Genomic DNA, 72089 nt, shown 5'->3' with positions numbered 1-72089 from the left:
CGGTTTCCCAAAAGGTCTGCAACAATGGTCGTCAGGCTCAAGAGCCCGTACCCAATATCGGTAAGACTTCGAATCATCTCGAAAGCAGACTGAGTGTGTGCGTCGCTCATCAGATCGTAAGTGTATGGTATGTAAAAGTACAGCTCTAGAGATAGAGAGAGGCACATGAACCCTATCTGCAGGTAGCTGGTCATCAGCTTCTGCCCCTTCACGTCGATGGTGAACGGCTCCAGAGCCAGCAACCTGTTGACTGCATGGAGCGGCCTCACAGTCAGTAGTAGTTGCTGCGTCCCACCAGGTGTCTGCTCTTTAGTATCCAGCATCTTCCCTGGAAATTTTACAGTGAGTTTCTATACATTATATGACGACGCTACACAAAACAGCATAACACACGCAAGAAGAATGACCAATACGATATACATACCATCAAATCGCTTCCGGGCTCTACCAAAATAATTATGATTTTTTTAAGAAACCCTTGAAGCTTGTTAAATAAAACAGACGTTGAATGAGATTTTCACTCTGCAGCGGAGTGTGCGCTGATATGAAACTTCCTGGCAGATTAAAACTGTGTGCCCGACCGAGACTCGAACTCGGGACCTTTGCCTTTCGCGGGCAAGTGCTCTACCAACTGAGCTACCGAAGCACGACTCACGCCCGGTACTCACAGCTTTATTCTGCCAGTACCTTGTCTCCAACCTTCCAAACTTTACAGAAGGTCTCCTGCGAACCTTGCAGAACTAGCACTCCTGAAAGAAAGGATATTGCGGAGACATGGCTTAGCCACAGCCTGGGGGATGTTTCCAAAATGAGATTTTCAATCTGCAGCGCACACTCCGCTGCAGAGTGAAAATCTCATTCTGGAAACATCCCCCAGCGGATCACAAGATAAATAGCAAATGATAATGGCGCCTTGCTAGGTCGTAGCAAATGACGTAGCTGAAGGCTATCCTAACTATCGTCTCATCAAATGAGAACGTAATTTGTCAGTGAACCATCGCTAGCAAAGTCGGCTGTATAACTGGGGCGAGTGCTAGGACGTCTCTCTAGACCTGCCGTGTGGCGGCGCTCGGTCTGCAATCACTGATAGTGGCGACACGCGGGTCCGACGTATACTAACGGACCGCGGCCGATTTAAAGGTTACCACCTAGCAAGTGTGGTGTCTGGCGGTGACACCACAAACTGCAACTGTTATAGTATCAGAGATCCTGCACGTATCCGTTATTGTGCTAAAAGAATACAGGCTATCACTTGAAGAAACGGCAAGTCACGAAGTCTCCACAACGAAGCAATATCTGCAGAATGGGGAATAATCACTATAGGTGTATCAAAGTGATTGATACTGCACTTCATCCTCGTGCCATTGTTACATGTAAATGAATTGCCACTATTAATCCAAGGAGATGAAATGTCGTTTCTCGCAGTTTACTACAAGCAGGATTAATGAATCAATTTGAAGATTTTTTAATTGAAACAACTGATAATTGTTTAATTTTAAATTATTACCTATTTCTCACTGAGTGACAAAGAACTAACATAAAACACAGTACAACTATTAGGAAAGGTCTTCAGATTGTTTCGCTGCGGCCGGCAACGATTTCCTCTCCAGTGCTAATCTCTTATCTCCAAATAGCACTTGCATGTTATGTCCTCAATTATTTTCTGGGTGTATTCCAATCTCTCTCTCCTTCTATAATTTTTACCGTCTACAGCTCTCTCTAATAGCGTGGTAGTTATTCCCTGATGCCTTAACAGATGTCCTACCTATCCTGACCTTTCTTGTTATCAGTGTTTTCAATATTTTCTTTTCCTCTCCCAATCTGTACAGAACCTCCACATTCCTTACCTGATCGGTATACTCAATTTTCAACATTTGTTTGTAGAACCATATCTAAAATGATTCGATTCTCTTTTGCTTCGTTTTCCCCATAGTCCATGTTTCACCATGCTGCTAATGAAACATAAATTCTGAGAAATTTAATCCTCAAATTAAGCCCTGCGTTTGACACTAGTAAACTCTTCTAGTGCAGTGGTAGTCTCCCTTCCTCTGTATGTCATGGGTTATTTTGCTGTCTATGTAGCAGAATTTCTTAAATTCATCTATATCGTGACCATCAATGCTAATATTAAGTTTCTCACGGCTCTCACTTCTGCTACATCTCATTACTTTTCTCTCTTTCCAATTTACTCTCAGTCCATATTCTGTATTCATTAGCTTTTTCATTCCATTCAACTTATCCTGTAATTCTTACTTTCACTGAAGATAGCAACGTCGATAGCGAATCTTATCATTGATATTCTTTCACACTGAATTTTAATTACGTTCTTGAACTCTTCCTTTATTTCCATCATTGCTTTTCTGGTACATAGACTAAACAGTAGGGGCGAAAGACTACAAGCGTGTCTTACACCATCTTTAATCCGAGCACTTCGTTCATGGCCTTGTACTATTATTATTCCTTCTTGGTTCTTGTACATTTTCCATCTTATCCTGGTCTCCCTATAGCTTACCCCTATTTTTCTAAGATTATCGAATATCTGGCATCATTTGACATTGTCGAACGCATTCACAGGTCGACAAAACCGATGATTGTGCCTTGATTTTTTTTTAGTCTTGCTTCCATTATCAACAGCAACGTCAGAGTCGCCTCTTTGTTGCCTTTACCTTTCATAAAGCCAAACTGGTCGTCGTTTAACACATCCTCAATCTCTTTTCCTTTTTTCTTTTTATTATTCTTGTCAGCAATTTGGATGCATGAGTTGTTAAGCAGTTTGTGCTATAATTCTCGCACTTGTCAGCTCTTGCAGTCTTCGCAATTGTTTGTGGATATTTTTCCGAAAGTCGGATGATTCATCGCCAGACTCACGCATTCGACACATCAGCAGGAATATTCGTTTCGTTGTCACGTCACCCAATGATTTTAGAAATTTAATGGAATGTCGTCTATCCCTTCTGCCTTATTTGATATTAAGGCTTCCAAAGTTCTTTTAACTTCTGATTTTGATAGTGGATCCCCTATTCGTCCCTATCGATTGCTGTTTCTCCGTCAGTCACATCAGACGAATCTTCCCCTTCATATAGGTCTTCGATGTACTCTCCCCACCTATCCGCTCTCTCTTCAGCCTTTAACAGAGAAATTCCCACTGCCCTCCTAATGTTACTACCCTTGCTTTTATATTCACATAAGGGTTATTTGACTTTTATATATGTTGAGCCCTTCCAACAATCAATCCATTTTTTATTTCTTCACATTTTCTCACTCAGCCATTTCCTATAAGTGCCCCGCATTTCCTGTTTATCTCATTCCTAAGCGACTTATACTTTCATATTAATGAACTTCACTGAACATTTTTTCTAATTCATTCTTTCGTCCATCAATTGAAGCGTTCCTTCCGTTATCTAGAGATTCGTCACAGTTACCTTCCGTGTCCCTACGCTCTCCCTTCCTACTTGTATGATTGCGCCTTTTAGTGATATCCAAATTAATTGCCTACTGAGCTACTCCTTACCTCAGTATCTACAGTCTCAGAGAGCTTCAAGCATATCTATTCATTCCTTAGACCTTCGGTATCCCACCTCATCGCACATTGACTCTTCCTGACTAGTCTCTTAGCTTTAACCCTTACAACTCAGTATCGTATTTCACACCCAGATGTAATCTAATTGAAATCTTCCCATTCTTCCCTATCTTTCCAAATTTACCTCCGCCTCCTCTTGTATTCGCTATTAGGTTCTGATATTTACTTCAGAACTCGATTAGCCTTTCTCCTCTTTCATTGTTAGTAACATGCCCAGATTTCCCCGTAACGCGTCCTTTTACTCTTTCCCCTACAATCGCATTTCAGTCCCCCATGACTATTAGAGTTCCATCTCCCTTTTCATACTGAATTACCTGTTCGATATCTTCATATACTTTCTGTATCTTTCCATCTTCTGCTTGTGATGTATAACTGCAGTAAATCTATCGGTGATGGTTTGCTGTAGATTTTGATGAGAACAGCCCTGTCACTGACCTGTTCGCAATAACTCACTCACAGTCCCACCATCCTACTCCTAACGAGTCCTGCTTGCGATGTGCCATCTTCTGCTGCTGTTGATGTTATCCTGTACGCACCTGACCAGAAATCATAGACTTCTTCCGTGTACCTTTCATGACCCAGACTATATGTAGATTGTGCCTTTGAATTTCCGTTTTCACATTTTCTATTTCCTCTACCATGTTGAAACTTCTGACATTCCACGTCCCAACGCGTATCATTTTGTTGGTTATGGAATCTGTTTCCCATGGTCGCCTCCCCCTTGGCAGTCCCTTCCCGCCGATCCGAACACGGGACTATTTCGGAATATATTGCGAATGGAGAGATCATCATGACACCTTTTTCAGGTACAGGCCACAAGTGATACACATTATATGTCTTTTGTGCAATGGATTCCATTGTCTTTTGTATCCTCATGCCGCTGATCATCCCTGATTATTCCGTCTCTAGGGTCAGTTTCCCATCCGGAGGGCATGATGGTGTCTTGAAACTCTGCGTGCTCCACCGCCCTCTCTGAAAGGGCCGTTGGCAAAATGTGGGCGACCTTATATGCGGTAAATCTTCGGGCCCAAAGCTGATGACTTTTATTAGAAATTCACGCGGTGGTGAGGCCCTTAACCAGGAACGAGCACGTTTTGATTACTAATCAAAGATACTATCCCTCGAGGTAAAGATTATCAATAAACTGAACAGGATGTTTTAAATTCTGAGGAGTTTCTAGTCATAATAATCTTAAATGGTATTCACAGATTTAGAGCTGATTATGTGACAAATTATAAATGATGTGAATTTTTTGCTAGAGATCAGCAGTCTTTGGAGATGATAACTGATTTATTTTCTTCCCTTTTCATTGATTAACGTCTTAGGAAATCATAAACTAGGACAACAATATTTTTAGGAAGAAACTGTTACGCGGAATAGTATACAATATGGTAACGTGTTGCGTCCAGTGTAGAACCTCCTGCAGCAATAAACAACTTGGCATACTCTCCACGACTTACATATGGCGTTATTATGAATAAAAGTTAACAGATTGTTATTCTTTACGGTTATAGGTACCAAGACTGGTCTGATGCAGCTCTCCACAATACAGGCAACCTTAACCCACTTCAGACTATTTACTGAAGTCAAGTTTTGGTCTCCCCCAGCATCTTTCACTTCTATACTTTCCTCTCCAAAAGTAAATTGGCCATACTCCATGCCACTGCATGTGCTTTATAATACACATTTAATAAGATGGCCCATATTGTATAGATCCAGTCTGAATACCTAACCCTCTGAAGTGTTCTGTAGCCCCACATTCTGAAAGATTCTTTTCTCATTTGCCCATACCGTTTCTATTAGGATTTGAAGTCTCTCATTTCCTATCTAACCACCTCAGTCACACGATTTACTTTGTCTACTCTCCTTTACAGTTGTTTTGTGTTTGTTGCTGTGCGCTATTATGAATAAATACATACTGTTATTTCTCTAGTCCACATAGAAATTATACTGAACAAGAACATTTTTTTCCCTATTACATCTGCCACTGCTGATTACCACAATAACCATTACTAGTGCTGGGGAAGCTACAGTCCGAAACCAGTCTGCATTATTGCCATATCTCCCAAAGGTCATGGGTTAAGGTTACAGTGTTACCAGATCTCCCCTAAGGGGAGACACTACTCCTTGGTCAGAGTTAAACTACAAGATTATGAGTCAAAGTCCTTCTTGGTCAAAGTCGTGCTGCGGTAATGTCCTCCTGGAACAGAGGGTCAGTTGTTTTTCTCTAGAAGTCAGACACTTGGCCTAGTTTCCTTATCTCATTTAAAGCATGTCAGCTATAATAATGCATTGCCTGTCATTCTTATAACCATTATTTACCTTTTAATTAATGACATATCGTATTTATCAGACACTTATAGTGATTCATTACCAGAAAGAAGGGTTTCTCCCCACTGCTCCAAAAAGAATCACCATACCCCTGGTATTACTAACCATCAGACTTGCCCCTTACTTGTGTTACGTAGATCTATGGTGAGAGTATCATTGAGACGTATCAGTAGAGGTTAGCTTACTGGCAGAATAAAAAGAATAAGACGCCTGTATGTCACTATTATCGACTCCTCAATCTTATTAATCATTTCACGTGTGTGTAATGTAGAAAATTGTCGTGATGTGTTTCTGTTTTCAACACCACGACTGTCACCTTATGTGACCCTAGCTGATATGTTCCATGCACCATCGCTTATCGAGCCGCAACACGTAGATGGTCTACCTGACATATCTGAGCAAGGGACGAAACTTTTTCCTACCACAACCATTTCCACATAAAATAAGAAACGCAAACTACCACGTAGACTTTGTTAACCAATTGCCCTATCTCATAACTATTATTCTACTCTTTCTCGGTGCCAGCCAGAGTGGCGAAGCGTTTGTAGGTGCTACAGTCTGGAATCGCGCGACCGCTACGGTCGCAGGTTCGAATCCTGCCTCGGGCATGGATGTGTGTGACGTCCTTAGTTGGGTTTAACTAGTTCTAAGTTCTAGGGGACTGATGACCTCAGAAGTTAAGTCCCATAATGCTCAGAGCCATTTGAACAATTTTTTTTGTCTCGCGGTACTTAGGGTTTTCCTTCTTTTCCACAACGCAAAAAAACCTCTGGTGCATCACTATCTGATATGTCAACTGCACCATAACTATTCAAGCATCAGCAGAAACGTACAAATTTTTCTGATCAGTAGACTCAAGCGTTTCTTGCACCATCACCACTACCACCACAACCACTAACTGTCAAGTCTCAGCTAAATGCTCGCGTCCATCGCTACATATGATTAAAATGCCAATCATATGACGATAGAGTATGGCCCATCTTGTCCTCCTCCCAACATCCACGTCCTTGGCTTGCCCCTGTGTATAATAGATACGGTATGTATGAGGATGCGGCACTCGAGGGGAATCCATTTACTTACGTCATTCGTGTATCATGAACTTACAGGACTTAGTTAGTGGGATTATGGATTGTGTATGACAGATTGAATTGTTGGCAACAGTATGTCGAATCTGTATTCAGAGACGTTGAGTGTTATCTGCAAGAGTGCCATGTACTTGTAGATGACTTAGAACAGTGTTCAAATTCATGTGTCCATGCAGTACCAAAGTCGACTGCTATCACCACCATTAGTGTTACTCCCATCCCCTATTTTTGTGTTGCAGCAATCTGTCTGAACACTATGAGAAAGAATTTAGGGCTTAAAGGACGAAATTATTATTATTAGGAAAATAATGCACAGCTGTCGATGTAATGAAAACAGGGAAATTTTTAAAAGGTAACGAATTACTGCACCAAATGTATGATGTTTACTGATGTTTCAAAATACATGATGAGTAATAATATTATCCAACAAAAATTCCCAAACTCCATTCTGTCAAATTAAATATGTACTTACAAGAACATGTAATCACTGTAGTCCAGTGAGTGAGGTGTTGGTTTCATAAGTAGAGGCTTAAACAAGTACTCAGAACACCCACTGCCTCCCTCACCAAAAACTGTATTATTTAAACAATTTACACATTTCAACTATTAACAGCCAATTTTGGTCTAGGAAATTATTAGCCAACATTGTATAGATATAGACACTGATCTAACACTTTGGTGTTAAAAAGAATGATGACCCATATACACTATGACATCACTTACGAGTGGGGTGACCACGATATCACCATGGCCTAGTAGTCGATGATTTTGATCATAGACGTAGCTCAGCACAGGAAAAAATTTCCACAATGATAAAAAGTCGGTCATCATCAGCACAAGAAAACCTTTATTTGCTGCTCTTTACGGTTTTCAACAGTTTATACTGTCATCCTTAGAAGTGAAATAGGCTAAAATAATTCGAAGCCTACGTCAATACAAGAATCGGACGGTAATGTGATTTGCTACAGAGTCAATAAAATGGAACGAAATCTCTAAAAATGTACGATTCACGTAATGAGTGTGAATCACCTTTCAAATTTCGTAATTAGGAAAGTTCAGTTAGGTAGTAACAGCCTTTGCAAAACGACTATCTAAAAAAACAGTTGCTGTGGTAAACTTAACTTTGGCCGGAATGTTGGGAAAGGTAAGACAATACTCCAGAGGAAGGAGTAACCAAGCCTCACTTCTGCACATTTAATTATCTATACATTGCCCAATCTTAATACCACGTCAGTGATGTAGATTCTTCAGTGTATTCTTATAGTTTCAAGGGGCACAATGGGGAAAACTATTAAACATTAGGAGCATGGTTTTATTTGTAGGTGATTCTATGGTATGCAGGGTGCAGATATGTGATCATATACTTGAAACTTCAGATGAGTGCTGTTTGTTGTATAAGATTCATTCGGTATCCGTTAAAGGGTCTTATGTAGGATTCTACCAAGATGTATTAATTGCTATACTGTTCTGCTATAGCCTTGACGAAATTTATTTAGACTAAATGTTAAGCATAATCGGTCAATCTATAGTGATAAACGCGTCTGCAGCCTGTGAGTATTTACGCATTTTTATGTGTTTTGTGCTATCACGTGACTTTGGAAGCAGCTGAGGACTCTGAGGTGCGACTGATTTTAACATATAGCCAAGATGAAAGTTTGGGGTAGCCCTATCCTGCCCAAACTATGAAACTATGCCTAAGGATTTAATGTTTAGGAGGCAATATTACCGAAATTACTAAAATAAGAGAATAGTGCTGTGTTATACACTTACTTAGTTTAATTCATGTACGAAAGGCAAGTGTGAATTCTCAGTACTGTCAGCATACATTCACCACATCTGGTCAGGTTATGTACTTATCACTTAGTAATAAGTTTAGATTACCTGCAACAATACAAAACTAGAATTTAAACATAAAAACATTCAAAATTATGTCCTTTCACATCAGCAGATACCGTACTTTCTTATCACGAAATGCACAGTGCAGCAGCATTTGGTGTTCTGTCCTCTTTGCCAGAGACATTGTACATAGTCGAAGAGTTTTGTGGGCTACAGAAGAGATAAACTGACGTGCAAGCTTACAGATGATGATGGTAGAGAGAGGTCACTGTTACAGCTAACGCACTCTGCATGCAGTGGCTGCTGATTAGCAAATTGAGCATGGTAGCAAACAAGTATGATGGTGGATTCTCCAGTAGTAATAAGACACCACATGTTTACACAAAAGCAAATATACAGCACATCAAACAACGACTACGCTAGATATAATGAGGCAGAGGATACGTGAAAAGACCTATATATGTTAAAGAGGAACAGCTGAGAGATAAAGGATAATCCCATTTGTTCAGCAGCATTTTGCCTCAACTACACCATGTATTTTTCTGATGATGATATTCTGCGGGAAGGTGGATTAATCGTATCATACAGCAGTTACCGATTAAACCCTGCTGTTGCTCCATCTTTTATTATCATAGAATACTACTAAAGTATCTTCCACAAGGTGCTTGCACATGCATGATTCATGCATAATTTGAGAATGTGGAACTTACTTTCAGCTAGAGTACAAAATATCCTATCCTATATGGAAACTGCACTTGTGGTTATTCCTATCTATTTTGTGGTAACGACTGGTTCCCACAGTAATATGGTAGTAGTGAAACAGTACTGAATATCTTTCCTTGTGTATACTGCATCCAGTCAACCTCAAGACTCTCAGTAATTAACTAAAATCTACCAGCACATCTTGTTTATTTAGACATTTGCATCTTGCGTCTGCATACATTATGATACAAAAATGATTTCCCTTTTCTCACAAGAAACCATGTGAAACCCATGCCCAGTTTGTTATTTACGTAGTATTGAACCATCCAACTTCCTAGCTTATAAAATCAGTTAAATATCCCACTGTGGCCTGGTACGTTTCAGTTTGACAGTTATCCCACCTCCACTAAACTATTTCTACTGGTAGACAGCAGTTGGTAGATGGGTGTGTAATCCCATTAGTCTACATACATTTACTTAGCTGTGAATGAGATGTTGCTGCACAGCAGTACTAGTCATTTGACTGCCAACAGATTGGAGCATGCTAATGTTAGGTTTCCATACAACATTGACACTGAGGTTACGGTTAAAGTTGAGGATATATTACAATGTAAAAAGTCGTGGTACATTAAAATAAAAGGAAACTGGTGGGTATCCATCTGACAATTATTGAGCACCATTTGGAAACTAACTACTGACCACATTCTCATGACATTCCTGTCTTTGGCAGTGGCAGCATCAGTAACATTGCATCTTCAGTCTTTACGTGTGGTACTGCTGCGTTAAAATTCATAGTTCAAAAATAACCACGAAGCATATTTCTAAGGTGCCAACATACTTTGTTTTTAGCTTGTGGTATGTGCTGTAGTGTACGATAAAGTCAAGGGTGGGCCCATGCTAAAACTTGGTGTTGTAAAGAGTGTATTTGAACATAGTGTTAATGATGGCAAGTTGAATGAAGCAGCAGAATAAGTGCATGTAACAGAAGTTTATTTTCGTATATCTAAAACTTTCTACCACTTTACATACAGAGAAGATTCAGAATTGTCTATTATCTATAGTTATATTTGAAATATGCAGGGATTTGTCTGTAACCGATATATTAAGTGATGATGTATGGACAGCTTGTTACAAACTGTGATGATGTAGCAACATACCATTGTTACATGCAATTACGTATTTTGCAATTTTCATTGTGAATGTTATTGAAGGATAATAAATTGCGATGTAGAACCAAAGAGACATCAGCGACAAACCAAATAAAAATACCTATTTTTTGAAGACTTAATTCGTTTCACATTTACTACAGGGCTTTATTTCAAGAAAATGCACTAACTTCCTACGTTTTTATAGTAACTGCATAAATGTATTGTGATTTATTGTGTGTGCCCTACATATAACAAGCCACAAGTATCGTGAAATAGAGATAACATCATCAAGCCAATATTATCTAGCGCATTTGACAATGACGTTAGACATTTTCAGAATAAGAAACGTATCACTCTGCCCACACAGTACAGCTACCATCACGAAATCGTGAGTGATTATAACTGCTTTCTTCATCATCACAGTCCACTACATGCAGTACACCTCGTTTGAGTGACATAAGGTACAACACGCATCTAAGAGACAGAAATAACGTAATGTTTGGACACTTTGCTACAAATACTGGGTCGGGGAGGCCACTACTGCTCCACGACCACCACACACGGTCCTTGAACACACTAGAACTGCTGGTCTTCGCTCCTGCATAGGTAGCACCAACTTGTTCCAGAGTGTTCGGCAATTTTTTCTAGCCAGATTCTATGAGGCGTATTTCTCGCTATTGAGTACATACATTCATATCCCACAAATTCAATATAGAGTTTTATTAATTCATTATGACGACCTGGACATATGTTTCTGGGTGTAACTGTCAAACAGGCTTTAAGTGGCACAAAAATCAATATCATTCCCCTACTTCATTCAGTCTCAAGCAACTCTCTCACCAGTGAGCAGGACAACCACATCCCAGAGATATTGTGAGTAACTATAAATACATTCAACGTAGATCACCATTCAAATTATCATAAAAATTATAACAATTAAGAAATTAAGAATGATGAGGTGTTTCCAAAAGCCGCATAGCCGTGTGAAGGTGGTTTTTATTCCCTACTACCGGTTTCATGTCATTGTAGGCATATCTTGAGGTTTATCTGCGAAGAACACAAAGCACTGTGTGAAACTGTAGGAAACAGTTCCATGGGTATTGTTGGCATTGAACAAAAACTAATGAGAAGTACTTACAACTGCTGTATTTTCATAATGTAGATGAACAATTCAGAGTCCCAGCATGTAGGTAGTTATTCACTTATGGGTTAAACCACGCTAATGGGTTAACTTACAAAATTGAGTACACGCAAAATATCTCTATCAAAAATGTACAAAGCATGTCTGCTGAATGAAAAAGGCCTAGAAAAAAATTTGGGTGGGTGGGTGGGGGGAACAAATAATGAATGTACTATATGTACATGAGAAGGTATCATCCAAAAATTATTTGTGTAATACGAAACATAAGTGTTTAGAATGGAAGAAATGTGAGAAATACCTTACTGGATAACACTCCATGCATTATATTACAGGACACCAGGTGTATAAAACCAAAGTAATACTTAAAATTGGGTGTGATGTGTGTTCATGTGTCAGTGTGGTGAAAGCAGCCAGGGAGGTTCGCAGTAATTTGGAAGATGGGACGCTACGGTGCTGAAGAGGAATGCAAAGCAAGCACATCAACTGCTGCATAGAGGAACTCATAACTAGGTTGGTTGGTTTCATTTTTAAAGGAACCAAAAACTCATAACTATGAAAAGAACAGCAGGCTCATAACTGCTTTAAGCAATTTTAAATAATTCATAGTTTATTCTAGATACAGAACAAACGTAATCAGCTTTAGATCAGCACTTCATATTTTAAAATTTCCAAGGGATTAACAAAAGGGAATAATTAGAGACACTTCATACCTGCTCATATTAGTGCCCATTCATAATTTGTCCCCCACCCCCACCCACAGCTTTTTTCTAGGCCTGTCTCATTCAGTAGTCATGCTCTGGGACTTCATTATGAAAATATAACAACTGTTACTACTTGTCACTATTTTTGTTGAATGCAAACACTATGTATGGCTCTCTATTCCAACTGCTTCATAAAATATCAACAGTGATTTGCATTTTTAGCATATACCTAGAGATGCTTCTACACTGAAGTGAGACTGGTGCTCCTTCACACACATACGCAGTTGTGGTAAAACCTTATCATTCTTTCAGATACCTAACTCTACATTATCATCATGAACATTACATTCCAATGCACACATCACAATATATTTCAAAAGTGTAATGGTATGGACTCACTCTTGACGTAGTTTGTCCACTAGAATGTGTGTCACATACTCCACACTCTTCACAACGCTTGATGCAGTACCAATATGCTCTTCGAGAATTCTTCAGCTGTTAATTTTAACACAGCACCACCAAACACAATGACTGCTGATGCACTGACAGTGCTATTGCTGTGAGAGACAGGAACACAATGATAGAATGGTTTGTACTTAGCTGTTAACTGATTATATAGGGCAGATTCCAGTTCAGCTGAATCAGCCTTGACTTCATACCTTGCCATACATGTTCAACTTCAGCAGTAAACTCGATGTTAATGTAGGGTGCTATCCCAACATTAACAGTTTGCTGGACATTGGTGGTGAAATGACTGCTACTGGCTAGCAGCAACGTCCCCCTGACAGCTAAGTAGCTGTGTATGGACTGACACATTTATATACCAATCTGTCAATTGCTGCATACTAATAACAGTAGTGCAGTGGTGGTGAGAGGATTATCAAGTTGAAACTAGTCAGCCCAATATAACGACTGATATTGTTCTTGAATTTCGTGGATATTGAGAATGATGTGGAAGAAACAAAGAAATGAACTGCTTTTATAAGCATGGGAAAGAGCTGTAATGTGGCAGTGATGTCTAAATAATAAACTTCGGTTCATTTAATGGAGGGATATACTTCTGTTGTAGTAATACACACCGTAACTGAATGCCATTGTCTATAAGCGGAAGACATGCTGGCATACTACAACAAATCGCAGGGAGAGTGTAGGTAATATATGGAAAGAAATTCAGTACAGTTCTACAACAACAACTACTACTACTACTACTATCAATTTTATTAGTATGGCTACTACATTATAGCAGACGCAGTGGTTATTAAAAATACATATGAATTACCAAGTGCATATTGTACTGTAGAAGAAGATATGTGATACTCTAGCAGAAATCTAATTCCACAGTCTCAAATAGAAAATGAATAGAGGGTGTGCAAGAACCTCACAGAAATAAACTGTTGTACTATACTTAGCAGAGTATAATTTAAGTTGAAGTTACAGGCAGATTTAACTGCTCATTGCTCTATAGAATGATTAACACTCCTTCCTCCTGTACATCACCATGAATGGATTACGTTGTGTAAATTAGATGAAGCACCACTACACATGTGTAATAATGTGTAGTTATTCTAGAAATGTGAAATTATTCTCAGCTACTCCTCTTCTAAATATTTATTTCTCTTTGCAAACCTCTTCAACGTTTACGTGACACAGTCACTCTCTGACATTCTGTATCATTACGTTTTGCGTGAAACACCTGGTGTCATACAGTTCTGGGAGTATTCATTATCTCTTAGGAATGCTAGAATGCTGTATCTACTGACCATCAACAGTCACTGTGTATACGGTAGTATAAGCCGTAAACACCGACATCTCTCTGTCTTGGGCGTCAGGAAGCTTGGACGTATGTGCACGTGTTCTGTAGCACATTGACTCTTCAATTGTGATAGTTCAGTACCTATGCCTACAGAGCACAGAATACCATGAACTGCAGCATTGTTCATTTCGTCATAAGAAAGTACAAGTACTCCAGTGTGAAAGAGTTTCGATGTTCAAATAACGATTTCGTATTCTTGTAGTTAATGTAAACTAATGTTTCTAATGAAATAAGTGCACAATCCAGATATAAAGCGTCTCAGAATCCTCACTTCAGTTTTGGAAATTAATTAAAACAAATATTTATATTACATTGCACAACTCTGCCTTTTACTCTCTTTCGTAATACTGTAATCCAAAGATTAAATCCTATGGAAAAGTTCTTAAAAGTTTCGGAAGTTATAGGGTTAACCCACCGTTTTAGCTTTATAGTATGTTTGTCAATCAAAATGGTTCAAATGGCTCTGAGCACTATAGAACTTAACTGTTAAGGTCATCAGTACCCTAGAACTTAGAACTACATACACCTAACTAAACTAAGGACATCACCCACATCCATGCCCGAGTGAGGATTCGAAACTGCGACCGTGGCGGTCATGCGGTTCCAGACTGTAGCGCCTAGAACCGCTCGGCCACCCAGGCCGGCGTTAGTGAATCGCACATTCACATTTCACAACAGCACACAGATTTATATGTTAGCACAAAACAGATACAAATGCGTGGAATACACTGGTGCCGGACGCGATTATCGCTATAGGTCGTCATATGATCATCTGTGACTGAATGAAATTTTCACTCTGGAGCGGAGTGTGCGCTGATATGAAACTTCCTGGCAGATTAAAACTGTGTGCCGGACCGAGACACGAGCTCGGAACTTTGCCTTTCGCGGGCAAGTGCTCTACCAACTGACCTTCCGAAGCACGACTCACGGTCCGTCCCCACAGCCTTACTTCTGCCAGTACGTCGCCTCCTGCTTTCCAAATTACGGCTCTCTGCCCTCTGAAAACATAAGAATACACAAAAGACACTACATCGACGCCATTATATTAAAAGTAAGCAATGAATAATTAAATTTGCAGAAGTGAACTCTGTTTAATCATTGGAGAACTATTCATTCATCGTCGCTAGTTTTCCTGCTATTAACAATTATTCCTCTAAGAATACGGTCTTAGTGAATTTATTTTCTAACACCATTTGTTTTTAAAGGATCGCATTGGAATGGCTGTTACAAGTGTTGTTAGAGAATGTTTTCAGTCACAGCACAAATAGCACATACCTTAAATTGTGCATGGCTGAGGATGTGTGGCAGAGGTACTTTATTAGGTGGTTTTCTACCTGATATGCACAATGAGCAGTGGAATTGTCAACGTGCGTGTGCGTGCGTGTGTATGTGTGTGTGTGTGTGTGTGTGTGTGTGTGTGTGTGTGTGTGTGTGTGTGTGTGTGTATGTGTGTGTGCTCTAATAAAATGACTATGTGGTACCCGCACTTTTTACCTGGAGTTTTATACTCTCGAAGTTAGTGACCAAAATGTGTTTATAGCAAAGCACAAGATGTAGCAATCTTACTGATAATAATAATAATAATAATATGAATGTATCATTCCTGACAGTAAGAACGTTATTTATAAAATTAGAATGTCGGACCAAACAGCATTTATCTATGTATAGTGTGAATGTCCCAGCTCTTTGGCCTGCATATGTGTGTGTGTTATCACCTGTTCGTGAATGGGTGGCTGTTACTTATGGGTAAAGTGAATCAACCTTCGTGTTCCGCGGAAACTTTCGGAGGCGTGTGGAGTGAGGAGGTACACTTGGCTCTGGCGACTCCGACGACTGTGTCTCGAACTGCGGGGTCCGCTGTTTGGTGCGTAGTGCAGATACTGGTCAATTTCCTACCCCTCCCGTCCTGAAGTCACCATATGTGTGACGCAATAAACGGCTTGTTAAACAGTAGATACTACCCATCCATCCCTATCATAGTGGTAACAGCGATGTATTATTTGTGTTATAGAGGGTGTTCGGAAATTCCAGTTACAGACTTCTAGCACCTGTAGAGAGGAGCGACAGAAGCTCATGGCTTGCAGAAACAAACTGACGCTAAATCACATTAAGACACAGTTTTTATAGTTTCGAATACTCAATTCAGCAAAATACGAACTTTTAATTTCACAGAATGGGCATATGATTGGTGAAATTGAACGGCTTAAATTTCAGGTTTTCAAAAAGATAGTAAACTGTCGTAGAAAGCTCATGTGCAGGATTTGTTGAAAGACTAAAAGCTGCCATTTTTACTATTTGAACGATACCTGAAATCAGTGGAAGTTTGGCACGAAAAGTAGTCTAGTTAGCCTATTTTCATTCGCTTATGATCTATGGTATTATACTTTGGTCTAACTCTTCCGGTTCTAAAAGGATATTGTTGGCTCAGGAACGTGCGGTTTCAGTAACAAATGGTGTAAGATATACAGGCTGAGTCACCTAACACTACCGCTGGATATATTTCAAATGGTTCAAATGGCTCTGAGCACTATGGGACTCAACTGCTGAGGTCATCAGTCCCCTAGAACTTAGAACTACTTAAACCTAACTAACCTAAGGACATCACAAACATCCACGCCCGAGGCAGGATTCGAACCTGCGACCGTAGCGGTCTTGCGGTTCCAGGCTGCAGCGCCTTTAACCGCACGGCCACTTCGGCCGGCGGATATATTTCGTAAACCACATCAAATACTGACGAATCGATTCCACAGACCGAACGTGAGGAGAGGGGCTAGTGTAATTGGTTAATACAAACCATAAAAAAATGCACGGAAGTATGTTTTTTAACGCAAACCTACGTTTTTTTAAATGGAACCACGTTAGTTTTGTTAGCACATCTGCACATATAAACAAATACGTAAACAGTGCCGTATGTTGCGTTGTAAAATGTTAATTATATCCGGAGATATTGTAACCTAAAGTTGACACTTGAGTACCACTCCTCCGCTGTTCGATCGTGTGTATCGGAGAGCACCGAATTACGTAGGGATCCAAAGGGAACGGTGATGGACTTAGGTACAGAAGAGACTGGAACAGCACATTACGTCCACATGCAAACACCTTTTTATTGGTCTTTTTCACTGACGCACATGTACATTGCCATGAGGGGTGAGGTACAAGGACACACGTGGTTTCCGTTTTCAATTACGGAGTGGAATAGAGTGTGTCCCGACATGTCAGGTCAATAGATGTTCAATGTGGTGGCCATCATTTGCTGCACACAATTGCAATCTCTGTCGTAATGAATGTCGTCCACGCCGCAGTACATCTGGTGTAATGCCGCCGCAGGCTGCCACAATACGTTGTTTCATATCCTCTGTGGTTGTAGGCACATCACGGTACACATTCTACTTTAACGTACCCCACAGAAAGAGGTCCAGAGGTGTAAGATCAGGAGAACGGGCTGGCCAATTTATGCGTCCTCCACGTCCTATGAAACGCCCGTCGAACATCCTGTCAAGGGTCAGCCTAGTGTTAATTGCGGAATATGCAGGTGCACCATCATGCTGATACCACAGACGTCGACACGTTTCCAGCGGGACATTTTCGAGCAACGTTGGCAGATCATTCTGTAGAAACGCGATGTATGTTGCAGCTGTTTGGGCGCCGCAATGAAGTGAGGACCAATGAGGTGGTCGCCAATGATTCCGCACCATACATTTACAGTTCACGGTCGCTGTCGCTCTACCTGTCTGAGCCAGCGAGGATTGTCCACGGACCAGTAATGCATGTTCCGTAGATTCACTGCCCCGTAGTTTGTGAAACCCGCTTCATCGGTAAACAGGTAGAACTGCAACGCATTCTCTGTTAATGCCCATTGACAGAACTGCACTCGATGATTAAAGTCATCACCATGTAATTGCTGATGTAGCGACACAAGAAACGGGCGAAAGCGGTGACGATGCAGTATGCGCATGACGCTACTTTGACTCAGTCCACCGGCTCTCACAATGTCCCGTGTACTCATGTGTGGGTTCATGGCAACAGCAGCTAACACACCAACTGCACCCGCTTCTCCTGTCACGGGCCTGTTACGGATCCGTTTGCGTGCTACGACCATACCTGTTGCATACAATGGACTGTGCGGCTGGTCCCGGCGGAGGTTAGAGTCCTCCCTCGGGCATGGGTGTGTGTGTTTGTCCTTAGGATAATTTAGGTTAAGTAGTGTCTAAGCTTAGGGACTCATGACCTTAGCAGTTAAGTCCCATAAGATTCCACACACTTTTTTTTGTTGCATACAGTTGGCGGTAGATGTTTTGCAATGTTGGATGTTCTCTGTCCGGGTACCGTTCTGCATACACTCTGCAGGCTTCAGCTGCATTTCGTCGACACTCGCCATTGATGACTATCATCTCCGCCTTTTCAGAGTTCGAATACACCATGGTCACAGTTCCTACAAGACTACACTATCACAGACGTCTGGTAACACGGTGTACTACAGTTGGTCTGCGTGCGGAGACGAATGCAGAATAACAATAGTAGCAAGCGCTACATGCGGACACTGCGACAGCTAGACCAAAGCACAACAGCCACACTCGTAAACACAGTCGTCATCGTAAACATGTCCCTGCAGATGCTGTTCGCCGACCGTGGCCCGTGTTTGTTACAACACGCAACTGAACGTCGGAGGTTTCAAACGTCAACTTTAGGCTACAATATCTCCGGATGTAATTAACATTTTACAATGCAACAAACGGCACCGATTCCGTGTTTGTTTATATGTTCAGATGTGTTACCAAAACTAACGTGGATTCAATTAAAAGAACGTTGGTTTGTGTTAAAAAACATACTTCCGTGCATTTTTGTATGGTTTGATGGTTTGTATTAAACAATTACACTTGCCCCTCTCCTCACGTTCGGTCTGTGGAATCGGTCCGTCAGTATTTGATGTGGTTTACGAAATATATCCAGCGATAACGTTAGGTGACTCACTATATATATATATATATATATATATATAATATATATATATATATATATATATATATATATATATAGGTTGTTACAAAAAGGTACGGCTAAACTTTCAGGAAACATTCCTCACACGCAAAGAAAGAAAATATGTTATGTGGACATGTGTCCGGAAACGCTTACATTCCATGTTAGAGCTCATTTTATTACTTCTCTTCAAATCACATTAATCATGGAATGGAAACACACAGCAACAGAACGTACCAGCGTGACTTCAAACACTTTGTTACAGGAAACGTTCAAAATGACCTCCGTTAGCGAGGATACATGGATCCACCCTTCGTAGCATGAAATCCCTGATGCGCTGATGCAGCCTGGAGAATGGCGTATTGTATCACAGCCGTCCACAATACGAGCACGAAGAGTCTCTACATTTGGTACCGGGATTGCGTAGACAAGAGCTTTCAAATGCCCCCATAAATGAAAGTCAAGAGGGTTAAGATCAGGAGAGCGTGGATTCCATGGAATTGGTCCGCCTCTACCAATCCATAGGTCACCGAATCTGTTGTTGAGAAGCGTACGAACACTTCGACTGAAATGTGCACGAGCTCCATCGTGCATGAACCACATGTTGTGTCGTAAAGGCACATGTTCTAGCAGCACAGGTAGAGTATCCCGTATGAAATCATGATAACGTGCTCCATTGAGCGTAGGTGGAAGAACGAACCTAAAATGAGCTCTAACTTGGAAGTTAAGCGTTTCCGGACACATGTCCACATAACATCTTTTCTTTATTTGTGTGTGAGGAATGTTCCCTGAAAGTTTGGCCGTACCTTTTTGTAACAACATATATATATATATATATATATATATATATATATATATATATATATATATATATATGCTTTATTGTCGTTTCTTGTTAACAATATCAGCTTATTCCCAAGAATTAGCAGCTTTCACTTAATTAACACGAGACAGAATCCCAATCAGCATTTGGATCGCACTTGCTTGGCTCTTTTGCAGTATAATGCTGCATCCGTCTTCAGTAAGCTGCCACAAGAAATCAGAAATCTTAGCAGTAATCCACGCTCTTTCAAATCGAAACTGAAGAGTTTCTTCATGAGTCACTCCTACTATTCCTTGAAAAATTAAGCTCATTCCTGTGTCAAACTGTTTTTTTCCTTTACATATGCTTCTGGCTTACTTATTTTTTGAGTTAATAAATATCTTATTTTACCTGTTACTACTTGTATGATGTGATTTCATGCACTGACAAGTTCCATGACCTTGAAGATTTACTCCTCAGTTTTCTCTGACGGAATTGGACGTGTAAAATAAAAATATAAAAATAAAGTATGAAGGTATACAGACGGTCGTTTTTCCTCGTTCTATTTATGAGTGGAACAGGGAGAAAATGACAAATAGTGGGTCAGGGTGCTCTCCCCGAGCACCGTAGGGTGACTTGCGGAATATTTACCTAGATGTGCAAGCTGATGTAGGTCAGTATCCTCAGTACAAAGCAAAACATTAAACCTTTGCAAATGATGCAGCGATCGATTCACGCGCCCAACAGCAGGCGCAGTGCCTCTATCTAGGGAGAAAGCAGTAGTGATTAGTGAGACATTTATGTTTCAAGCGCACATTGTACGTGAACACGGGAAAATGTAAGGACGTGCCCTGTACATACCGTGTATGTGGCTGATATATCGCGACGGACTGATCGAATTGTCTGTAGTCAGCGAAAAACATGTGGCCACGGACACACCACGTAAGTGTTGCGGCCGGAAAAAATTCTGATTAAGAGCGGCCAGAGACGCGTTTCTCGGTTTAAGAAGCAAAATCTCTTCCAAAACCGGAGGGAATTGGTTGGTTCGTTGATTTGTGTGAGGGGACCAAACAGCGAGAAAATCAGTCCCTCCAGAAAGATGGGGAATGAAATCGTCTTTGATCTTTCGACGAAACCATCCCGGTAGTTACCTGAAAGGATTTATGGAAATCACGGAAAACCTAAAGCAGGATGGCCAGTGGCGGGTTTGAACTGTCATCCTCCCAAAAGCGGGTCCAGTGTGCTGACCACTGCACCAACCCGCTCGGTGGACAGGAATTATGGCAGTCGGCGAATGGAGGTTCATCCCAACCAATTGGCAAGAGAACAATGTGACTTGAATTGCAAGGAATGAACATTTCGTATCAGTCACTTTGCAAGAGGCAATTGCTCACACAAGCATGTAAAGACGACAACAGCAAAATTCGTCCGCCTGGTAGAATATGTGGCTGGTTGTCTGAACACTCTCCCACCTTGTTAAATCTCGAATGTCCTACAAAATCGCCTCACTTGAAACCCACAGAAAACCTGCGTCTCAGATTGGAATAACGCGTAAAACGTCATCATCATCCCAGTAATTTGTAGGAATTGTGCGGGCAGGTCCTCAGCCTGGATGCGACTTACCTGTATAACCCTTTGGACTCAATCCAAACCGACACCACACGTCTCTCAAGTAGGGGCGGGATTCCACCGTATTACATGGTTTGTCTTCAATTCTTTAGTCGTTGCTAATTCTTTGTCCCATGAGCTTATTGTCCCATTTTACTGGAAGCGTTAATGCGGACGCAACAGTGAGCCGAACTTTGAGTCCTGAGTCAAGGCCCAGTGATCGCAGATTAGGGCGTATATTCAGTTGACACATTTTTACCCCCTGCGAAGCTGCCTTGGATTTGCTAGTAGTAATACGAAATGCCGTCGTATCTTCTGTCAGTAACACGTTACATTAAAATTAGAGCTCGTTTGGGTCACGAACATGTCGACACGAGGTGCTCCCTGCCAAGTCTACAGAAACTCCAGATCATCTTCTACCGAAGAGTCTCTAAAGGTACGTGACGCGCCACAGGACACCCAAGCTGTGGTTCACGCTTACCTGTCAGACCTCACCGCCTGGCCCCGGAACACGAACTATCGCCTTCCACATGCCCCGGAACACTGAGTCGTTTGTCACCTGCGGTCGATGCAACCACTCCAGCAGGCCAAGGCGCTGTCACTGTCCTTTCTTAATGGTGCAGTCGCAGTAATTAAATTGCCATCGATTCGTGTTGGCTGTTTTCGTACCTAAATACAGAAAGAGCGCTCCGTGTCATGCGTAACTGACAATGTCAGAGTCGCAAATGATTTACATTCTTAGAATGTGGAGGAAATTATGCTCTCAGTTTCAAATCGAAACCATAATGCATTCCAAACTCTTACGGCACATCACCAGCAATATTCTTTCCTCAATATGTGTACGTGGCACCTGCAACAGAGCACATCGTTGTTTTTGGTTAAAGGTTTTCGCGTAGCGAACACTAAATCTCCCTGTAAATCACACAGATTTATTCCGATTTTTGCTAGCCAAACGACGAATGCGAAATGGGCAAATGAGTTAAAAATTGACCAGCATTATATCTAACTGCAAACGAATTGAAAATTGCTAGAAAATAATAAGAGAAATTAAGAAAAAGTAATTAGTAATCATATGGAAACAGCTTCTCCAGATCTTTACAGCCAAAAGGCTAGTAGTAAGTTCATAATGCAATCAACTTCACCAGTGTGGGATCTAGTTCTGCAGTATACATAAATAGGTGAAAATGATTTAGTCCAAAGTCACACTTTCCTCAAAACACGTATTTTGTGTTAAATTTTATTCAATAGGAGAAGCTACTGCAAAGATATTATAACTTACACCCACCCGATGGCAGAAAAGTTCACACTTTATGTTCTCACGCATTGCGAAACTAGTGTTTCTTGGGTGTGAAACAACCTGAATCCAAAGTAAAATGACGCTTCCAAAGACCAGTTTATTTCCATATGTAGCCAAAAAGGAATATTCTGAGAAAGAAACGGCTAGTTCTGATAAAGGTTATTCATCCTGTGGAAGCAGTTGTAGCGACTCTGATGAATTTTCATCCAAAACTGACATGTAAAGTCGAAAATACTTAATTTTGGAAATAATAAGAACGTTAAGAGCAATGTTTGTTTCTTACTACTATGTTATAGAATAATTCTACCTATTTTTGTCACACTAATTGAAATACATATGTGCAAATCATAAAAAAATATATTGCTCCTATTAATTACTGCATTATTGGTCATAATTTAAATATTTCAAGGTGTTTGTATAATATACAAGTGTATGTTGTTTATTTAAAATAGGTGTGGTCTTTCTCATTTTGAATATTTTGTTTGACTTAGGGTGCTGACAAACTGTCACCCAATGATACTCCTAAAAGCAAAAGAAGAGAACAAGTATGAACCAACAAGAGAATACATATCTCGTAAAACAGGGCAAACTATGGGTGGTGAAATTTTTGGTACTGGATATACATGTAAAAGCAAGTGTTGGAGGAAAATTCATGGATGTATAGAGCAATTATTCCATTATTTCTGGAATATGGGAGGCTTCAATTATCAAAATAATTACCTTCTGAATAATACTGAGGTGGAACAAGTGCAAAGGAGGTAACTATCATGAATGAAACTCAGAAATTATATTTTTATATTACATAATTCTTTAGTGATGAAATTATAGATTGATTAACATATGTTACTTTTTCGGATACCGAAAGAAAAAGAAAAGTGCAATTTCGCAGGGAATGGCTATCTTTCTGTATCAGGTTGCACTCAACAGCTGCAATATTTTGGTATGCACAGAAGCATTGTTAGGGATGTTAGGAATCGAGAACAATCAAGGACTTCTTAAGAACATACAGAAATGCCTGCAAGATGGTCATCGCAGTTATCCAAAAGGCATAAAAGGTATCTAAAAATTTAATTGATGTAGGGTCCTAGAAATTACATAATCATGTTGGATTCTACTTATTTATGTTGCTTTTTCACTAAGTATCACTTTCAGTTACGAATTGACCAAATTTCTCTGAGTAGGGCATTAATCTTTAAAAGCAACTATTTTGGTTTCTTGGAGAAAGGAGGTGTTCTTGAAGAAAAACTTCATCGGAAGCAGTTTAGCTGCTCAAACCCTAAGTATGCCAGTCATTACAGCCACTCACAGAACCCTAATAAAATGTACTTCGACCATGACATGTTGATCTTTTCATTAGATCAAAAACATTATTTGAAATACCTGAAGAAAATATTGCATCAGAAGGACATGTTCCAAATTTTTGAGATATTTTAGACCATGATTATAAGAATGTTTTTAAATTTCCTCATTCAGACACATGTCACGTATGGGATGAATTTCAAATTCATATCCAAAATGCAGAGTTGAGTGACTCTGAAGATATGATTAGAAAATTAAAATTTTAAAGAGACCTACATCAGGCCAAAGCATCCACAGGACAAAATATCATTACAAAGCTTTCCTAGTTAGCTAGAGAAAATCCCACAGAACATATTACAATAATCTTTGATCTACATTCTACAACAAACTTTCCCAACACTGCAACTGACCTCTGGGTCTGCTTACTATAAGAGGAACTTACGGTCATGCAATTTAGGTATTCTTAATTGGGGGTCTGAAAAGGGACATACGTTTGTGTGGAATGTTGATGGAGCAATGCGTGGATCTGATGAGATGGAAAGCTGTCTCATAAAATTTCTAGAAACAGAACAGTCTCAAGCAACCACACTCCCCATCAGTGGTGATAACTGCAGAGGCCAGGGTACAAACTGGACAATTGTTGAACTAGAGAGATCAATAGTGCAGTCAAGAAAATTTAATGTCATTGGACATTGGTTTCTACATGTTGACCACACACGACAGCCCTGCAACCGAGATTTCAGTCGTAATGAGAAGCATGTTAAGAACAAAAACCACGTAATGTACAACCCTGATTATGGGGTTAGAGACATTTAAAATTCCTCAAAAAAGAAGCCATTTTCAGTTGTTACAGTGAGTCAAGCAGACTTCATATATCTGACAACTTTGCTGGTAAATAATGCAATGAAGAATAAACATGATTGTGGATCTCAGCTATGATTTCTGGAAGCAACCACTTTTCGTTTTGATGAAGAAATGCTGTCATATTTAAAAGTGAAGTATCAGTACACTGATTTCGAAAAATTCAGAACTGGAAACATCACTAGAAAAGGATTCGCACATAAGGAACTTAATCCATTCCAGCTATCAGGGAAACACTTAAAACCCACTGCAAATAGGGAGCAAAAGTGAATGATGCTATATGATTAATGCCATATATACACTAGAGGCTTCGAAGGGAAGTGTCAAATCGGGAGCAAAAGTGAGAGACGCTATATCATTACTGCCATATATACACTAGAGGTTCGAAGGGAAGTGTCAACAATACTATTTAAAATAGTGCAGTCACTATTATTCTAAGTTATGTTACATATTGATGTTTAGAATTTTGTAAGCCTTCTTTTAGTATGAGGTAGTCCAGAGTGCAGACCTATGCTTTATCAATAAAATGCAACTTTTCCACAAAATGAATGTGCTGCCATGTGTAATAGGACATTGCAGAAAAAAATACTTGTATTGAAAACTCACAAAAATTCATAAGTTGTTTATGGATATATTACAAATTTTAAGATGCTCTACTGACAAATTTACATTTAATTGCTTTGGATTATGTCATTCTCACCCCTATATATACATATATATAGCTTTAAGGTACTCAAGGTAATTAAGAAAAATTTAATTAGTTACTTGTGGGAAATCTGTAATATTTCATGAAGAGCTGCTGCCAGCTATGTTAGTGAAGTGTCAAAAAGTTCAGTTGTAGAAGACCTAGCTATTTTTTACGTAAAAGCATACAGTTCTTTTTTAACCATGGAAAGCTCTTCCTTAGAATCAAGAGACAATCTTAAGACATTTCAAGAACCGTAGATGTTAGGAGGGCAAATGTGTCAAAACGCTCATCTATTTAAGATCGAGAAATTTTGAAAAAAAAGGGGTTGCATTGGTGCGGTATCTGATTTCTGAAATGCGACAGCACAAAAGGAAACAAAGTGAAATCTGTGAATAACAGCAAAAAATTACGTTTTCATGAGATTTATCAGTCAGAAAAATTAAGGGAACTTACGAAAAATATCTATTGTGCGAACTTCACATTTCATACATCCTAGTTAACCGGAAATGTGTACGTTATTGCTGACATGAAAATGTCGTAAGATACAAATACTGATCAAAGAAGTTGCAAACCTAATTCAAAGGACAATATCAAAGGCCAAGGTAAAAGAACAAGTTCCAAAATATGTGTACAATATAACACAGAGAGATACACATTCACTCAAATTAAGATAAAACAAATAGAATAAAATAAGACAGAAATGTGTAAATATATTTTTCTTCTCAGTAAGGTACATTTCTTCCAACTTCTTCCTTCCTGCTTTTTACATTTTTATTTTATTTTATTTTATTATTGTTCAGTTTAATTTAATTTTTATTTTTTCCAGTTTATTTTTCACTTAGTTTCAAAACAATGTTATGTAATCTTATATTAAAAATACAAGAGAATCATTTGCTGATAGCCACCATATATGACAATATATATATATTTGCGTACAAAAATATTCCATACAACAGTCACACAGTGCTACTGCAATGTCACATGATATTATAATATCACTTGAGAGAAGCAAACTCACCATGCAGTAACACCTACTTGACATAGATATGTGATGTTGAAACAAATATATAGTTTGGCAATCCAGCTACCATGAATCGTGCAGACTGGCAGCAAAATGGTTCAAATGGCTCTGAGCACTATGGGACTTAACATCTGAGGTTATCAGACTCCTAGAACCTAGAACTACTTAAACATAACTAACCTAAGGACATTACACACATCCACACCCGAGGAGGGATTCGAACCTGTGACCATAGCGGTCGCGCTGTTCCAGACTGAAGCGCCTAGAACCTCTCGGTGGCACCAGCCGGATGATTGGCTGCAGCAAACAACTCAAACACCATATCCATATCAGAGGTTCGAGGACACAAATCGTGTAATCAAATGAGGAAATCTACACTGTACTATGTAATAGAATAACCTGATGATACTATTAAAAAATCCAATGATATTACAATGTGACATAACCAACCAACGATTTGGTGATAAGAACACCATAGCAAAAATTTACATAGACAAGTAATGGTGAATCATTATCAGAAACAATACCATCAAAAACAGAGAACATAACATGAAACAACACAAAAATAATTCCACTTCAAGTCACTTCTAAAAACTGTAAAAAATTAAAAAGAATAGAAGGGGCACAGATCTGAATAAAATATGCTCTGGGTCTCCATGGCCTACCCCATGACATATATATATTATATAATATTTGCTTCATGTATGTGGACACATTGTCATATTAGGTCTCAAATAAAAAATACGGGGTCCATATTAAATATAGCGAAAATGGGTTTGATATCATGGGAATGTAGAGGTATAAAAATGGCAGTTACGGTCTGAGAAATATAAAAACTTTATATCCATGGCATCTCCAATAGTATGTATATTGTCACCATTAGTACATAGATTATTACTCGTTTGTAGCATTTGTGTGGAACCCATCTAGTATCAGGTCCCCAATGACAGAGAAGGATGTCTAACTTGAAGCAAGTGTTGGCAGCTGTCTATGATGTGACAAGAATGGTCATTTCATTGAAATTGAGGTAACGTAAATTGAAATTTTATTTTATTTTTTAATTTTCTCTTCTTTCCTTTTTTTCTTGAAATGTGGGTTGTGGATGTCTTACAGTATGAGAAGTTAAGTACACACTGAGGAACCATGGTTTAACAATACTGAGTATTTATATACACCCTACATCAGTGTGCCAATATCATAATATTGCCATTAATACACCATAAAAGCGCTGGAGTACAACAATAAAACACAAATCATTAACAGGAGGTTCTGAACACCACACTCATTAATTGCTGTTTATGCATAGATATACCATCAAAACTCTACTGATCGAAAAATGTATAGAGGATGAATAACAGAGGGGGGGGGAATTGTAAATTAAAGCTAAAATTATATGTGGGACATTGACTTATCCCAGCTAGTCATAAGTAAACTTTTGAATATGCCACAAAAATTTTTTTTAAAAACCACACTACTCAAATACTGGTTCACATACAAAGTCACGCAGTAATTTTGTACCTAACCTGTTATCTGTATAAAGTGATACAATTATATTATTTATTTTAAAAATCTGTTTAATTTTATTGGAGACAATAAAGCAGGATTGCATATTTCGCATTTGGTTTCTCATTTATTTTCTCCAATGTAATTTCAGAGCTATCAGCCTTTTTCTACTCTTTTAATTTCTTTCTACGTAATCTCATTACAGTGTGGGGTCAAAACAGTTTCTGTCAGCTGTATATTCCAATGTGTTAAGTTTTTCATCAGCATTGCCTTTGGCATCATCCAGTCGAGCACTGAATGGAAAAAGCATGGTTGTAAGTTTCTGGTTGACACGAATTATTATTAATGAGTAGTAGTAGTGGGCTTTCTGTAAATACTGAAATGATGTTTGTCCTTTTATTTTTCCACTCTAATGTTCAAGAAATTTATTCCCTTATTTTATTCAGTTTCTATAGTGGATTTAAGGGAGGGCTCATGCCATCAAATAATCGATGTGAGGCATGTACATCTTTGGTGTCACTGTCAGTTAAAACCATGGTGTCATCTACATATCTTTTAAAGTGAATTATTTTTAACAACTGTGTTTTTAATATTGTGAAGAGAGTTGTTGGAAGTGGTGCTGGCAAGACAACACACCATGTAATGGGCAGTAAGTCGTTTAAAGAATTTTCTATTGAAACATAAGTAATTATGAGATCGCACAGGGACAACAGTTCAATTATTTCAGTATACTGGGGAACATCTAATTTCTTATGTTGCGAAGGCTTCATCTTACTGGCTTAATGGCACCAACTACTGGTGTATTAGTGTATAGATCCACAACCTCGAAGAAAGATAGCGTGGCTCTCTCAGGGACATGAATTTCACTCAAGTATCTAATTTCATTATACGTTCCTCATGGAAGACGTAGCTCTTATTTGTTACTAATGAGGCAGTTGATCTTTTGACAAAGTAAGTAACCTGGGTTGTTGATATAATTGACAATCAACCTGAATGCAATTCCGTTTTTATGCAACTTTTAACAGTTGACTTCTTCATAAAATTAAGTTACTATTTTTTCTACAGGTTTGAGCTGTGATCTCACAAATTAGAATTTCTACTTTTGCCGGACTTTGATATGTAGAAGATACAGGTTGCTGGTCTGAAAGCACACATACGAGCGCTGCTCAATAAAGAGTGATCATAATTTTTTTTTACAGCATGCCTTTACTAATCCTCATGATGGTCCTTCTCAAATTAGTCTCCCATGAATGCGATGCACTTGTCCCAGCGTTTCTGTCAGTCTTCAAATACATGCTGGAAACCATTTTTTGAGAGGTCCTTCAAAACTGCCTCCGCAACCTTCACTACTGCTTTTGATGATTGATTATGTCTCCTTAGATGGCGTTTCTTCATGTTAGGCCAAAAAAGTCACAAGGGGCTAAATCTGGTCTAGAGGGAGAGTGAGGGAAGCACTTCACGTTGATTTTTGTAAGATAGCCAGCAACATCATTGACAATATGCGGCCGCTCATTATCGTGGTGCAGCATCCAGCCTGCTTCACGGAAATGTGGTCTTTTGCGCCTGATATGGACTTGCAGTGTTTTCAGGACATCCTTGTAGTATTGTCTAGTTACTGATGTGTGTGCAGGTACAGCATGCTGATAACCCATTCCATGAATATCAAAGAATGAGATGACAATAACTTTTCCACCAGAAGCAACCACTTTTGCTCTTTGGGGTTGGTGATGGAGGAGATTTTCACACTGAGCTTTGCTGTTTCCTTTCAGGATCAAAATGACGTAGCCAAGTTTCATCAGCTGTGACTACATTGGAAAGAAACTCCAGATCTTCCTCTAACATCAACTTTAACTGCATTCAGACCTGCAAGCGAATCTCTTTTTGTCCAGGAACCAACAGCCTTGGACCCCGTAGTGCACATACACGTGTTATGCGTAATTTTTCTGTCACTAACGTGTGGGTGGCACCCAATGACATTTTTACTATTTCAGAAAGTGATCTTAAGGCAATTCGTCGATCCTCTCTCTCAATGACAGCTACGGTGCTGATGTTTTCTTCCATAAGAGCTGTAACTGGATTACCGGATCCACCTTCCTTTGAAATTGCTTGTCTCCCCTCTTTAAACATTTTAAACCACCTTCGAGCTGTGCTGTTGGGAAGACTCTCCATATGCCTCCAGTAACATTATATAGGCCTCAGCTGATGATTTGTTGAGACGAAAGCAGAATTTCAAAACCTCATATTGTTCCTCGCGTGTTATCTCCTTTACAGCGGTAGGCGATACTGAACATGTCTGACATTTCTTGCCTCTCACAGGCAGGAACCAGTAGTCCCAACAATGAAACTACCACGTCGTGTTTGTTGCACATTAAGCTAACAGAATACCACAAGATTAAATTTTCGAGAAAGTAATTATGATCATTAAAAATTATGAGCATTCTTTATTTAACAGCCCTCGTGTTACAATATGAGACAGCAGGCTGAGTGACTAACAACAGACTATTTATTACTAAGATTTATTTACAATCTTCTTCAAAAACATAGATATGTTAGTCCTCTTTTGCATTTTTATACAATAATCAGACTGAAACTCTCGCGCCGCGCTTCTTGGCGCGTTCTTTAATCTTAGGGCCAGCGGAATAGGTCAAAACCGACTTCACGCAAGGATTAGAGTTCAACAGTCAGTAATTTGCACAGTAGCTCGCTGTATAACAGTCTTTCTGCAGCACAGTTTGCATCTTTTAATATGTTATCAAGCGTGGTTAAATATTTGGCTTGTTACATCAAGATCATCAATACAAAAGAAAATCATACTTTTTAACGCAGAAATAACAAGATAATTGTAAAACAGATAGTACAATAAATACAGTTCCTTTTTCACACACTAAATAAATGTTGTGTATATTTGCAATATACTGGGTGATCAAAAAGTCAGAATAAATTTTAAAACTGAATAAATCACGGATTAATGTAGATAGAGAGATACAAATTGACACACATGCTTGGAATGACATGGGGTTTTATTAGAACCAAAAAAATACAAAAGTTCAAAAATGTCCGACAGATGGCGATTTATCTGATCAGAATAGCAATAATTAACATAACAAAGTAAGACAAAGCAAAGATGATGTTCTTTACAGGAAATGCTCAATATGTCCACCATCATTTCTCAACAATAGCTGTAGTGGAGGAATAATGTTGTGAACAGCACTGTAAAGCATGTCCGGAGTTATGGTGAGGCATTGGCGTCGGATGTTGTCTTTCAGCATCCCTAGAGATGTCGGTCGATCACGATACACTTTCGACTTCAGGTAACCCCAAAGCCAATAATCGCACGGACTGAGGTCTGGGGACCTGGGAGGCCAAGCATGACGAAAGTGGCGGCTGAGCACACGATCATCACCAAACGACGCGAGCAAGAGGTCTTTCACGCGTCTAGCAATATGGGGTTTTTTCGTTTTAATAAAACCCCATGCCATTCCAAGCTTGTGTGTCAATTTTTACCTCTCCATCAACATTATTCCGTTGTTTATTAAGTTTTCAAATTTATAGTGTCTTTTTGATCACCCAGTATATACATACTGATGTCATCAATTTAATTATTTTTAATTTCATTATAGATTGTCCATCATACACAGTGTTTGCTAAGTGCTCAGACACACTTAAAATCGTTCTAAGGTTAGTTAAGGGGATACGGAATCGGATTTTGGGTTAAAAAATCGAATTTTTTTTTTATTGGCGTATTATATTCTGCCATGTTTCTTCTTTAAAATGACGTATCATACATAGCTCTACTACAATTATAACTATTTTATTTTTATATATTTGTGAGATCGGGTATTGCGCTTTAGTTATACACGTCTCTCGTGGCTGACCATGAACTTTTTGGCAGTACCTTTAAAGTGACATGAATTCAAATATCCCGGTTTCCAGCGACTATTTATACACTAGTTGCCCGAAAATGTTTCTCTCTGGTTTCCTCAAGTTACTCTTTGACTTTGTGGCGGGATTGTTTTGTAAACAGTGTGATATAAGAAAGTAGTTGTTGTTGAGTTATTTCGTATTTAGTGCTTCATTTTTCGCAGTGAAAATGCCTAGAGCTAAAGCAAAAGTATTTAAAAAGCGTGTGAACTGGCAAAAGAAAAGAAATAATGATTCATTAGCAAAGCAAAGCAGTTCATCATCATCACTGTTGGAAAATGTGAATCCACTTATTACTGATTTGCCGAACGAACTTACACCAAATGAAAACAGTGCTTCTCATAAAAAACTAAGAGATTTGGAAGAGAAATATAATTTACTTGATAGAGGGAATGAAGTTTTTGAACTCATTGATACGAATATATTGTGTGAAGCTCTTGAAAACAGTTTGTGCTGCAAAAAATGTCATGGAAACGTTTCTCTGAAAGTAGAATCCCATGTTGGCCTGGCTGCCCATTTTAATTTAATATGCAGTGTTTGTAAATACAGCTGTAAGTTTCCAAGTTCGGTTTCAGTAACTGTAAATAATGGATACAAGAAAACTGAACTTTATAGTGTAAATATTAGGTTAGTTTATGGATTGCGAGCAATTGGTAAGGGCAAAGCAGCTGGTGATATGCTATGTGGTGTTCTAAATCTTCCAAGTGCACCTTCAAAGTTTGAAGCTTACAATTATGTACTAGGATCTGCAGTTGAAGATGTAGCACAGAAGTCAATGCAGGTTGCTGTGGAAGAAGCAGTGGAAGAAAATGACGGCAGTCGTGACCTCACAGTGGCGTTTGATGGCACGTGGCAGAAAAGGGGCCACACCTCCAACAATGGTGTTGTAACAGCAACTAGTGTTGATACTGGCAAGGTTATTGATGTTGCAATAATGTCTAAATACTGTAGGTGCACAGGCAGGCTGAAAAATGAACACAGTGATGACTGTATTGCTAATTATTATGGTAGTAGTGGTGGCATGGAGGTTGCTGGGGTGAAGAAAATTTTTCATCGCTCTTCACAGTGGTATAATGTTCGCTATGTCAAATATCTGGGAGATGGTGACTCTAAAGCATTCAAAGAAGTTTTGGAAAGCAAACCATATGGGAACAGTGTAAATATAAGCAAACTTGAATGTATAGGACATGTGCAGAAGAGAATGGGTGCCAGGCTGAGAAGGTTAAAATCAGTTATGAAAGGGAAAAAACTAGATGATGGGAAAACCTTGGATGGCAGAGGAAGATTGACTGATTCCATAATAGACCACATTCAGAACTGCTCTGGCCTTGCAATCAGGCAAAATACAGGCAATCTTGAAGAAATGAGGAGAGCTATATGGGCTTTATATTTCCACACCGCATCCACGGATGAGCATCCACAACATGGTTTGTGCCCCAAAGGTGAAAACAGCTGGTGTAAATACAATAGGGGACTAACAACAGGAGAGAAATACATTCACCACCACAGTCTACCATCAGCCATCATGGCAGAAATAAAGCCCATTTTCAGAGATCTGGCTGACAGAAGTCTTCTGATGAAATGTCTTCACGGAAAAACGCAGAACCCCAACGAGTGCTTGAATAGTGTGATATGGCATCGTCTCCCAAAAACAGTGTTTGTCGGAATTAATACATACATTTTGGTGTGTATGATGCTGTGGCAACCTTCAATCTTGGAAATATAACTAAATGCCAGGTCCTTCAAAAGTTGGGTATGTGTGTTGGTTCCCGTACGGTACGTGCTATGTTCTTTTTAGATCAGCACAGACTAAGGCATGCTGATAATATAATCAAGACATTAGTGAAAAAAGCAAGACAGGTGCAGAGGGGTGCCAAAAGAAGACTTGAAGATGATTATGAAGACTGTGAAGGGGGTATTAGCTACGGATCAGGAATGTTTTAATCTTCTTTCTCCGTTTCCCGTAAGTTTACTTTTTACTTCATCTAGGAACATTATCTCAGGTACTGGTCAACCTAGAAGTCTGAAATTTTTATGACGTAGTGACATAGGTCCCTATTACATACTGAAACAACGATTTTTTAATTACTTGATTTACAAAAGACTTAGGGGTGATAGTCTAGTAAAAAGCGATGGAAAAAATTTACTTAAAAATAAATGTACAATATCTCTGTAAGAAAATACTTTGACAATAAACTGTTGTTTCAGTATTGTTGTAACATATGAATGCACATACAGTAAAATTTTTACCTCTCTGTCTCCAGTAGTTTGTGAGAAAATGTTCCCTATAGTAGGCATATATTAACATTGCGGGGATAGGTGATTCCGTATCCCCTTAATAGTTTATTCGACGTCACTGGTGAGAGGGTCTTTGCTCATAATCGACGTCCATTCGAAGCTTTAATTAGAATATATATTTTATTTACAATGCTCCTTCTTTTGGAGAATAACACACTTACACAGCAATTTCCATTTTGTGGTCTTCGTGGTGGCAATTCATTTGAGAACAAGTGCCATAATACTATAGTTCTTTGCGATACCATGCGGAAGAGCGACAGAACGTCTGCGTCGACCTCTGTTTTTGGATGCTGTGCTTGGCAGGTAGGTTGTCATCGCGTTTCCGAAAACATTTCGCCCTCCAAATTCCAGTACTACTTAGACCCACAGTATTCACTCGTTTATATTTGTTTTCGCTACTTGCCGTAGCCTCGCACATCTTCCGCTGTACACAACAGTGACCTTCAGTTTTTGAATTTATCACAGTTTATGGTACCTTAGAACGGTCCTGTCATCATTTATACAATTTCGTTCGTTGTACTCAACGTTTTCTTGTCTAACTACTTCTGTCATTCTAAACATTCGAATACACATTTGTTTTTTGCAGCAATTCTATGTTTCTTTTGTGTCACCACACAATTTCTTTTTATAAAATTACTACTGTAACCTGAAAGAAAAGATTAGGCCGAGCACAAGTCGCGTAGCGACACATGAGCAGAAGGGCATATCTATGAATCAAATACTGCAGTAAAGGTAAGGATTAAAATTACTCTAAAGCGAGCTACAAGATACAGCACTTGCTTCGTCTGTGTACGACAATTCGTTTTCAAATATTGCGTAACGATTTCGTTCATCTACTTCTTTTCTTTGCTCCCTTCGACATTTTCCTATATGGTTTCATTCTGTGTTTCGATACGTAGTTCGTTTCTGGGAATGGTTTCTGTTCGTGCTCCATCTTTTGTCATTACTGTTACATAAAATATTCGAGAGTGAATAGCATTTTTTTTGCAGTTTAATAAATCAAATAGATCATTAATCATGCAAACACGATTTAAATCATATTAAAGATTTCTTCTTTGCCATCTCTCCTTTCTTCTTAGCTGCTAACCTGAAATATGTACTTCATATTTGTCGTTTGTGATTCACTTACCTGCTTGTCTCTTAATGACTTTGTTTATGCTTTTTTATGAATCTTACGTAAATTTCTATGTTGGTATAAACCAACAATTTGGTTTGTTCTGGATTTTGTAAGAAATACGACCCAGCATGTGGAATTCGAGTAATGATGTATGAATCTTCATAAAAAACCGCCCATTTAGCATTACGTCGCTTCAGTGCACAAGATGTTTGGTGAATAAGTGTAAGTATTTGCATGCCTGTTGTAAAATCTCGAGTTGATTTTACAGTTCTGTCAATTTCGGGTATTCTTATTCTGGCGTTTATGGCAGCATAATTAATCCATCTTTTATCTTGTTGACTCAGAGTTCCGGTAGTCCACTAATCTTTGGATGGGACCACACCATCCGTTACTTTCCTTTAAATCTAACATAATTTCTGTAGGTGTATAGTTAGAGTCAGATATTGGCAAATTATTGTAAACGTTCTCGAAAAGAGACAAATAGTTCACCCACTTGAAATCATTCCCTGATGTGTACGTTCACATAAAACGGCTTAGTTCCTTGAATAACCTTCCACACGATTAGTCTTAAGGCTAAATCTTGAGATAAGGACAATTTTGATGTCATCGCATTTCAAAAACATCCTCCACCTGTGTAATATGATACATTGTCTGAAAGGATGGCGACTTGTCTGCCAACGCTAGACACATAATCTCTACTTACCCTTTTAATGATTATGTTGGCTGTCGCGCATTTTATGGCATATAGGTTCACAAATTTTGAGAAAAGGCCATGCAGAGCGAGTACATACTTGGTACCCACTCTACTTCTAGGATATGGTCCACCTTTGTCTGTCAGTACAGTGTCTTTTCAATCTAGATTCTCGGGTTTTACATTTTGACTCATAGTAAATGTTCTGATAAGTTTGTGCATTTCCCTTCTCATGTGTGAAACAATAGTTTCTGCATAAATTTCTTTGTGGCGTAGTGTCCGCAAGTAAAATGTTTATGCCATACTACATTTGGTTCTGGTTCTTGTTGAATACTGACGCACCATTGCTTACTTTCTGAACGTCGACGGTAGAATAAGACGTCCTGACATGGTTTATAATGCTTTCCAATAGTGTAGTAAGGTTTGGTTGCTATTTTCGATCTTACTTTGTTCCACCTACTGTAAGACTTCAGCAGTGTTGACACATTCCAACACAAGGCTACATAATATTGACGGTAGTGCTTGACCTGCACCAACGTGATGCGATAATCGTTCATATGTCCAGTACGACACCTGAAGATGGGCGTATAAGACACCGAAACCGGTCGTGTTTTAAAAAAAGCACCCTGCAGTTGTAGCGGCATTTTCAACCTCGGGTATAACACTCAGTTGCAGATGTTCCTTCGACACGATTGTTTGCTTTAATGTACTGTTTCGAACGAGTAGTTTTGCAAGGTCGTTGTACATTACGATAATCGTGGATGTGCGAGCTTACATGTCATTAAAAAGGTTAACGGCAGGTAGTGAGTGTACACCTCCACATGTATCCAAAAATATAATAGTTAAATTTCTTAAAGGGCCATGTAATTCTCAAGTTTTGCGACTCTATAGTTGAATAAGTACGTTCACACTCAGAGTTCGACTAGGAAAACCAATAATTTTAACCTCTTGGTAGCCATCAGTTCCTATTACCTGAAAAACACATGATCCCAGCTGTGTGCATAATGCATCACTTGCAATACAGTAATCTTCATTAAGTTCGAGAAGACTAAAAATACTTGAATTTGCCGATGCTTCCTTGATTCTGTTAAAATCTCGCGTACATCGCTCCGCCAAAACCCAAGCATGATTCTTTTTTAAAATACCAGCAAGAGTTTGCTGTTGAGTAATTGATTTGACACGAAGAGCCTGAAAATGAGGCTCAACCCAGGAAAGATCTTAATTGTTTTCTGGGATGCGGGTAAGGAGAATTCTTAATTTTATCCAATTTACTAGGATCTGGTGTAATGCCTTCACAACTATTTATGTGTCCCAAACACTTATTCTCATTTCGCAGAGACTTTGATTTCTGTAGATTTGGTGCAACACCACCTTGTGCAAAGGGGGCACGGCAGATTTCCTTCCCCGTCCTTCCCTAATCCGATGAGACCGATGACCTCGCTGTCTGGTCTCCTTCCCCGAAACAACCAACCAACCACCTTGTGCCAATCTGTGTGGCTATAAGGATGTCATCAATGTGCAACGTTAAGTTTTCCAGCAATTCTGTGCCCAGAAGTGTGTCTAGAGCAGTACGGAAAACACCTGACATTACATTGAGTTCGAATGGTAATACGCAGAATTGTTAAATGTGGTCGCCAAAGATCCCATTTAAGCACTTTATTGATTTCATTATCCGCTGTGGGCTGCTTGGACAGAGGAATCTTATATGCGTTATAATAAAAGATATCATGTGGTATAACTTCCATGTTATATACGTACACTATGTGATCAAAAGAATCCAGTCACCTGGCTGAAAGTGACTTACAAGTTCTTGGCGCCTTCCATCGGTAATGCTGGAATTCAAAATGGTGTTGGCCCACCCTTAGCCTTGATGATAGCTTCCCATCTCGCAGGCATACGTTCAGTCAGGTGCTGGAAGGTTCCTTGGGGAATGGCAACCCAGTCTTCACGGAGTGGTGCACTGAAGATAGGTATCGATGTTGGTCGGTGAGGCCTGGCACGAAGTTGGAGTTCCAAAACATCCCAGAGGTGATCCGTAGGATACAGGTCAGGACTCTGTGCAGGCCAGTCCATTAGAGGGATATTATTGTCGTGTAACCACCCCACTACCAGCCGCGCATTATGAACAGGTGCTCGGTCGTGTTGAAACATGCAATCGCCATCTCCGAATTGCTCTTCAGACGTGGGAAGCAAGAAGGTGCTTAAAACATCAATGTAGGACTGTGCTGTAAAACAACAACGGGTGCAAGCTCCTCCATGAAAAACACGACCACACCGTAACATCACCGCCTTAAAATTTTACTTTTGGCACAACAAACGAAGGTAGAAGACGTTCACCGGGAATTCGCCATACCCACACCCTGCCATCGAAACACCACATTGTGTACCGTAATTTGTCACTCCACACAATGTTATTTCACTGTTCAATCGGCCAATATTTACGCTCCTTACACCAAGCGATGCGTCGTGTGGCATTTACCGGCGTGATTTGTGGCTTATGAGCAGCCGCTCGACCATGAAATCCAAGTTTTCTCACCTCCCGCGTAACTGTCATATTACTTGCAGTAGATCCTGATGCACTTTGGAATTCCTGTGTGACGTCTGGATAGATTTCTGCCTATTACACATTACGACCCTCTTCCACTGTCGGGGGCCTCTGTCAGTCACAAATGAGGTCGCTTTTGTGCTATACGTGTCCCTTCACGTTTCCACTTCACTATCACATCGGAAACAGTGGACCTAGGGATGATTAGGAGTGTGGAAATCTCACATACAGACATATGACACAGCAGACACCTAGTCACATGACCACGTTCGAAGTCCGTGAATTTAGCGGAACGCTTCGTTCTGCTCTCTCACTGTGTCTAATGACTACTGATGTCGTTGATGTGGCATACCTGGCAGTAGGTGGCATCTAATTACGAGAAACGTATATTTTGGGGTGTGTTCGAATACTTTTGATCACATAGTATATGTATTGATCACACCCGGTTCTTTGTAAATAGGTAGTTGTAGTTTAGCAAAAGTTTGTGTAGTGTTTCTTGTTGTTGCTTGATAGTAGCTGTAGTTTCATTTACTTCATTATTTATTAATGATTGCAGACCCTCCAATTCAAGTTCAAACATAGGTTTATTGCTAGTAGTATTTTCTTGTTCTCATACTAACTGGATCTTGTATCCCGAGCAGTGCTGGTTGGTTCAGTGTCTGCTTATCCAGACTAATGTCGATCTGAGTGCTGTTGTGCTTCATATAATATTTACCTTGCGAGAAGTCAATTATACTGTCATTCTCTCTTAATAAATCTACGCCAGTCAGGCAATTTATGACCAGGTTTTCTACAAGGAACGGTTGTTCTATTGAACCATTTCCGACTTCCATAGTCACAAATATTTGCTTACTTGCCCTATTTGATTTGCATCCAACCGCAGACAAAATCGGCATTTTTCTAGTGGAAATTCAGGAATGGATCCTGATCCAAACATTTGTTTATAAAAATTGTGAGATATGGCGCTAATGCTGCTTACATCCCTAGTTGTGTTTGTGTACTGTTTTTCATTCGGTACGTCAAACATGTCTGTTATTGTAGCATCGTGCCCCAAGCATTCCTGTCACCGCGTTGGAGGTTAGTTGTGACCTTATTTAGCTTGTCGAATGTGTGGTTGTTGGAGTGACTTCACTCGCCACGTCCACAATATGTACACTCGGATATTGTCTGCTCCAGTCGTGGTTGTTTTGGCTTGGTGTGTGTGGAATCGTGTTTTGATTTGTCATATTATTGTTGCTTGGTTGGCCATGACACATTCAATTATTGTTTTGCTGCAGAACACTTGTTATCGGTTCCCAATGAGTTTGCTGGTTATTTAAGTATGAAAAACCACCGTGTCCGTAAATGATTCTGTAATACTGCTGTTGTGAACTATTTTGATGCTGTGAGTTTTATTCTTATTACAGGTCTGAGTTGCGGTCTCAAATTAGAATTTCTACGATCTCCGGACAAGGAAATATCAGACTTTAATTTGCTGGTCTGAAAGCATATATATTACACTATGAGACCGATGATACAATATTAAATAAGCACCATAATGCTACATCAATTTATATTGGCTGATTGCTGCGAAATATTGAAGTTCACTTACAAATTCCTTGTGACAGGAGCAAATAGAGTCAGTAAACTGTCATTTTAAATGAAACACCGATATTTTTGTTTATCAAGTAAATAATTGTACAGCGTCTGTTAGATTACGCTAATATGTTCCTCTCCAAATTTTAACAGACAGAAGAGAAGAATAATAATAATTGAAATTTTTGTCTTTTGTCTTAGAAACAAAAATGATATGGGATAGCATTTCATACAACTGTCACATGTATATAAACTAATTCTTTGCATTTCTTGACATATATATTCCATACAGAATTATTTTTAGTTATCTATTATGCATTGGTGGGCTGTAAGTCTAATTGATTTTGAGTTCATTACAGTCACATTCTTTTTTGAAAATCATGAGGTAGCTATTGAACCTTACCTACGTTATAGTTCAGGGATTTTGGGAAAGAGTCTGTGAGGTCATTCTCTAATTGAGCAGTATTATTACAATCAAATAACTTCAACATTTTCTAATGTAGTCATTAACACATACAATAACTAAGAATTTACCTATATCCATTTTTAGCACTACATCCTGTGGTTCAACAAGCTATTCGTTGACTTATTGCAATATGATACTCAAACAAATCGAGTTTATTTCTCTTACTCCCACTGACACGTTGTTTGACAAGTTTATCTCCCTTACAGGAAAAGAGGTTTTTCTTTCCCACTCTACGTTCAGCTTGATCACTAATATTTTTGTACATGCAATAAGTTTTTTAATGTTTTATCGCAGATGATGGAGATAAGTTATATTTTAAACTACATTCTAACTTAGTTATATTTTAAACCACATTCTAACTTTTTGTCCTCTACATCAGACAAGACCATATTTTAGTATTTGCTACTCTGTCATAAAATTTTTTGAAAGCAAAGGTGCAGTCTATACCAAATTACAGTAGCAACTTCAGTGTTAATGAAGTATTGTTTTCCGTTTATTTTGGGCTGTTTTGGGGAAGGTTTGGAATCAGTGACTGTAGTACAGGTAAAACATTCAATGTGTGTGGCAGAAGGAACTGACATCCACTACAGTAAGGGAAATGTAAATGTTTAAACAACCACTGAAAGTCACCAAGCACACAGGAATTAAATTTACTGAGACTGTAGCAACTTGACTGTTTATGTTTCGAAAGAATAAGAAGTATCTGTGAAATGTGAGTAGCTAAAGGTTAGTAACTTTCGGTTGTTGGTAAAATTTTCTCCTCGTTATGCAACTCGTCTACCCTAAGGAAAGATCTATAACAAACTTAAATACTCACTATTAATATTCTGCAACAGTATTTTTACACTATGTTGTGAGTCAGATTTCAGCTTTCTTGGCCATTATTAAATTAAGACTGAACAGACAGTCCACAGGAAGTCACGAAAGATATGCTATATTTGAATGTTAGATATCAGTACAGAAAACACAAAGTTACAAAGCTTCTATTTGACATGGGTAAAAAACAAAAAAGTATTACGTAATATTCCATGCATATTCTACGTACCACAGGTGTGAGTACAAATTCCTAAACACACAGACTACCTGATACAAACATATTGTACTATATCAGTTAAGGCAGGTATTCATTAAAGTATCTTAACTGTAAATAAACATACACTAACAAAGCGTCTCAAAACACACCTCAGTAGAAATAAAATTAATAATACCTCTTAATAAAGTGTTAAATGTACATTAACATAAAATGCAAATCAGTAAATCAAGTGGGTACTTGCACCGACTACTGTGGTATAAAAACCCAGAGATTGGGAAATCTGATGAACTCAAAAGGAAGGTGGATAGCAGAGGTGGAGATGTAGATGATGCAATGTGGGGAGTAGGAAACAGTTACAGAATTTGGAATAAGTGTAACATCTTATAGTTAGAGAGATGTTAATTGTGTGCTGTCATGTTAGGAATATCGAATAAGGCAGCTATATTTGGCTGTTAAGCAGTAAGTCAAGTTTTGGTTTCTAACTGAAGTTACTGATAGCTGTAATTTCGAGCAGTGTTAGATTTCTGCTTTTATCTGATCTATGCAGAACATCTCATTTAAAACTTGAATGATATTAATTGAGAAAATGCTCCGAAAAATGGCAAATCTCTGTTTTAGTCTCGAACTCCTTTGCTGCTAAGTAATCTGGTATTTATTTAGCCTTACTTGATGCACCCACGTATAATTTGCTACAAAATTTTTGTGAAGACTATAAACTCCACTCGGTTTTGTTGTATTGTTTACTTATATATTTATTCATCCAGGGCTCATCTTGCAACGAAACTACGTATGTCTTCATAATGCAATGAAAATAAATAGCTTATAAGTATTCATACCGGGGGAATATTTAAATATGCCTTATGAGAATAAGAGAGATGGTTCATCATTCTCATAATTCTCTTGGTGAAGGAAACAATTCCGTAATTGTCTGAACCTAAATTGAGATGACAGTCCGTGCTCACCATCTTAACAATTGCACGCTTCATTCGGTTCGTTGCCACAGCGCAATGTTCTTTGGTGTAAACACAGGTTTTCTCTGCATTGCTGAATGTATCAAGGACATCGAATGGCGATTTCCCAACCATGAACTTGCTGCTTTCCCCCTTGCGCTAACTTCAGTCACTTTGTAAAGCTGACTACAGTCCCACTAACATGTCACCATCCCCTATGCATGTCTTCATGTTCTCCCTTCAGCCCATCTGGACAACTGAGTAGACACATGGCAGTGATGTTGAAGTCAGGAGAGTGACAGAACATTACTAATAAGCGCTATAGAACTTGGCACATAATTATCTTGCAAAGGCAGTACAGTACTTTAATGTGAAAAGGTACTTTATTTATCTTCTTTCTTTATCAACCGCAACTCTGACTCCTCTATTGTATAGTGTTCTTTACTAATGAAAAACGTTTTAGCTGTTGTTTTGAAGCAAATGTATTGTAGTGGGCTCTTTCTTCTCCTTGGGCAATTCCATACGTCATAGAAACTTGGTATATCGTGTGAACAAGTTCCGAAATCGATCGACAAATGGCTACTGTGGGTGCGAATGGCTCCGTACCAGCGCCTGAAACATTCTGTGTGAGCTTCGCCGTGCTTCAATATGGCCTACGCAGAGGGGAACCGTGTGCATGCACACAAATTGCCTTCCTCGCTAGTGAAAATGCTACTCAGTGCTATGCGTAACTATGAGCTCCAGACGGTGGCGGTAAACACGTCCGCCAATGCTGGATAGTGAAATCTCACTTCATGATAACGCTACAGCTCACACAGCAGACGTCATCAAGAATTGCGTACAGCGTTGGGATGAGAAACCGACCCCTAACTATCCTACTCTCCAGACCACAATCCATGCAACCCTAGTTCCATTATACAAAAGAAGAAACCATCGTAAGGGAGGCACTTTGCAAACAAGGAGGAGAACCTCACAGCACTTCGGCGACAGGTGGCACGTATTGTTGGCAACGCTAATGGCATTCAGCGCCTTCCTCATCGTTGGCAACATTGTCTGGATGAACTGGGGAACTATTGTGAAGGACTGTAGTAGCTTTTCATCCATTTTTGTAACATCTGTGTTGTGGACAATAAATTCACGCAGAGTTCCAGTGCGTGAATTCCATCTCACCCTTCGCTGTGACGTCCTGCACTGGAACACTATTATATGTTGGCATTCAGACATACACTACCAGTAAAACGCACATTGCGGAATTGCCACCTTGTCACATTATTGTAATACACCACACAGTGGCCATCACTTATGGAATGAACCTAGTAGCAAATGCTGTTTTGAACTTCTGCTTTGTTTCTCCTTGGTAAATGTAAGTCCAAACTAGCTCTCGTTCCATTGTATCTTTCGGTAAATTAGCGAAATACTTCACCGTGCTTTCTCTGATAAGAAAATCAAATTCTTAGATGTATTCACTTTGTGCAGTAATGATACCTAGTTTTCTAAATAGTTCTTTAAAGTGAGCTCTGCTGCTCCTCTTACGGCCCTTTCACGCAGTTGAAACTTTGTATCCATTTTTGTACCTTCTGTCCCTTGACAATAATATGATACCTGAGAATTGAACGTGCATAGGAATTTTATGTCACTTGCTGTAACAAACGGATGATAGAAGCCTAAGAACAAGACACTTTTCAGTCTCTCTTTGTGTACATTCTACGTTAATGCACTGATTGAACAGTGGAAAAACGTTGTGTGGAGTGTCGAATCACGGTACACAATGTGTTGATCCGATGGCAGTGTGTGGGTATGGCAAATGCCCGGTGAACGTGATCTGCCAGTGTGTGTAGTGCCAATAGTAAAAAAAAAATTCGGAATCGATGCTATTGTGGTGTGGTCGTGTTTGCTAGCACCACTTGTTTTTTCACATCACAAGCCTACATTGATGTTTTAAGCACATTCTTGCTTCCCACTGCTCAAGAGCAATTCGGGGATGGCGATTGCATCTTTCTACACGATCAAGCATCTGTTCATAATGCACGGCCTGTGGCGGGGTGGTTACACGACAATAACATCTGTGTAATGGACTGGCCTGAAGAGAGTCCTGACCTGAATCCTACAGAACAGCTTTGGGATGTTTTGGAACGCCAACTTTTTACCAGACCTCACCGACCGACATCGATACTTCTCCTTGGTGCAGCGCGTCTTGGATAATGGGCTGCCATTCCCCAAGAAACCTTCCAGCACCTGACTGAACGCATACCTGCGAGAGGGGAAGCTGTCATCAAGGCTAAGGGTGGGCCAACACCATACTGAATTCCAGCGTAACCGATGGAGGGGGGCAGGAACTTGTAAGTTATTTTCAACCCGGTGTCCGCATACTTTTGATCACATAGTGTATCTGCACAGGTGAGAGCTTTACAATAAGCAGTGAGAGCAGTACAATAATCAAGGAACAAGAACGTGGAGGGAGAGGAACAAAGCGTTACGTCTTTGTTTAGAAGAAAATAAAAGCCAAAAATGTCACTCTTTTTGCGTCCATAGCCAAAAGGTTTATCCCATCTGTAGTGACTTATGAAATGTATGGGTTATTTTTAAGGTTTTTTCTAATTCAAGGACCATTGTTTTGTGTCAAGTAATAGTCAGATTGCGTTATCCTTGTATATTGTGGGTCATAAATGAAAAGAATAAGTTGGAGTTGTGTTTGTCAGGGAAAGTTCTGTGGGTCAGTGTTGAAACGATTAAGTGAAGCCAAGTGTCAGTGCATTAGTTTCACTCAGCAGTTCTAGAAGGTTCAGTTGCATTAAGCAATTTAAGTAGAAACGTAGAAATTTTACCTTCTCAGTTATTTCAGTTCATTTAAAAAATTATATTTAGAAGTTTCACCTGTCGACCATTAGCCGAGGGTACCTCACTGGAATGTGTTTATGTGTACCCTTGTGTATCTGTGTTCTTTCTGTCTCTGTGTGTTTCCCTGATAAGATAAGTATGGTAGATTTTTTTTCCTTCTAATACTAAGTTGTATTCACTATGATGAATACTGTTATCCCCAAATCTAATCTGTTTTTATAGCATATTCTTTACTTTAGAAATATGTTGAGACACTATTTAGTCTGTTATGTTTTCTTTTAATCCTCATGTGTCAAGTGAATGTTTTTTAGGATATTCTCATTTTTCATTTATTTACATATGTCATAATTACTGCAATACTCATGTATATGCTTATTTTTATTCTTTTGTAAAGCCTGCATTACTACAAATGTTATCTGTAGTTGTTTACCTTTGTAATTGTATTCTAATGCCGTAAAATTTTAATTGTATAGACACCAGTTCTTCAAGTTAAGTAAATAGCATGGATTAATTTTACTGCACACATTTGTCTGTAGGTCATACTACATGCATAAAATCTCAGAGGTTATATGACTGTGTTAGTGCTTGCATGAGTGTTGATAATTCAGCAAGGGACTGGTTAACAGTATTGCTGGTTCTAAGGACATTACAGACAATTAGTGAGAACCAAATGGTGGTTCATGGTCTTGCTAGATTATCCTCAAGACTCATCAATTGTGATTGTGCACCTGCACAGTCGCAACAGATGGCTGCTGGTCATCTCTACAAGGACTACAGTAGACTTGCATCTTTGGAGGCCCATTACTACCATAACCTCTACAAGGAATACTGTGGATCGTCTCTGTTGTGCCCCATTACCAATCTTCATGTCTTCATGTCAAGAATCAGCACTGTGTTCCGGTTGGGAGGACAACACTACTTCTTCAAAACTGCATGGAGGTCCACTACTTACTTGTGCATGTCTAGCCGGCCGGAGTGGCCGAGTGGTTCTAGGCGCTACAGTCTGGAACCGCGCGACCGCTACGGTCGCAGATTCGAATCCTGCCTCGGGAATGGATGTGTGTGACGTCCTTAGGTTAGTTAGGTTTAAGTAGTTCTAAGTTCTAGGACGCTGATGACCTCAGAAGTTAAGTCCCATAGTGCTTAGAGCCATTTGAACCATTTGTGCTTATCTTTTACTGCTCAGACTTTGTGCGTAAGACTGTCATAGACTGCGCTTCTAATGAAGGATTAGGACGGTCTTTAGGGACTGCGAGGATAATTTTTGCTTCATTGACCAAGAGTAAATTATAATTGTGTGCATCTGCTCTATTTCAAATTGTTAATATAAAAATATTTAACAAATTAGTATTGGCCACTGCCTAAAACACTTCGTAAAACGTTTTCAGAGGAGGAGGGGGGGGGGGGCTATGAAAGTAGCCTGTTTATATGTTTGTATGTCAGCAGCGCTCTACATTAATATCACTGGTAGCTCTGTGCGCCCTCTTTAAGAGACGCTGTGGATGGTGGGAGTCGCAGTTAGAAGTTAAAGGTCAGCAGTGTCGGAGGTTAGAAGCAGAGTTAGAGCGAGCGGACGGTCTGGACGTGTGTCCGTCATGGACGTTTAATAGTGGTTAGAAATGGATAGTAAAATGTGGGTAGTGGAATTACTGACAATTATATAGTTTTGGAGCTGGACGTCATGGACGATGTATAATTTGTGGAACTAGATGTCACATTATTAAGTTAAAATCTGCTAAATACATTGTTTGCTCTGCAACAAAATCTTTCCTTGGTTAAGCACATGCCTATTAGTAGTTAGAGCCTACAGTAGTTACAATCTTATTATTTAGCTGGCTGTATACTTGGTGTATTTGCTGTAGTTGGTGTGATGAAAATTTTCTGTGAGGCAAGTGGCTTATGAAATGTATGGGTTATTGTTATGCTTTTTTCTTAATTCAAGAGCCATTCTTTTGTCTTAATTAATAGTCAGACTGCGTTATCCTTGTATATTGTAGGTCATAAATGAATAAAATAATTTGAGTTGTATTTGTCGGGGAAATTCTGTAAGTCGGTGTTCAAACGATAAAGTCAGGCAAAGTGTCAGTACATCAGTTTCACTCAACAGTTTCACAATTGAATAAAAAAGTTTCAAATATGCAGATTGAATAACATCGGGGATAGGCTGCAACCCTGTCTCACTCCCTTCCCAACCACTGCTTCCCTTTCTGCCCTCGACTGTTATAACTGCCATCTGGTTTCTGTACAAATTGTAAATAGCCTTCCGCTCCCTCTATTTTACCCTTGCCACTTTCATAATTTAAGAGTATTCCAGTCAACGTTGTCAAAAGCTTTCTCCAAGTATACCAATGCTAAGTCGTAGGGTGAGTACTGCCTCACGTGTTCCAATATTTCTACTGAATCGAAACTTATCTTCCTGAAGTTCGGTTTCTACCAGTTTTTCCATTCGTCTGTAAAGAATTCGTGTTAATATTATGCAGCTATAACTTATTAAACTGTTAGTACGGTAATTTTCACACTTGTCGACACCTGCTTTCTTATGGGTTGGAAAATTTTACATTCTTCCTGAAGACTGAGGGTATTTCAACTGTTCATACATCTTGCTCACCAGAGTCTAGAGTTATGTCATGGCTGGCTCTCCTAAGGATGTCAGTGACTCTAAGGGGACCATTTTTAGACTTAGGTCTTTCAGTGCTCTGTCAAATTCTTCATACAGTATCATATCTCCCATCTTAACATCATCTACGTCCTCATCCATTTCTATAGTATTTAACTCAGGTACAGCGCCCCTGTATGTATTCCTTCCATCTTTCTGCTTTGCTTACGACTGGTTTTCCATCTGAGCTTTTGATATTCATACAGGTGGTTCTCTTTTCTCCAAAGGTCTCTTTAATTTTCCTGTAGGCAGTATCTATTTTAGGCCTGGTGATATATGCCTTCGTCTCCTTACATTTCTCCTCTAGCCATCTCTGCTTAGCTATTTTACACTCTCTGTCGATGTCATTTTTCAGAAGCTTGTATTTCTTCTCGCTTGCTTCGTTTACTTCAGTTTTATATTTTCTCCTTTCATCGTTTCAATTCAATATCTCTTCTATTGCGTAAAGATTTCTACAAGCCCTCTGCGGAGTTCACTGTCTCATCTCTCAAAGATCCCCGTTCTTCTTCTCCTGTATTTATTTCCCCTGTGTTTGTCAATCTTTCCCTAATGCTCTCTCTGAAACTCTCTATAACCTTGGGTTCTTTCAGTTTATCCAGATCCCATCTCCTTTAATTCCTACCTTTTGGCAGTCTTCAGTTTTAATCTACAGTTCATAACCAAGAAATCCACTTCTGCCCCTGGAAATACCTTACAATTTTAAACCTGGTTCCTAAACCTCTGTGTTACCAATATACAGGGTGGTCCATTGATCGTGATCGGACGAAATATCTCACGAAATAAGCGTCAAACGAAAAAACTGCAAAGAACCAAACTTGTCTAGCTTCAAGGGGGAGAGCAGATGGCGCTATGTTTGCCACACTAGATGGCGCTGCCATAGGTCAAACGGATATCCACTGCGTTTTTTTAAAATAGGAACCGCCATTTTTATTACATATTCGTGTAGTACGTAAAGAAATATGAATATTTTAGTTGGACCATTTTTTTCGCTTTGTGATAGATGACGCTGTAATAGTCACAAACATATGGCTCACAATTTTAGACGAATAGTTGGAAACAGATAGGTTTTTAAATTAAAATCTGTATTCTGTCAGGCAGTGTTACTACAAGAACATCGGTAGAACATTACGTAGGAAATCAGCATACATTGCACCATTTACATTATCATCGAAAAAATGGGGGCCAATTATCCTTCCTCCCATAATGTCGCACCATACATTAACCCGCCAAGGTCGCTGATGTGCCACTTGCCGCAGCCATCGAGGATTTTCCGTTGCCCAGTAGTGCATATTATGCCGGTTTACGTCGCCGCTGTTGGTGAATGAAGCTTCGTCGCTAAATAGAACGCGTGCAAAAAATCTGTCATTGTCCCGTAATTTCTCTTGTGCCCTGAGGCAGAACAGTACACGACGTTCAGAGTCGTCGCCATTCAATTCCATGCAATTCACTGCATGACAGAATGACGATGTACTTCCAACATGACGGATGTCCGGCACATAGCTCGCGTGCGGTTGAAGCGGTATTGAATAGCATGTTTCATGACCAGTGGATTGGTCGTCGAAGCACCATACCACGGCCCGCACTTTCACCGAGTCTGACGTCCCAGGATTTCTTTCTGTGGGGAAAGTTGAAGGATATTTCCTATCGTGATCCACCGACAACGCCTGAGAACATGCGCCAACGCATTTTCAATGAATGTGCGATCATTACGGAAGGCGAACTACTCGCTGTTGAGAGGAATGTCGTTACACGTATTGCCAAATGCATTAAGGCTGACGGACATCATTTTGAGCATTTATTGCATTAATGTGGTATTTGCAGGTAATGACTCTATAACAGCATGCGTTCTCATAAATGTTAAGTTCACAAAGGTACCTTTATCACTTTGGAACAACCGAAATAAAATGTTCAAACGTACCTAAGTTCTGTATTTTCATTTAAAAAACCTACCTGTTTCCAACTGTTCATCAAAAATTGTCAGCCATATGTTTGTGACTATTGCAGCGCCATCTATCACAAAGCGAAAAAAGTGGTCCAACTAACATATTCATATTTCTTTACGTACTACACGAATATGTAATAAAAGTGGGGGCTCCTATTTAAAAAAAAAATGTAGTGGATATCCGTTTGACCTGTGGCAACGCCATCTAGTGGGGGTTCCTATTTTTTAAAAATATGTAGTGGATATCCGTTTGACCTGTGGCAGCGCCATCTAGCGGGCCAACCATAGCACCATCTGGTTTCCCCCTTCAAGATAGACAAGTTTCGTTCTTTGTAGTTTTTCCGTTTGATGCTTATTTCGTGAGATATTTGGCCCAGTCACTATCAATGGACCACCCTGTATAATCTATCTGAAATTTTCTTGTGTCTCCAGGATTGATTCAAATATATAACCTTCTTGCATGATTCTTAAACCAAGACATAGCTATGATTAAGTTATGCTCTGCCCAAAATTCTACCAGGCGGCTTCCTCTTTCACCACTTTCGCCCAGTCCATACTCACCTGCAACTTTTCCTTCTATTCCCCATGACTATTAAATTTTCATCTCCCTTAAGTATCTGAATAACTTCTCTTAAAGCATCATACATTTCTTCAGTCTTCTCCTTATCTGTCGAGCTAGTTGGTGTATAAACTTTTATTACTAAGGTGTGTGTGGGCTTCGTGCCTATCTTGGCTACAATAATGCATTCACTAAGCTGTTCGCAGTAGCTTACCCGTGCTCCTATTTTTTATTCGTTATTGAACATACACCTGCATTACCCCTATTTGACTTTGTATCTGCAACCCTGTATTCACCTGACCAGAAGTCTTGTTCCTCGTGTCACCAAACTTTTTTAATTCCCACTATATGTAATTCCATATATGCATTTCCCTTTTTAAATTTTGTAGCCTCCCAGATTGATTAAGGGATGTGACATTCCACGCTCCGTTCCGTAGAAAGCCAGTTTTCTTTCTCCTGATAACGATATACTCCTGAGTAGTCCCCGCTCGGATATCCGAATAGGGGACTATGTTACCTCCGGAATATTTTACCCAACAGGACGCCATCATCATTTAATTATACAGTAAAGCTGCATTCCCTCGGGAAAAATTACGGCTGTTTATCCACAGTAAAGTATGTGTATAAAGATATGCGGAGATGTACACAATTCGTTACAAGCATGAATCTCAGTAGTATATATAAAACAAAGTCAGATGTAAATAACGACTGTGAAGAATTCAGTTTACGTGCAAACCTTCAGTATTATAGCCATTACGTACATCGGAATAGGTGTTCAAATGGCGAAACAGACAAAAAAGGAACAAAAACACAATCACAAAACGCGAATAAGAAGTTGAGCGCTATACTCATGGGTGTCACTTGCCCGCCATTTGGCCGCGAAGTCTCGTCTTTGTTGTCAACCTGACTGAGGGTAACTGTCATCGTGGCGTAGAAATCTGGCATGTATTTCCTACATATCAGCCTGCTGGTAAGTCCACACATAACAACTAAAGGGATATCTTTTAGACATAATTTAGTGCTTTCTCATTAGGGTACAGCACTGATGCTATTCTGTAGGTTATAGCTGTGTTTATCAAACAGTGCTGGACTATAACAACTACTATATGTAGTATCTTTAATAACTCTTAAACCATTTTTAAATTCTCAATTGGTTTGCGGTGTGAGTGGAAAGTCGTGCATCATGGTGTGGAAAGCTACGGGTTTGTGTGTTATGGTATGCTTGAATTTGGCATACATTATTGTGTCTGTGGAAGTTCTTGCCCATTATATATCTTACATATATATCATTTTGTAAACTAATATCAGTGGTATAGACTGTGTAGTTGGCTTGATCTCTTCCAATTTCTATTGTAAACTTGAAGAAATGCCTGCTCGCCTCACAGTCTGCATATAAGCTGACTAATGTTACTCGTACTTAAAAATGAAAGCTCGTAGAGGGCGACTGAACGTTCTACTGCCTTTTCTGGAGGCACTAGGGAGAGACGTGTCAATTGACAGGGTGCAGAACCGAGTTCTCCTCCTCCTCCGTTACGAACAACAGCATAAATCCTCAGCATCAAAATTTTTGACTAAGGTGAGTCCAGAAATGTCTTGAATGGAGCTTGATCCCATGGCGTAGGGTTCTGTCCACAGGTGAGTGCAGTGTTTGTACGATTTCCTGACAATCGTTATAGAAGACTGTAGACCAGCAAAGAATAAACACCACAGGCATCCAGTTTCGCGGCTGTAGGTGTCATGTTTTGTGCCCGTACAATGCAAAGACGTCGGAAATTTTTTTATCGATGATAATTTGTTGATAGGGCAGTATTGACACAGGAACATACAAACTTTTGTCCTGTCCTAGATTAAAACATCGGCTATTGTTCCCTCTTCCAAGACGATAATGCACAAACGACTTCCTCCGTAACAAAAAATATACCAAACTGAATTGCTTGCGGCATGAGGAGACACGACGCCAATCGACTTCACTTGGAATCTGTAGAAACTGACAGTGTCCCACCACGAGATCCCATCCGGAATACTGGAAGACCGAAGGGGTGTCTCCACCGAGAAGCAGCTTTAAAAAACAACGTTCCAGCTTCCTGTAACAGTATAACAAGGAGTATCCAAACTTGACGTCCAATTCATTCCATAGTGAATCCATCAGAATGCCATACCGGATTACTTACCACATTCCATCTCTGCTGATCTCGTCTTCGACGGTGTATACTTTAGAACTCTCTTTCCCATGATATTAATTTCATCTCATTTTAATATAACTTAGTTCAATTAAATTTTGTACAGATTATATTTACAAAAAATGTTACGACTTGTGTTTATAGAAATACGGATACACGGGGCCTGCTTGATTGTTTGCTAACGGAAAACGTATTTCAGTCTAAGAATTCTCCTGGCAGAAGTACAGCTGTGAGACAGGGCGTGAGTCGTGCTTCGGTAGCTCGGATGGTAGAGCACTTGCCCGCGAAAGGCAAAGGTCCCGAGTTCGAGTCTCGGTCGGGCACACAGTTTTAATCTGCCAGGAAGTTTCATACCAGCGCACACTCCGCTGCAGAGTGAAAATCTCATTCTGGAAATTTTCCTACAATTAGAATTAACTGTTAAAGGTAAACATCTTTAATTTCTATATCTGTACAATATTCCTCCATGTCAAAGGATTTTTGTCCGTTAGTGATTCAACGAGAGCTTTAATTATTTCTAGCTTTCCTTCCATGCTAAGCGGAAGAAACCTTCGGTAATACTGATCATATGACGACAAGTGGAAACCGCTCCTCTTTTTCCTTTTTTTTATTTTTTGAGTCATTAGTCTTCTGCCTGGTTTGATGCTGCCCGCCACGGATTTCTCTCCTGTGCCAACCACCTCATCTCGGAGAAGCACCTGCGCCTACTTCCTCAATTACTTAGTTTATGTATTCCAATCTCCGTCTTCCTCTAGACTTTTTGCCCTCTGCATTTCCTTCTAGTACCACTGGACTTATTCCCTAATGTGTTAAGAGATGTCCTATCATCCTGTCCCTTGTCCTTGGTGGCCGAGCGGTTCTGGCGCTACAGTCTGGAACCGCGCGACCGCTACGGTCGCAGGTTCGAATCCTGCCTCGGGCATGGATGTGTGTGTTGTCCTTAGGTTAGTTAGGTTTAAGTAGTTCTAAGTTCTAGGGGACTTATGACCTCAGCAGTTGAGTCCCATAGTGGTCAGAGCCGTTTTTTGAACCATTTGTCCCTTGTCCTTGTCAGTGTTTTCCACATGGTCCTTTCCTCTACGATTCTGTGCACAACCTCTTCACTCTTTACCTTCTCAGTCCACCTAATTACCTACTTCGTCATTAGCACCACATATCAAATGCTTCTATTCTCTTCTGTTCCGGTTTTCCCACAGTCCATGTTCACTACCATACAATGCTGTGCTCCGGTCGTACATTCTCAGAAATTTCTTCCCAAAATTAAGGCCTCTTTCTGATACTGGTAGTCTTCTCTTGGCCAGGGATGCCCTTTCTGCCACTGCTAGTCTGTTTTTTATGTTCTCCTTGCTCTGTCCGTCATTGGTTATTTTAATGCCCAGGTAGCAGAATTCCTTAACTTCCTCTACTGCGTGACCATCAATATTGATGTGAAGTTTCTCACCGTTCTCATTTTTACTACTTCTCATTACTTCCGTCTTTCTTCAGTTTACTCTCAATCGTTAATCTGTACTCATTAGAATGTTCGTTCCGTTCAGCAGATCATGTAATTCTTCTTCACTTTCATTCAGGATAGCAATGTCATCAGCGAATCGTATCATTGATATCGTGTCACCTTGGATTTTGATTCCACTCCTGGTCCTTTCTTTTATTTCCATCATTGCTTATCCGATGTACAGATTGAACAGTATGGTGGAAAGTTTTCGTCCCTGTCTTACAATATTTTTAAACCGATCACTTCGTTTTCGGACGTCGACTCTTTTTATTTACTCTTGGCTGTTGTACACATTGTATAATAAACATCTCTCCCTATAGCTTACCCTTACTTTTCTCAGAATTTCGAGCATCTTGCGCCATTTTACAGTGTAAAACGGTTTTTCCTGGTCGACAAATCATATGAAGTTTTCCTGATTCTCCTATCGGAGCACAAATCATGCGCGTATACTCTTGTCTAAAATACTACGTGGCGTACCAGCTTCCTCATTCCACCTTTCTCAGCAGCTTTAAAAATTTTACTGAGGACTTTGGCGCGTGAATATCTTCACACTCTTCTCATCGAACAACTCATCGACGACTTCCACATACTCCCCTAAGTGTAACTGGCTCACACCCACTATCCGATCGCTACAAGTCGCTCATACCCATCCACTATCACTTGCCCCTTCACACTCAATTATTCACACCAACTAATTTTTATTATCTCTCTGTGTTTCCTAACGGTGACTGCCTCCTGCTTCGCAGCCACAGTCTACTTCTTTCTCTCCAGCTAATATTGTCTCCTTGTACTGTCATTCTTTCACTTTGCTCTTGCTCTCTCTCTGCTACTAACTCATTCATCCCTTCTTGCTTCCTACTGTTCCTGTATCTTCTCACAGTCACAGTCTCTTTCTGTCTCTCTGCCTCTCATTGTCATTGTCATACAATCTATCTCATTACCTAACCCCCTTTATCTTTCCCGTCATTCCCCTCCCACTGGCACTAACTCTTCACTCTTGTAATAGCACTGTTCTATCACTGTCAAATATGTCCCACTGCCACTGTGTCTCTCTCCTTTTCTCACACAGCGATTGTCAATGCTGGGATGATTCCTTTGGAAGGGCTCGACACACTTCGCCCGGTGGGACCTATGACCTCGCTGTTAGATCCACTCCACCAAATCAACCAACCTACCAACCAGGTAACCATCTGCCATTATCTCCTGGGCTCTTACTATATCACAACCAGTGTATACAATCCTCCAGTATCTATTGATTTTCCTTCTCTTTCCCACTGCCAATGTCTCCTCTCTCAGCATAAAAATGAGCAAAAATATTCACATAAAAAATTTTCGGGAGAGTTTTTACCGGTGTTGCGTAAGGTGGGATCAGGCAGCTGGTACCACACTTTACAGTCAGAGTCTTTTAAATGAGGCCTTATTTACCTTTTTTTTGAGTTCTGATATCAGATACCTCCATTTTAAGATGCAGGACTAGTTCTCCTCCCGGATATCCGGGAGAGGACGGCCAAGGGAGACGTGACCATTAGAACATTATTGAATAGCCAACACATCGAAAGGGTAACGTTCTACGAGTCAGGGAGTGGAATGTCAGGATTTTGCACGTGGTAGGGAAGCTAGAAAATCTGAAACCGAATAGGCAAAGGATCCATCTAGATACAATCGTGATCAGTGGAGTAAAATGGAAAGAAGAGAACGATTTCTGGTCAAATGAGTATACGGAATATTAACAGCAGATGAAAATGGTATAACAAGAGTACGTTTCGTTGTCATTAAGAATGTTCGTCAGAAAATGAGTTACTTTGAACAGTTCAGTGACAGGGTTGTTATCAGAAACGAACACAAACCAACAAAGACAATGATAGTTGAGGTATACGTGACGACGTCGCAAGCAGAAGGTGAAGTGATAGAGAAAGTACATGAGGATAATGAACGGGTAAAGGGAAATGCAAATCTAACATGATGAAGTCTCGGAATGCGGTTGTAGGGGAAGAAGAAGAAGAAGAAAGGGTTACGGGAGGATATGAGCTTGGTACAAGGAACGAGAGAGCGGAAAGGCTAATTGAGTTCTGCAGTAAATGTGAATTAGTAACATCGTATACTGTGTCCAAGAATCACTAGGGAAGGACTTCTACTTGGAAAAAGCCGCGAGATATGGGTGGATATCAATTACATTACATCATGGTCAGGCAGAGATTCGGAATTCAGATATTGGATTGTTAGGATTACCCAGGAGCAGATATAGACTCAGATCACAATTTAGTAATGATGAAGAGTCGACTGAAGTGAAAGAGGTCGGAAGCATCAGCGCGCAATAGCGTAAGAGACGGAAGCACTAAGAAATCAATAGACATGCTTGAAGTACTCTTAGATTAAGGGTACTGCGAGAAAGTATATTTCAGTAGGCAGTTCAGTTGACGAGGAATGGACAGTACTAAAAGGGCTAATTACGGAAGTTGAAAAGAAAACAGAAGGTACAAGGAAAATAACTGTGAAGAAACTACAGATAACAGAAGGAATACTTTAGGTGATTGGCGATATAACAAGAAGAGAAATTCAGGAATGTAGGAAAACAGGTCACTTAGAAAGGAAATAAATAGGCAAGTCTGTGAAGGTAAGGCAAAATGGCTGCTTGAAAAATGTGAAAAAAATTATAAAAAATGAGTGTCGAAAGGATGGACTTTACGTATAGATAAGTTAAAAGAGCTTTCAGTGAAATTAAACGGAAGGGTATTAACATTAAGAGTGCAATTGGAATTTCACTGTCAAATGAAGAAGAGAGAGCGGACAGCTGGAAAGCGTACATTGATGGTCTCTACGAGGGAGAAGACTTGAAGACTTTTCCGATGACTTGACAGAAGAAGGAACAGGAGTTGACAGGGAAGAAAAAGAGCATCCAATAATAAAATCTTAATTTGAAAGAACTTTGGATCTGACATCAGATAAGGCAGAGGGGGTACATAAAATCGCATCGTCTGTCTAAAATCATAGGGGAAGTGACAGCAAAGCGACTATTTACGATGGTGTGTAGAATATGTAACACTGGCGAGGTATCCTCACGCTTCCTTAGATGACAAAACCCGACAAGTGCGAGGATTACAGTGCAATCAACTTAAAAGCTCATGCTTACATGAATACCGTCAGAAGTTCTGCCATTGCTTTCCCGACTCACCTGCTGTCGGTATTGTCGCTGGCCGCAGCTATCGAAGTCTTCTGGTATCTTCGTCTCGAGGAAATTTCGGATATGACGGGATTACCTTGTGCACAGGCGGGTAGCGTCTTCGTCAGTCCTCGTTCGGCTCACCTGAAGATGGCTGGGAGTTTCCCAGCCGAAATATCGTGGAATGGAGTTTACGACGAGCGGCTGCAATCCCGCAATCTCTTTGAACAGTTGATTCGCCGGGAAAATTTTAAAGCTACGGGTCTTGTTCAATGGAATGAACAGTATAATGAGTATAGAATATAAATTGAGAGTAAAATGAAGAACAATGAAACTAATGAGAAGTAGCAGAAATTAGAACAGCGAGGATCTTAACATCGAAATAGGTGATCACGAAGGAGACAAATTTAACTAATTCTGCTACCTGCATCGAAGAAGCAATGATGGAAATAAAACCAAGTTTCAAGAATGGAATTAAAATTCGAGGTTAAAGGATGTAGATGATAATATTTGCTGATGACATAGCTATCCTGTATGAAAGTGAAGAAGAACTGCAAGATATGTTGAATGGAAAGAACAGTGTAATAAATACAGAATATGGATCGAGATTAAATCGAAGAAAGACAAATGTAGTGAGAAGTAGCAGAAATGAGATCAGCAAGAAACTTAGACGATTACGATGTACATGAATTTAATGTATTCTGCTACCTATGCAGTAAAATAACACGTAACGGACGGAGGAATTGGGGGGGGGGGGGGGTAAAAAGAATACTGACACTGGAAAAATGGATATTCTTCTAATATCAAACATAGTCCTTAATTTGCGCTAGAAATTTCTGAGACTGTACGTTTGATGAACAGCATAGTAAGGCTGTGGACCATGGACTGTGGAAGAACCAAAACAGAAGAGAATCGAAGCATTTGAGATGTGGTCATGCAGAAAAACGTTGAAAAATACACATTCTGATGATGTATGCAATGGAAAGGTTCTCCACAGAATCGGCGAGAAAAGGAATATTAGGAAAACACTGATAAGAGTGAGGGACGGGATGATAGGACAACTGTTAAGATACAGAATAGGTACCTTGGAACTAGCGGGAGCTGTAGAGGGTAAAAGCCATAGAGGAAGACAGACTGAAGTATATTCAGCAAATAAATGATGACGTGGCAAGTAAATGGTGTGAATTTGAGACGGAACGCATCAAACCAGACACGAAATTGATAACTAAAAAAAAAAAAATTAAAAATGAGGCAGGAGGTTGCCGACTCAAGAAAATAAAAGGAAAGATAGAAAGGAAGAATAGAAAAACAAAGAAGAAACTGTCACTTTGTTATAACTGACGTTTTCGTCTCACGTCAGCTTTTACTTTTACCAGTAGGGTAGCTTTAATCTTCTGTAAAACATAAACGGATAATGATATCATTAAAATTTTTAAGATTTTTTGAGATCAGGATCTTACGAACATATTGCAAAAACGTCTCGGAATTTGGGCCTCAGTTTTGGTAGTCAAAATCCAGGGTTTACTATTGTCTCTCGACAGTGGATGAAGATATTTGAAAATGAGGAAAAAGTATTTTTAGATAAATGCTTATGCATAATGTTAAAATTCGTGCAATTTCGTGAAGTTATTTACTTTTTATATTTCGTGGTTCAAATGGCTCTGAGCACTATGGGACTCAACTGCTGAGGTCATTAGTCCCCTAGAACTTAGAAGTAGTTAAACCTAACTAACCTAAGGACATCACAAACATCCATGCCCGAGGCAGGATTCGAACCTGCGACCGTAGCGGTCCTGCGGTTCCAGACTGCAGAGCCTTTAACCGCACGGCCAAATCGGCCGGCCTATATTTCGTCTCAGACCGGAGTTCATGTGCGTAAGTTACTTGTACAAATTGGGTAACTTTGATCCTGTGTAACTCGAAAATGGATAAAGATATCAATAAAATTTTCAAATTTGTTCGAGATTGGAATATACCGTAAAAACGTCGGCCATTTGTGTGCATAGGAGTCTTGAATCCGTTGCTCGGACTTGATACCCAAAAAACGTTTTATATGTTTTCTCAGGGCCCGACCATAAAGCAAATGGTGCCTCCATGATCCTATTAAGGCACACCATAGAAGACATGTGATACAAAGGGAACCAACCGATTTGCTCCATTTGCCTAAGTTGGAGGAAGGGTGCCATATCCAAACTTTGACTCTCTAGTGTGGGATAGTTGTAGTGAGGCGGCCCTTCTGTTTGATATACAAGCCGTCCCTAGCCCAAGGGCTATATGGAACATTTGCCTACTTGACACACCCATAGAATCCGAGATATTGTCCCCCGAAAAATCCAGTTTTTCTGCGCGGCGTTGTGAAAGATATTCTGACACATTCGTAGTGATTCAGTATTTTATGTAGAATTTTATCAGTTCCCCTTAAAGTCCAATCATTTTTTCCGACAAGTTTTTGAACGCTTTTATTCATGAAACCATGCAGGGCAGAGTCTTATATACTGTGCCGCCTTCGAAATTATACCATTAACATACTCCTAACTCCATGGTGATTCCACGCTATTAACATACCTTTATCTCTATTGTGATTCCACCAAGTAAATAAAATGGGTGTTATAGCTAGGCCTTGCACATGATCAGCTGAGAATTTTGATTGGAGTAGTTCAGATTGCTGTACATGATGACGAACGAATAATCTTTCATAAACACGTGCAAGTAGTTTCCGGCAAGGCCGAATGAATGTTACACAAACTAGCCAGATTAAACACTGAACACTTTAATTACCACTTGTCACTCTTCGTACATACCAGTGTGCGATATATGGATCAATCGCTTGCTGCTTGGCCAATGCCTGGGCCCACCGCCTGATCTTTGTTACTAATAGCATAGCCTTTAGGCAAGTGTGTTGCTTACGCTATCAGAGGCTTTCTGGACGACATCGCTTGAAACTCTGCTGCAGCGCATTAGCTCAAGGTTGACTTGAGAAGATAACGGGAGCGAAAATATGAGACATACGTCACTTAAACATGTGGCGATCAGGTATCTGTCATCGGAAATTGGATAGCAATGATGATATCGGAGAGTTTCCCCAAGATAATGAACGGTCAGGAGTGAGGTTCATCGATCCAAGCAGAGGTATGGTACATTTACTGGTTAGATAAGGTTGTCACCCAACGCATTTTCGTGACATGCATCTCATGGAAAGGGAGGAATTTACTTGTGGGGAGAGAGGTTCCCCAGAGCAAGTTGTAATACACTGCTCACACAAGCCGGACGACTAAGGCCGACTCGATCTCAAAAGTCAATCACCTTCAACACGTTAACAAACGACTGATCAGACCTGAAATGGGACCCACGACACAGCAAGCAATCAACAAGGTAGACACCACAGAGGACGATGGCGAAACTGATCCAAGAAACGACACGGACGATGATAACTTTCTGCAACGAGTCACTCAGTATATCGGCCATGGTAGGTTATTGTACCTAGAGTCACGTGAAACCTATGCGGTAGAAGTAGACACACAGCGTAGAGACAACAAGAACTAGCGATGGGCACATGGCCCTTTGTATTTCTGAGGTAGACCCAGCGACTCCTCCCCGTTGGTCTAGGTGGTGGGAATCCAGAACTCATTTCTCATCTTTCCCGTGACCTTTAAGCTTCCTGCAGTTTCTACGGTTTACTAACAGCTTTAACTTTCCGTTTTTGTTAGTTAATTTAATTTTTTTCTTTTGTAATTCATTAAAATGAGAAACAACCAGTCTTGCCAATGTTTCCGAATATCTGACGAAGCCAATTATTCGCTGCGACGTTTTGTAAGCTCACTACCCTACTTGTCTAATACGATCTAATATCAACCAACCTGAATGTGCCTGAATCGAAACGCATCATTGGTAAAAAAGTAGTTATTACAGACCCGCAACCAAGGCAATTCGTTTCTTCTTCGTATATAACAGGTTGCTGATCCATCCCGGCAAATGATGTGGAAAAATTTCGTTATAATTAGTTCAATTTTTATTGCTTTATACAGTTTTCGCTGGAAATGATAGAACAATTTACGTTATCATTTGCAAAATTGTAAAAGGTGCGACCTGTTTTAAAATACTAGACAACAAGTCTCTAAATATGTGATAAATGGAATGGCAAAAAGGATTGATTTTCTCGTGTGAGAACCTAAACATCTGTTTGTGAAGCTAAGCATCTGTATTCTCGAAAGCATTTAAAGTCTCTTCACAATTTATATACATATAACAATACTTACTCAGCAGTAATATAGTTCAGACACATTTCTGTACAATAAAAACTAAGTTTAATAAATACAGCGCCATCTTATAAACTGTATCACAGACTACCTTTTTATATCGTAGTAATGCATTTTAAAATAGTGTTCACCACACATATTGTATCTAATAGTTGTACTGCTACACGTGCTGAAAAATGTAAAACTATAAATAGGGGAGACCATTCACCGCTTGTGCTTCAAAGGTTAGATTTCTCTCATGTTATCATTTAATTTAACTGAAACAAGATTGTGCTACATCCGTCGTTAGAATTCTGAAATAATTTCTGACTAAACTTCATGTAATACACTATTTTGTACGAATCAACGATCATGAGACATGCTAGGTGGGAGCCACATAAATAAAAAGAAAGTGGAGAACGACCTTGAAAGTCTTTGTAGTGGGAATAAAAAGTGGTATTTTACTTACTAGAGCCACAATAGATTAGTCATTATAATTATCTTAATTATTATTACAATTACTGATAATAGAAATATCACCAGATTGTCACTTTTATAGCGAAGCTATAGTTTCTTAAGTGGTGGCACAAATTCTATTGGTATTATGGTCTCAAGAATACAGGAAAAGTTTCATTGATGCTTTCCTGAAAAGCATTCGAACGTTAGCTTCGAAAAGTAATGCTGAACTAACTGAGGTTTCTTTCTACGAGCTTAAGAAGTTGTCAATGCGAATGTATGTGAATAACCATGTCACTTTGGCACTGTCGTCCCATGTGCACTTTAAGGTACAACAATTTGTACAGCAGTGATCGTGTTTTTTTTTTTTTTTGACGTTATAAAACTAATTTTTACGTTTCTTTTTTTCTTTAATAAACGGTACAAATCTAGAACTAAACTTGCTGACTAACCTGTAATTTATTTCAGTAGAACCACATTTATTTTATAAACAATACAGGCAAGTCAGGCCTCCAAAAAGTGTAACAGGTAATTAACTTTGGTCATCAATAGGTGCCAATATGCAAATCAAACACGTACAATTATAAAGAACCATTAAGCTACAACAGTAGTGCCACGTCTTCGGTACTTGAGGCTTTACATGTTTTCAGAAATAATAATGTTCCATTTTCGTGCAAAGTCCGAATTAATGATAGCAATGAAAAATTTTGTAATTGTATTTACAATGTGCCAAAGGTATCCTGCACTTTTGTACTCAAATTATTTAGTTATTGTCATCAGTAATTTTGGAGGCACCAATTTTTATTCTGTGTCTTACTCTACCAATGTCTTTCGTATTGTCTTATGTAAAAATTTCGCATCCCACGCCCCATGAAGTTCTCTAGCTTAGGATGTTATTTTTTAGCCCCATGTGTTTTGTAGATCTTTAGATGTGGAATGGCTTCCGCAAACTTTATTTGAAAGTCCACATTCATGTCTTAGGTATCAATTGCGACGCAGTATATACAAGTATGTGGGAATAACATTGTGACACTTGACATACAAAATTTTATGGTTCTTACGCACTTCTGCACACTTTTAAACTCTTAATTGATTTTCTGACACTTGATATGCGTTCTAGAAGAAATTAGACGTTGAAAATAAGTGACTGTCCATTGTACGTTACACCAAGTATGGTAGAGAGATCGAATTATGGACTTTCAGAATCGCAAAATCAGTAAGTAATTTTTATGCTCTTTAGAACATGGCGGAAAAAATTGAAATTGATCAGGTACTTTTGAGAATGGTCAGGGTAGCTGACCTGGTAGTACATTGTGATCGGTTGTTTCATTTCAAATACTAAGTCAGTAATCGGCATTTTTATTTTAATGCCTAGTTAACTACTAGCTTGTGTTTCATGGTGAAGTGTGAAGATACTGGGAAGAGCGGTTACAAACCACAACTGAACTACTTCCCCGTCGTGAATTTGTTGACGTTTTTATATATTTTTTCAAATTCCCCAATATCTTGCATTTTTTTTATTTTTCTATGGTACTTTGCCTATTCCGCAATTTTAAATTTCCAAATAATGCCAGCGACTGCAGTTCTGTGGCACCTGCTTAAATTTGAGTGAAAGAGTTGGTGCCTGTACTACATACAGTCCTTTGCAAATGCAGGTTTTTAAACAGAGTTTTGCCAAAAGAATCTCTACTTTTCTCAACAGACTCCCATTGGAGATAACAAAGCATTTCTTTAATACTCGCGCTTTGATCAAACCTATCGCTTATAAATCTAGTAGCACTTCTTTGAACTACTTCGATGTGTTCCTTTAATGCAAGCGGACTGGAATCCCAATCATTCGAGGAATACTCAGGAATGGATTTCTCAAGTGGTCCTTAGGTTTTTCCTTTACAGACGAGCAATGCTTACCCAAAATTATGTTCACCCGCTCTCCCTGCACCTGATCTCATATTGATGCTCCATTGTCTGTCGTTCTGTAACGTTATGTCTAGATCTTTATTAGACGTAACCTTGTAAGTCAGTCCTAGCTCAACTGACATCGTTTCCTACGAAAGAAAAGCCTAATGTGACCAAAAGGCCCCACTGAACACAGCTTGTAAGATGATGACATTTACCCATAAAAGTGTTTCATCCACGTTAGAAGCTTGTACTGATCTAAGAATGTGCCATGTTAATTTTGTGGAATGATTTCCTTTTTGCGCCATGCTTATGTGATCAAAATATTGTGATGTGAGCTTTTCATTTGCTTTATTGTGGCGGTCTCAACTTCTAAATCATAAGAGGAGCAACCTCACCGACGGTTACAGTTTATCATACGGAAGTCACTATGAACCAACATAAAACCTTATGTCACATTACATTGAGAAATGCCACTTCAGCACCTTTTGGCCCGTCACTAAGGTTAGGAAAAACATTATCAAAAATAATTAGTTTAACATGGTGCAACTGGCTTTCTCATTACTAGTAAGAAAACAATTTTACAGATCCTGTTTTTTTTTTAAATATTCGAAACCGAAACTGTTGATGGTTCAGCGATATGAAAGCAAAATGTTTTATTACACTATATGGTAGTTTGTCAATTGAGAAAGGAAGTGATGTGATTATGATATTGTTGATGGAAATAATTTTTTTGTCATTGATTAGCTATCAGCAGCTTTTAAGAACACATATGTATGCCTCGGACTTCGCCTTCCAAACTTTTACAAAGCTTTGAAAGAAATTTATGAAACATAAGCACATACGTATTCAGTTGTACAGTAATCTATCTTCCTCATCCATGGAAACTAATTAAATCTTCATTTTTATGTTATAAAATGTGTGTCATACTTCATCGTCGACTAAATTCTTTACAAGCTCATGAGAATTCCCTCTCTTGAAATATAATATTACATTTTCATTTCCTCATAATTGTAGGGTTTTAAAATACGGCGAGTAAAGCAATATTTAAATACCTACATCTGCAATAGCACAGGAAATTGATTCCTGTTCTTATCTACACACTATCGTTAAAGCGATAGGTTTGTCGCTTTCTTTCCTGTATACGTTATACAATATACATTTCCATTCCATACCTCACAGTAAAGGTTCACGTATAGAAAAATTAAAACTGAAAGATTTCAATGGAAGTAATCGCTATAGCTCCAAGAACAATAAAGAAGGAGAGAAAAAAGACAAAGCTAATTTTAAATACACATTGATTATTGACACTTTGGCCCTACAGGATCATACAACAGACAACAAGAGGCATTTTTAGGGATTTCGTTCTAGATTTTCTTTGTAGACAGATTGCTTTCACTCTCTCAGAATAAACACATTCCCGCTATTTAGACCAAACTGTCCCCGCATTCCCAGCTTTTTCTGCCAGGCTAAGCAACCAGTTGTGAATTTTCTGCCCAAAAACTTTTCTGTCTGTTACATCAAGTTGTTTTAATTGTTCTCTGCTAAAACCACCCATTTCGTTGGTTCGATATTTGCAAAATTGCGAAACAGATCTAATTAACCTGAGTGGCGCCATTATTTTAGTATGTGCTAGACTTTCAGGCGACGTCTTTGTCATATCTAAATAAAAGGAGGAATATTTTTCAATTTCTGATTAGCTCCTTGGTCAATATAATTTACAGCTAAAATTCTCCTGAGTACTTTCCCTTCTTTCTTTTAGATTAATTCTTCAATGTCCCTCTTTGTGTTTGGAATGGATGTTTTAGTCCTATGAAGATAGTCTGTTTCGATGGCTGTATTGTCTCACTTTGGTCTGTTCTGAGATGCATTCTCTGGTATAGAGCGATTTGTAAGCCTGGAATATTTTCCCACTGTGTGACACAGAATTTCTTAACCCATCTTTTCCAGACCTGTTTACTAATTTGTTTCACCTAAAGATATGAACTGAGAAATTCTCGTCATTTCTTGTAATAGATTTTAGTATTTTGGCTACTATGTTAGCGCTGGATGTGTATGTTTGTTTTTCAAACGATGTTAAGAGCCCTACTCCTGCTGTTCCCTTCAGAATTTCTATTTAATCTTGTCAGTGCTGTGATAGTGAGTCGCTAAATCATCTGCAAAAGCTTGGAGGTCTATTCTGTTATTGGTTCCAACCTAATTTGGGTGGCCTATCAATTGTAAACCCTGATATCAATTTTCGCTAGCGTTGGACTTCTTTTTCTAAGTTGTGTTGAAAAGTAATGGTGAGAGTCGATCACTTGATCTAATAATGCTTTAATTTCAAAATTTTCCGAAATAATCTGAAGTTACAAGAGTCATGGGATAGCGATATGCACATATACAGATGACGGCAATGTCACATATACAAAGTATAAAAGGGCGGTGAATTGGCATAGCTGTCGTTTGTGCTCAAGTGATTCATTTTTAATGGTTTCTGGTTTCATTATGGCTACATGACTGGAGCTAGACACATCGAACATTCCATTTTGGAAACCGTCAGGAAATATCCGCATTGTCAAGAATATGCCGAGAATTCCGAATTTCAGGCATTATCTCTCTCTGCAGACAACGTAGTAATCGACAGCATTCACTTAATGATCGATTTCAGCGGCCATATGCGTTGATCTGCCAGTACTAACAGACAAGCAACACTGCACACAATAACCGCAGAAATCAATGTGTCCATTGGGACACTGCGGCAAAATTTGGAGGTAATGTGATTTGACAATAAATTACCGACCTGAGTGCCTTTGCTTACAGCACAACATGATATGCATCGCTTCTCCTGGGCTTGTGACCTTGTCTATTGGATGTAGGCGACTGGAATACCGAGGCTGGTCAGGTGAGTCCAGCTGATGGTAGCACTGGGTGGAGCACAGACCACAAAGCCATGGACCCTAGTTGTCAACAAGACATTGTAAGAGCTGGTGGTGTAATTGTGTGGGCTGGGTTTACACGGAATTGATTGGGTGCAGCTGTACCGATCATTTACTAGAAATGGTTATGTTTGGCTACTTGACACAACTGTTTGGGATTGGTTTGAAGCACTTTCTGGCTACTTGCCACAACTGTTTGGGATCGGTTTGAAGCACTTTCTGGGTAGTTCGAGCAAATTGCTGGCCACCCAGATCGTCTGTGTCCCATCAAACATTTATGTGATCTAATCAATTCGTGCACAAAAACCAGTACCGGCAACACTTTCGCAGCTTTGGACTGCTGTAGAGGCAGCATGGCTCAGTATATCTGGAGGGGCTGAAAACGACTTGTTGAGTCCATGGCACGTCGCGTTGCTGCACTATGCCAGGAAAAATGAAGTCCAACAGATGTTAGGTGCCATCTCATGACTTTTTCCACGACCGTGTGTCTCCCCTGACTTATTTGTGCTTATGTACCATTAAGTGTCTTACTAGTGACTCTAGTGGTGTTCGAAGAGCCTGCGGCGTCGTCAGAGGCCACCAGCGAAGGGTATCAGACCTTTGAGCCGTGCGTGGCTTGTGTTCGTGCCATTTATTGCTTGATATCTTGTCTTTGCGGTTGTGCCGTGCCGCTTCTTATTCGATTTATTGGCTTCACTAAGTTGCTGGCTTGCCGGCCCGTGAGTAGCATCAGCAGCGCTTATCGATAAAAGAGCTGTCGTACTATCTTTGGAGCGACCGCTAGTATTTCCGGGTCGTCGTGTGTCGGGGAGTTCAGTAGGGATGGAGCAGCAGTGAGGTCCTGACACCAAGTACTCACCCGACTGCTGGCGACGCACATGGACTGTCCGACGGAGACAGACTTCAGCGGGTGCGACCGTTGGTTGGTTGTTCGGTCTGTCGTCTCATCGGGCGACGTGTATTTGGTCTTCCGACTGCTTCTGGACCCCTTCAATTGGTCATCTTGCGGGACTTGTGTCGGGTCCTTCCTTGTGCAGAGATGTTGGGTGGCTAATGGGCCGGTGTTCCCTTTGCATGGTTGGGTCCGAGCTAGTGTCTCTGGGTCGTCATGTGTCCGAGTTGCGAACGGAAATCAAGGGAGTCGGGATGGAGGAGCAGTGAGGTCCGGGCAGCCATGACTCGCCCGATTGTTGCCGACACTCATGACTTGAGTGTGGACGACCTTGGTTGGTCGTCTCATCGGACGATGTGTATTTGGTCGCCGACCACTTCTGGGTTTTCTGTGTGTGTCTACTTATGATTCGTCCTTGTTGTTCCTCACTGACTGGTTTCAGTATCGTTTGAGTTGTTTACGGAAGTGTTTCCACAGAACCGTGTGTAGCTTGTGGTTTTCACTGACCAGTTATTGTAACACTGTCTGCGTGCTGGATACAGTAGGTCGGTTTCGATGGAGCTACAAACAAGTCTCTGCAACGCGAGGTCTGGCCGGGGCCACTGGCAGGGTAGACACGCTGTCAGATTGTGAGGCGCTAGTTGTGGGAGCGACATGTTCGTATCCCACCAAACGTTGACGCTGAAGTTGAGTGATCAGTTAATCTGTTGTCAAACCTCAACTATTGCGGCATCTCTTCGTTCAGTTGCGGGTGTTCACCCCTTGGCCGTTCCGGCTAGCTGCATCGTATGATTGTGTTGGAGTCGGTGAAAGCTTGCAGCCGCCTTCCTATGTTGTTATTAATTATTAATTTGACTGTTACTTATTAGTGAAGTGTACCAGCGGTATTTTATGCCCTGTGGCCGTTAACGCTCCAGTTACCTGCCCTGGTCATTAGCGTAGTTTGTAGGCAGTGTGCCTTTTCCTCGTCGTGTTGTTGCTGTCCAGCCCGGTGTGTACTTCGACAGCCTTTTCAGTTGTTTGGTTCATACTTGCTTAGAATGGTTATTGTTTCCCTGGCTGTTTTTAGACGCCAATTCCTGGAGACGTAGTGCTGATCGTATTCTCGTCTTCGGCCAATATTCTCCATCATTGCGTCGTTGGTCGGACGAAAGGCAATTCGTTCAATTGTTGGTCGGTCCTTGGGCCGTCCCTAGTTTGGATTGCCATCCGATTACCTAACTTCAACTCTTGGCTGCTTGTCTCAGCCAACCTTACGTTTGAGGTACCTTCCCCGGCCGACCCTTGGAACACTTCTCAGCACGGCTTGTTCTGTTTGTTTTAAATTGTGATTTTCATTTTAGTTGAAGAAATGTGCGAGGCCTTGGCAGTTTACTAATTCAGTTTTTTTTTAAATTTTACATAAAGGCCTTCAGCCATGTTAAGTTAAAATTTTGAGCATTGATTGTTATAGAAGAGATTTTATTCTTAGAAGTTGTTCTGTCTGAAACTGCTTGCAATCCAAGCCCTACGCCGTTAGTTGTTCCATGTGTTAAGTATGGCCTTCAGACGAGTATTTGCGTGAACCCTTTAATAAGGGCTTCATGTGTGTGTTCTCTATACGAAAATTTTTTATTTAAGAAGCAAGGGGTTAATTCTAAATTGTTTATTAGATTTGTTGTTCAGGTCTTCAGCCGTTGTTCAGATTTTTGTGTCTTTCAGCTGTGCATTAAGTTAATCAGGTTTCGGTTGTTCTGTTTTAAGATTAAAAGGAAATTTTCTTGCTTAAAATTTTTTTTTTATTAATATCCTTCAGGCTTGTAGTGTAGGCCTTCAGCTGTTAATTGTTTCCATTGCATGTTTTTTAAATTCTTTTTTCTTCTGTTTTTAATTGCTTTTGATTTCTAAGCTAGGTCTTCAGCTGTTCTTGTGTTTGCTGTGTGGTTTTGGGTCTTCAGGCCAGAGAGCATATCAAGTTTTCTTTAACCAGGCCTTCAGTCGTAGTGTTTGTGATCTTTTAAGCCAATGTGTAAGTAAGTGATTCTTAGAAAAAACAAAGTTGTGTGTCTGATTGTGCAACTCGCAGTCACTGTTTACGGCCATCCGCAACCTTATCCTGTGAGCTCTCTGGGTACCTACCAATCAGGTCTCAACCTTAGTTGAGCGTGACGAGCGCAACACAGTAAGTGGTGAGGACGGAAAGGCTGGAGAGCAGCAGCTTGAGGTCCAGCTTCAGGGGCCCGAGCAGGCTGAAGTCGGGTGGGCAGTGAGTCAGCTGGTCGGCGAACAGCTCGAGCTCGACGACCGCTTGCTCGCCCAGCTGGTGGTCGGCCATCAGACGCGCGACCAACTGCCGAGTGGTGTCGATGACCGACGACGCTGCGTGCGCCGGGGACACCAGAGAGAGAGGCAGCGCCAGTAATACGCAGAGCACGACCGCAGTGAGCAACAGGTATCGATGTTGTATTTGGCCGAGCGGTACCTGCGGAGTGAAGACACGTGGTACCATAGTCCGGTGGAGCCTTTACCGAATAAGGTGAATTGGCTAAGAGTGGAAGCCATGTGCAGCATCTTGTGAAATCTACAGTAAACTTTAAATACTACAGCAGTGACCAGTATCTGCCATGTGATAATTATCAGAAATGTAACGCCAGTATCCAAGAGATATAAGTAGACATTGTTTTCTGCAGCAACAGACAATTACGTTAGTAGTATGTATGTGAGAATTGAAACATATATATATATATTTCTGTGCCTGTTAGGGATTGATATACACTGCTTGAAGCTTCCTAAGGAACAACTGCCAATTGCAACAAAACAACTGGCAATCGGCACCTATCACTCGGGGCCTGTTAACTGTAGCAAAACCTGTGCACAAACGTTCTTTGTGAATTTGAAAGTTCACGTAATGCAGTGTATGACGAAGGTTGCTGTGGAACCAATTAGTGCGAAATGCTGCGTGGTACCGCAGAATCTCTCCAGAACATCACCTGAATGCTTATGATCGTGGATATGGCCCATCGAACTACACTAATATCTGAAAAAGAGAAACACCTAGACCGACATAATTGACCGCAGTGAAATTTATCCTACCGAATAAGAACATTGAAAACCCGTAATGTAGCTGGAAATTCAGCACCACGTGCTGCAGTCATAGCCACCAGGATTCTGGATGGAATCAAATATCACCTGAATGTGCAGCGAGGGAATACTTTGCCACACCGTTTGGAAACACGCCACAAATTGTCCACTCTGGCTAAGAACCATTTGCGACCGACCACTTTCCAGACATCTTCGATGAGCGACATGTCAGGTAAATGGGCAGGCCAGGGAAAGAGTCGTACCCGTGGTTCTTCTAAGAAGGCTTGTACATCCTCCGTCACGTGCAGCCGGGGATTGTCTTGATGAAATATTGCATGTTAAACGGCATACAGGAGACGCAATGCCCCGGGCTATAAAATCTTCCTGATGAAGAGGTAGCTGTTCCGATTGTCTTCAAGACGTATGAGGAGGTGTCAACCGAAGGATGGGATACAAACCGTCGGCTTTGAACAATGACGTCATAGTTTACTCATAGATATTAATGTCTATTTTCAGACCATAGATAATGAATCGGTTATCTTTTGTGGCGAGGCGTCGGCATTATAAATTAAAATAAAAGAATGTGTTTTTCAAAATACAGGGTTAGACACTGTGTACGATTTTTTCGCTTGTACTAATTTAAATCATTTGTTAATTCCAATTCCTTCGACTTATTTTCATTCTTAGAGAGTTTGAGATATTTTGAAGAATTGTTTTTCATTATGGGTAATTTTGAATTTTTTATTTTCGTTTGTAGTTGTGGATTTATCTATTCCTATGAATATGGCAGACTTGAAGTAGGATTCGTCAACTGGA

The sequence above is a fragment of the Schistocerca nitens genome, chromosome 5 (genome assembly GCF_023898315.1).
Source record: "Schistocerca nitens isolate TAMUIC-IGC-003100 chromosome 5, iqSchNite1.1, whole genome shotgun sequence".
Lineage (NCBI taxonomy): Eukaryota > Metazoa > Arthropoda > Insecta > Orthoptera > Acrididae > Schistocerca > Schistocerca nitens.
This window is presented reverse-complemented; position numbering follows the sequence as displayed.